This window comes from Scyliorhinus canicula, chromosome 13, assembly GCF_902713615.1.
Source record: "Scyliorhinus canicula chromosome 13, sScyCan1.1, whole genome shotgun sequence".
NCBI lineage: Eukaryota > Metazoa > Chordata > Chondrichthyes > Carcharhiniformes > Scyliorhinidae > Scyliorhinus > Scyliorhinus canicula.
In genome coordinates this window covers 133,906,471-133,978,559 of record NC_052158.1, presented here as the reverse complement: position 1 = coordinate 133,978,559, position 72,089 = coordinate 133,906,471, and the positions used below count along the sequence as shown (strand labels likewise).

At 47.9% G+C, this 72,089-nt stretch overlaps 1 protein-coding gene across 2 annotated transcripts; it reads right to left on the bottom strand.

Moving 5' to 3' along the window:
* Positions 1–13,327: 13,327 nt before the first annotated feature.
* On the bottom strand, positions 13,328–60,338 carry LOC119976078 (EEF1A lysine methyltransferase 3-like). 2 transcript variants are annotated; one of them, XM_038816226.1, is made up of 5 exons: positions 60,251–60,338; positions 59,293–59,552; positions 53,695–53,806; positions 44,962–45,389; positions 13,328–14,581 (listed from the first exon to the last, which is right to left on the bottom strand). In XM_038816226.1, the coding sequence occupies exons 1-4, from the start codon at positions 60,252–60,254 to the stop codon at positions 44,983–44,985; spliced, it is 783 nt and encodes a 260-aa protein (XP_038672154.1). In that variant the 5' UTR covers positions 60,255–60,338; the 3' UTR covers positions 13,328–14,581; positions 44,962–44,982. The 2 variants fall into 2 exon arrangements, 1 of the variants encoding a protein (XP_038672154.1); XR_005462865.1 differs by lacking the exon at positions 13,328–14,581 and adding an exon at positions 53,971–54,018 and having other exon boundaries at positions 45,371–45,389.
* Positions 60,339–72,089: the final 11,751 nt, after the last annotated feature.

Below are 72,089 nucleotides of genomic sequence, written 5' to 3'. Positions count from 1 at the left end.
CACGTGTGATCAACGGGGCCGCCATCTTGGCCATCAACCGAAGTTCACCTCGACGACTACGACCTCAGCGGACAGTCATCACGGGGCTACTCCAGCACTGCTGATCGAGCCGCCGACTACCCACAACTCAACGCAGTCACGTTGGACCAGTCGCGTCCAAAGCACCTCCAGAGCTCGATGATGTCCGTTAAAATCAACGGGTACAGGACACCGTGCCTCTTCGACTCCGGGAGCACCGAGAGCTTCGTACATCCTGACCTGGTAAGACGCTGTTCGCTCCCTATCTTCCCTGCACGGCAAAGTATCTCCCTCGCCTCGGGCTCGCTCTCGGTCCACATACAAGGGCGCACCGTCGCGACCCTAACGATTCAGGGTGCCAGCTACTCTAATTTCCAGCTGAACGTACTCCCCGACCTCTGCGCCCCACTCTTACTCGGGCTCAATTTCCAATGTAATCTCAAGAGCCTCACACTCAGCTTTCGGCGGACCCCTACCTCCACTCACTGTCTGCAGTCTAGCGACTCTAAACATCGACTCCCCTCCACTCTTCGCTAATCTAACGGCTAACTGTAAGCCAGTAGCCACTCGCAGCAGGCAGTACAGCCTGCAGGATAGAGTATTCATCAGAGCCGAAGTCCAGCGGCTCCTACGTGAGGGAGTCATAGAGGCCAGTAACAGCCCCTGGAGAGCTCAGGTGGTGGTCGTCAAGACCTGGGGAAAAGTTCCGGATGGTGGTTGATTAAAGCCAAACCAATAACCGGTTCACGCACCTCGATGCGTACCCCCTCCCCAGAATTGCATAATGGTCAATCAGATCGCCCAGTACCGCATATTCTCCATGGTGGATCTGAAGTCTGCATATCACCAGCTCCCAATCCGCCCGGAGGACCACCATTACACGGCGTTCGAGGCAGATGGCCGCCTCTTCCATTTCCTCTTTGGCGTCACGAATGGGGTCTCGGTGTTCCAACGAGCAATGGACCGAATGGTGGACCAGTACAGGCTACGGGCCACGTTTCCGTACTTGGACAATGTCACCATCTGCGGCCATGATCAGCAGGACCACGCCGCCAACCTCTACAGATTTCCCCAAACCGCCCAGAAACCCAATCTCACCTACAATAAGGAGAAATGCATTTTCCGCGCTATCAGACTAGCCATCCTCGGCTATGTCGTGGAAAACAGAGTCCTAGACCCCGACCCAGACTGTCTGTGCCCCCTCTTACAACTCCCTCTCCCTCATTGTCCCAGGGCCCTCAAGAGGTGCCTGAGATTCTTCTCTTATTACGCCCAGTGGGTCCCCCAGTATGCGGACAAAGCCCGCCCACTATTTAAGACCACACTTTTCCCACTGTCAGCTGAGGCCCGCCAGGCCTTCAACTGCATCAAGGAGGACATCGTCAAAGCCGCCATGCAGGCGGTGGATGAATCCGTCCCCTTCTAGGTGGAGAGCGACGCCTCAGAGGTCGCTCTCGCCGCCACTCTGAATCAGGCAGGGAGACCAGTCGCCTTCTTCTCCCGAACCCTCTCCGCATCAGAACTTCAACACTCCTCAGTCGAAAAGGAAGCTCAAGCCATTGTGGAAACCGTATGGCACTGGAGGCACTACCTCGCAGGTAGGAGGTTTACCATCATCAATGACCAAAGATCAGTTGCCTTCATGTTCAACAACTCGCAAAGGGGCAAAATTAAAAACGATAAAATTTTGAGGTGGAGGATCGAACTCTCCACCGATAATTACGACATCATATATCGACCAGGGAAGCTCAACGAGCCCCCAGATGCCCTGTCCTGTGGCACATGCGCCAGCGCGCAAGACGACCGCCTGAAGGCAATCCACAATGACCTCTGCCACCCGGGGGTCACCCGGCTCGCCCACTACGTCAAAGCCCAAAATCTGCCTTTCGCCACCGAGGAGGTAAAAGCCACCACCAGGGATTGCCCGATCTGCGCGGAGTGCAAACCGCACTTCTATAGACCAGACAAGGCCCACCTTGTAAAGGCTTCCCGGCCCGTTGAACGCCTGAGCATCGATTTCAAAGGACCACTCCCCTCGACCAATCGAAATGTGTACTTTCTTAACTTCATCAACGAATTCTCCCCCTTCCCCTTTGCCATCCCGTGCCCCGATATGACCTCCCACACAGTCATCAGAGCCCTGCACAGTGTCTTCACCCTGTTCGGTTTCCCCAGCTACGTACACAGCGACAGGGGTTCATCCTTCATGAGCGACGAGCTGCGACAGTACCTGCTCGACAAGAGCATCGCCTCGAGCAGGACTACCAGCTACAACCCCAGGGGGAACAGGCAGGTGGAGAGGGAGAATGCGACGGTCTGGAAGACCATCCTACTGACCCTCCGGTCCAGGAAGCTCCCGACCTCCCATTGGCAGGAGGTCCTCCCCGACGCGCTCAATGCAATTAGGCCCCTCCTATGCACCGCCACCAACCAGACCCCTCACAAACGATTATTTGTTTTCTCTAGGGGCACTACCACGGGGGCTTCGCTCCCATTCTGGTTTAGGACACCGGGCCCGGTTCTCCTCCGGAAGCACGTCCGCAGACACAAAACAGACCCGCTAGTAGAGACAGTGCTACTGCTTCACTCGAACCCCCACTACGCCTTTATTGAATACCCCGACAGCCGTCAGGACACCGTTTCCCTCTGGGACCTGGCGCCTGCAGGATCCACCACCACCACCGCCGAGGTACCCCTCATACTACACCCCACCCAAACCCCCACGCCCTGCGCCTATAGGTTCACTGCCCACGCTCGGCGCCCCCGCGGCTGTAGGTTTCCTGCGGCCCCCTTCGCCCGTCGCACCAGTCAGGAACGGAGCTCGGACCGAAACACCCCCGGAGTCCACCCTCATACCCACACCGATCGTCACCACCCAGCCACCCGAAGAGGCTGCAACCCCGGTGCTCCGCCTATCCCAAAGGGCGAATCGGCCACCGGCCCGGCTCAACTTGTAGACCCGTCACCCCCGCCGGACTTGATTTTTTTTACAGGGGGTGAATGTGGTGAATTCATACTGTATTGTATTGCTTAGTATTATGTCCTTGTGGGCTCTGTCTGTGAGCCGTTGCGCGGCTCTGCCCATAGGGGGAGATGAGGAGCTTGTACAGGGCTCCACCCTTGGCTCCACCATGGCCCCTCCCACTACCGGAAGTATAAAGTGCTGCAGCCGTGAGCCTGCCCTCAGATCTTCTGGTCGCAGGCAGGCTCAGTTGTAAGACTATTAAAACCACAGTTTACTTCCAATCGTGTTCCAAGTGAATTGATGGTCACATCAGTTTGCACACCTATTGGGTCTGTGGTAGTTCCGTTAGTGAGGACCACGGCTTGCATGTCATCCTGGAGCAAGCTTAAACTGGTGATGAATTTCTGTGGGCAGCCGAATTTGAGGAGGATGTTTCACAATCCCTCACAGTTGAAAGAGTCGAAGGTCTTCGCGAGGTCGAAGAAGGCCATGTGCAGAGGTTGATGCTTCTACCTGTTTTCTGCGCGTATTGAAGATCGTGTCCATTGTGCCCCTTGATGGGCAGAAGCTGTACTGACACTCAGGGAGGAACTCTTCAGCTACTGACCAGAGGTCATTGAGGATTCTCGCGATGACCATTCCCGTGGTGGAGAGTAGGGAAATCCCCCTGCAATTTCCGCAGTTGAATCTGTCTCCTTTCTTGAAGATAGTCACAATTAAGGCATCTCTGAGATCACCCGGCAGGTTCTCTTCCTTCCAGACAAGGGTGACGAGGTTGTGGATTCTTGTCAAGACTGTCTCTCCTCCGCATTTTAACACTTCTGTGGGATTCCATCTGCACCAGAGGCCTTGTTGTTTTTCAGCTAGGATTGCGCTGAGATATTTGCGGATAGTGTGTTGCGCGATGGTGTCAAGCGCACTTGCCTCAAAGGCTGTGTCTTTGTTAAGGTGGTCCTTGAGGACCACAGCATTAGCCAGGATCTGGAGAGTGTTGACTGGACGAGGCTGTTTGAGGGAAAATCAACATCTGGCATGTGGGAGGCTTTCAAATGTCAGTTGATTAGAGTTCAGGACCGGCATGTACCTGAGAGGATGAAAGATGAGAGTGGCAAGTATCGGGAACCGTGGATAACGAGGGATATTATGAACCTTGTCAAAAAGAAAAAGGAAGCGTTCTTAAGGTTTAAAAGGCTTAGGACAGATGAAGTCCTAAAAGGATATAAAGCAATTAGGCAGGAACTTAAGGTAGGAGTTAGGAAGGCTAAAAGGGGTCATGAAATGTCATTGGCAAATAGGATTAAGGAAAATCCTGAGGCGTTTTCTGGTGCCCCAGGAGCCTGTGTCCTCAGCCCCCTCCTATACTCCTTATATTAAGACATTAAGGGAGAGATTATTGTCGTCGCACCAGTTCACCAGATCCTCTATCTCATTCCTGTACTCTGTCTCGTAATTGTTTGAAATCTGTCCCACTATGGTGGTGCCATCAGAAAATTTGAAAATCGAGTTTGAGGGAACAGTCATAGGTGTATAAGGAGTATAGTAGGGGGCTGAGGACACAGCCTTCTGGGGCACCGGTGTTGAGGATGATTATGGGATCAGAGGAGAGCTGGCAAGTTGGATACAGAACTGGCTTGGGCACAAAAGACAGAGGGTAGCAGAAGATGGGTGCTTTTCCGAATGGAAGGCTATGACTAGCAGCGTTCCACAGGGATCAGTTCTGGGGCCTTTGTTGTTTGTGGTGTATTTAACACAGACGACACAAAAATTGGTGATAGTGAAGAGGATTGTCAAAGGATACAGCAGGATATAAATTGGTTGGAATCTTGGACGGAGGAATGGCAGATGGAGTTTAATCCAGACAAGTGTGAGGTAATGCGTTTTGGAAAGTCCAATACATGTAGGAATTACACAATAAATGGTCGAACTCTTGCGAGTACTGACAGGCAGAGAGATCTGGGCGTGCATGTCCACCGATCACTGAAAGTGGCAAGACATGTGGATAAGGTGGTCAAGAAGTCATAGGGTATACTGGCCTTCATCGGTCAGGGCATTCAATGTAAAAATTGGCAATTCATGTTGCAGCTGTACAGGACCTCAGGCCTCATTTGGAATATTGTGTACAATACTGGTCGCCACACTACGAGGAGGATATGGATGCTTTGGAGAGGGTACAGAAGCGGCTTACTACGATGTTGCCTGGTGTGGAAGGCATCAGCTATGAGGAGAGGTTAGATAAACACGGTCTGTTTTCACTGGAATGATGGAGGTTGAGAGGCAACCTGATGGAGGTCTACAGGATTATGAGTGGCATGGATAGAGTGGATAGTCAGATGCTCTCCTAGGGTAGGAGAGTCAAGTACTAGGGGACAGAGGTTTAAAGTGCCTGGGGAAAAGATTAGAACTGATGTGTGAGGCAAGTTTTACACAGAAGGTGGTAAATATATGGAACATGCTGTCTGGGGAGATGGTGGGAGCAGGTACGATAGCGGCATTTAAGAGGCATCGAGACAAATATATGAATAGGGTGGGAATGGAAGGATACGGACTCCGTAAGTGCATATGGTTTTAGTTTAGGCAGGTATCACGGTCGGCGTAGGCTTGGAGGGCCGAAGGGTCTATTGTTGTACTATATTGTTCTTTTTGAAGTGCTCTGTCCAGGGCGTTGACTGGCTCTTTGACTTTAATGACCGCCTCTCTGTTTTTGGCTCTCAGAGGGGTGAGTCGCTGGGTACTCAGACCATAGATGGTTTTAATTGCGCTGAAGAAGTCGTGCACATCGTGCTTGTTGGCGAGTTGCTGAGTCTCCTGTGCTCTTTCCACCCACCACCTGTTCTTTAGGTTGTGAGTTCTTTGTTGCACGTCGGCCTTTATTTGCCTGTAGGCTTGTTTCTTCTCCCTCGAGTTTTAGTGGAGCTGCCAGTTCAGGAATGCCTTGGTGTTCCCTGGTCGAGAACCCGAGCGTCTCCTTGCAGGTGTTGACTATTGTTGCTTTTATGGTGTAGCAGGCGCTGTGGACATTCTGTGGCTCTGGTCGGTTGGATGTTGCCAGATTAGCTGTGAGGTGGCGACTGAGTAGCTCTTTCTTCTCAGGGTCTTTCAATACAGTGACATTGAATCTCCTGCCGTCTCTGCCTGTTTGGAGCCAGGGTGATGGAGATGGCAGAGTGGATTAGTCGATGGTCAGTTTAGCAGTCATCGACTCAGGTTGTGGCGTGGGTGATGCAGACATCTTTGCGGTCCCTTGCTTGGACGATGATATTGTCTATTAGGTGCCTGTGCTTGGAGCAGGCTGCTACCCGTGTTTAGAACATAGAACATAGAACATAGAACAGTACAGCACAGAACAGGCCCTTCGGCCCTCGATGCTGTGCCGAGCAATGATCACCCTACTCAAATCCACGTATCCACCCTATACCCGTAACCCAACAACCCTCCCCCCCCTTAACGTTACTTTTTAGGACACTACGGGCAATTTAGCATGGCCAATCCACCTAACCCGCACATCTTTGGACTGTGGGGATGTTGCCATGAGGTCTTCTGCTTGTTCCTCTGGTGGAATAGGGTGTTTGTGATCACCAGGTCACTCCGGTGCTGACTGCGGCAGGACACCGTTCCCAGACTGCCTCACTCCGGTGCTGACTGCTGCAGGTCACCGTTCCCAGACTGCCTCACCGGTGCTGACTGCGGCAGGACACCGTTCCCAGACTGCCTCACTCCGGTGCTGACTGCGGCAGGACACCGTTCCCAGACTGTCTCACTCTGGCGCTGACTGTGGCAGGTCACCGTTCCCAGACTGCCTCACTCGGCGCTGACTGAGGCAGGTCACCGTTCCCAGACTGCCTCACTCCAGCGTTCTGTGGCAGGTCACCGTTCCCAGACTGCCTCACTCCGGTGCTGACTGCAGCAGGTCACCATTCCCAGACCGCCTCACTCTGGTGCTGACTGCAGCAGGACACCATTCCCAGACTGCCTCACTCCGGTGCTGACTGCAGCAGGACACCATTCCCAGACTGCCTCACTCCGGCGCTGACTGCTGTAGGACACCGTTCCCAGACTGCCTCACTCCGGTGCTGACTGCGGCAGGTCACCATTCCCAGACTGCCTCACTCCGGTGCTGACTGCAGCAGGTCACCGTTCCCAGACTGCCTCACTCCGGTGCTGACTGCTGTAGGTCACCATTCCCAGACTGCCTCACTTCAGCACTCTGCGGCAGGTCACTGTTCCCAGACCCGCCTCACTCCGGTGCTGACTGCGGCAGGTCACCATTCCCAGACTGCCTCACTCCAGCGTTCTGTGGCAGGTCACCGTTCCCAGACTGCCTCACTCCGGTGCTGACTGCAGCAGGTCACCATTCCCAGACTGCCTCACTCCGGTGCTGACTGCGGCAGGACACCATTCCCAGACTGCCTCAATCCGGTGCTGACTGTGACAGGACACCGTTCCCAGACTGCCTCACTCCGGTGCTGACTGCAGCAGGTCACCATTCCCAGACTGCCTCACTCCGGTGCTGACTGAGGCAGGACACCATTCCCAGACTGCCTCACTCCGGTGCTGACTGTGGCAGGTCACCATTCCCAGACTGCCTCAATCCGGTGCTGACTGCGACAGGACACCGTTCCCAGACTGCCTCACTCCGGTGCTGACTGCAGCAGGTCACCGTTCCCAGACTGCCTCACTCCGGTGCTGACTGTGGCAGATCACCGTTCCCAGACTGCCTCACTCCAGCGCTGACTGCTGCAGGACACCGTTCCCAGACTGCCTCACTCCGGTGCTGACTGCGGCAGGTCACTGTTCCCAAACCCGCCTCACTCCGGTGCTGACTGCGGCAGGTCACCATTCCCAGACTGCCTCACTCCAGCGCTCTGCGGCAGGTCACCGTTCTCAAACCCGCCTCACTCCGGCGCTCTGCAGCAGGACACCGTTCCCAGACTGCCTCACTTCAGCACTCTGCGGCAGGTCACCATTCCCAGACTGCCTCACTTCAGCACTCTGCGGCAGGTCACCGTTCCCAGACTGCCTCACTCCGGTGCTGACTGCAGCAGGTCACCGTTCCCAGACTGCCTCACTCCGGTGCTGACTGCAGCAGGTCACCATTCCCAGACTGCCTCACTCCGGTGCTGACTGCGGCAGGTCACCATTCCCAGACTGCCTCACTCTGGCGCTGACTGCGGCAGGACACCATTCCCAGACTGCCTCACTCCGGTGCTGACTGCGGCAGGACACTGTTCCCAGACTGCCTCACTCCGGTGCTGACTGCAGCAGGTCACCGTTCCCAGACTGCCTCACTCCGGTGCTGACTGCGGCAGGTCACTGTTCCCAGACTGCCTCACTCCGGTGCTGACTGCGGCAGGACACCATTCCCAGACTGCCTCACTCCGGTGCTGACTGCGGCAGGCCATCGTTCCCAGACTGCCTCACTCCAGCGCTCTGCGGCAGGACACCGTTCCCAGACTGCCTCACTCCGGTGCTGACTGCGGCAGGCCATCGTTCCCAGACTGCCTCACTCCGGTGCTGACTGCGGTAGGAGACCATTCCCAGACCTGCCTCACTCCGGTGCTGACTGCGGCAGGTCACCGTTCCCTGACTGCCTCACTCCGGTGCTGACTGAGGCAGGTCACCGTTCCCAGACTGCCTCACTCCGGCACTGACTGCGGCAGGTCACCGTTCCCAGACTGCCTCACTCCGGCGCTGACTGCAGCAGGTCACCGTTCCCAGACTCACTTTTACTTTGCCATTCTATGAGATCATGACTGATCTGATATGATAATCCTCAACTCCACTCACCCATTTTATCCATATAACCTGTTTCCCTAAATAATTAAAAATCTGTCTAGCTCAGCCTTGGGCATACTTCATGACCCAGCCTCGACAGCCCAATCAGTATCCCAGCCTTTTCTTAAAATTTTCTGAATACAACATGCTTTTAAAACCCCAATATTAAGAGTAAATATATCCAAATCCGTGTGGACTCTTTTAGTGGTGTTGATTGAGTGAGAACTGTTCTTTATAACACAAAGAGAACTCCTGATTGTTGTCCAAATGATGCCAGGGTGTTCATCTGAAGAAGCAGATGGGTTTCGAGATTTAACATCTTAACCACCAGGGAGAATGTCCATTTTCTCAATATAGATTATGTACTTAAAATTTTACCAAGCTGCCATGTCTGCTTTCCTGCCACTGACCTTCAATATCTTAATCCATCGAATTCTATCTTCATGCTCCTGTCATTGATCTGCGCTGCAAGCCCTCTTTGCATTATCATATTGGGCAACAACAAACTGTCACAACTTTGTTCCTCTTCCATCAGAAGAATCTTTCCAAAGTGACCCAAACATATAAACACTAAAAGTAAATGACTGCTTTTCAATTCTATTCTTCCTTGAATAAGCCACTTGTGTTTCTCTCCCTCCTACTTTAGTAGTCATTAATAAACAAGCTCCTCACAAGGTTCAATTTTGTTATTTTTATCTGGGAGAAAGGCTCAGCAAGTGTCTTGTTTAATTCATTTACGGGATGTGGGCGTCGCTGGTTCGGCCAGCACTTCGGCCAGCACTTAGGCCAAGCACGGTAGCATGGGGCCAAGCACGGTAGCATGGTGGTTAGCATCAATGCTTCACAGCTCCAGGGTCCCAGGTTCGATTCCCGGCTGGGTCACTGTCTGTGCGGAGTCTGCACGTCCTCCCCGTGTGTGCGTGGGTTTCCTCCGGGTGCTCCGGTTTCCTCCCACAGTCCAAAGATGTGCGGGTTAGGTGGATTGGCCAGGCTAAATTGCCCTTAGTGTCCTAAAAAAATAATGTTAATGGGGGTTGTTGGGTTACTGGTATAGGGTGGATACGTGGGCTTGAGTAGGGTGATCATTGCTCGGCACAACATTGAGGGCCGAAGGGCCTGTTCTGTGCTGTACTGTTCTAATTCTAATTCTAATTCTAATTCTTATTGCCCATCCCTAGTTGCGCTTGAGAAGATGGCGATGAGTTACCTTCTTGAACCGCTGCAGTACTTGAAGTGTAGGCACACCCGCTGTGCTGTTAGGGAGGGAGTTCCAGGATGTTGCCCCAGCGACAGTGAAGGAACGGAGATATATTTCCAAGTCAGGGTGGTGAATGACATGGAGGGGGAACTCCAGGTGGTGGTGTTCCCATATGTCTTCTGCCCTTGTCCTTCCAGATGTTAGCAGCTGTTGGGTTGGAAGGTGCTGCCTAAGGAACCTTGCTGAGTCACTGCCGTGCTTGTAGATGGCTGCCACTGTTCGTCGGTGGTGGAGGTTTTGAATGTTTGTGGAAGGGGGTGCAATTAAGCGCACTGCTTTGTCCTGGATGATGTTGAGCTTCTTGAGTGTTGTTGGAGCTGCACTCATCTCAGCAACTGAGAGTATTCCATTGCATTCCTGACTTGTGCCTTGTAGATAGTGGACAGGCTTTTGGGGGGGGGGGGGGGGGGGGGGGTCAGGAGGTGAGTTATTCGGCGTAGGATGTGTTGGGAAGGGATGAGATTTAGCAACCAAAAATAGAACACAAAAGTCAGGAATGTAGAAATATTATTTAATGGATAACTTCTTTAAATTTATATTCCATTATTCTGCTTACATATACAGCAATGTATTTTTTTAAAGAATATTTTTACTCAGTATTTTCATAAAAACAAACCGGAGCGGAAGAAAAATCATACAACATAATAAAAATCATCTTTATTAGTGTCACAAGTAGGCTTACATTAACACTGCAATGATAAATAACCAACACCCACCTCCCCCCCCCCCCCCCAGCTGCTCCCTAGCACCGCCCCCTTCTCCCATCCTGCCTTCCCCATTTTAACTCCTTTCCCCTCCCCGTTGCTGACCCCTCAATCCTCCTTAATGAAGTCAATGAATGGCTTCCACCTCCGAATGAACCCATGAACCGACCCACTCAGTACGAACTTGACCTTCTCTAGCCTCAGGAATTCAGCCACGTCACTCACCTACATCCCTGCTTTCGGCGGCTCCATCCAAGCAAGATCCATCTCCGGGCTATCAGGGAGGCAAAGGCCAAGACATCAGCCTCTCTCGCACCCTGGACTCCCGGGTCTTCTGACACCCCGAATATCGCTACCTCTGGACTCTGAGCCATCGTCACCCCAGCACCTCGGGCATTTTGTCCGCAAACCCCTGTCAGAACCCCTTTAGCTTCAGTCATGCCCAAAACATGTGGACGTAATTCGCACTGCCCACACCTATCCTTTACACTCTCAAAAAACCTACTTATCCGTCCTATCATCATATGTGCTCTGTGAGTTACCTTAAACTGAATGAATGAGGCTTAACAGCGCAAATGACAAGGACGCATTCACCCTCTGCTGGGCCTCAGCCCACGTCCCGGCCTCCACCTCCCTTCCCAGCTCCTCCTCCCATTTACGCTTTATATCCCCCACAAAGGCCCCCTCCCAATCCATCAACTCCTTGTAGACTTACGACACCTTCCCCTCCCCTATCTCCTCCTTTGACAGTACCTTATACTGCAACCCCAGGGGCGGTAGCCCAGGAACAGACGGCACCTCTCTCCTCACAAAATTCTGGACCTGTAGGTACCTAAAACCTTTACCCCTGAGCCAATCATTCTCTTCCTCCAGGTACTCCAACTTTGTATATCTGCCCCCATAAATAGATCGCCTAATTGCTCAATCCCTGCCTGCTGCCACCCCTAAAACCTCGCATCCAGCCCCCCGGTGCAAACCTATAGTTGTCACAAATTGGTACCGGCACCGAGGCAGCCTCCAGTCCGAAATAGTGCCTCCACTGCCCCGGGTGACACCACCACTGGCCGTCGAGAATGGCAGGTGGGCTGTTAACAATGCCCTTAAGCTTGTTCCCCTACAAGAAGCCGCCTCCATCCGCCCCACGCCGACCCTTCCACCACTACCCATTTTCTGACCATAGCAATGTTTACTGCCCAGTAGTAGTTCATTATATTCGGCAATGCCAGCCCCCTCCCACCCCACCCTCCTCATCCCTACTCCAAAAAAGCCCTCCTGACCCTTGGGGCCTTTCCTGGCCACACAAACCCAGATATCAGCGCATTGACCTTTTTAAAGAACACCTTTGGGACAAAGATTGGGAGTTTCTAAAACACAAACAGAAACCTTGGCAGCACCGCCATTTTTACTGTCTGTACCCATCCCGCCAGTGACAGCGGCAGCACATCCCACCTTTTAAAGTCCCCCTTCATCTGCTCCACCAACCACGTCAAGTTCAACTTGTGCAACTGCGCCCAACTCCAACGTCACCTTAATGCCCAGGTATCTAAACCTTGTCCCCACTATCTTAAACAGCATCTCCACTAATCTCCTCTCCTGCCCTCTAGCCTCAATTGGGGACACCTCAACTCTTTCCCAGAGAACTGGCCATAATCCTCCAATACATCCATAATGCCCCAATCCCGCCCAATTGGTCCGAAATGTATAACAGCAGGTCGTCCGTGTACAGCGAGACCCTATGATGGGCGGGCACCCCCCCCCCCCCCCCCCCCCCCCCACCCCCCCCACCCCCCCCTGCACAATCCCTCTTCAATTCCTTGACAGTCTAAGCGCCATTGCCAGCAGGGCTCTATTGCCAAAACAAAGAGCAAAGGGGAGAGTGGGGTCCCCTGACTCGTCCCCTGATGCAGCCCAAAATATCCCAAACTCACTCGGTTCATCTGCACACTTGCGAACAGTGCCTTGTACAGCAGCCGGACCCAGTCCACAAACCACTGCCCGAACCCAAATCGCCCCAGCACCTCCCACAGATATTCCCATGCTACCTGGTCAAACACCTTCTCCGCGTCCATCGCTACCACCACCTCTACCTCCTGACCCTCCGAAGACACCATAATTCCATTGAGCAGCCTCCTCACATTGGCCGACAACTGCCTCCCTTCTCCCTTCTCGTTTGAACTCACCTATCACCCCTGGGACGCAGTTCTCGATTTAAGACGCCAGCACAATCGCCAACAACTTGCCATCTACGTTCAATAATGTTATCGGGCAGTATGACCCACACTGCTCTGGATCCTTGTCCTTTTTCAATATCAGGGAGTTTAAGCCCACAACAGTGTAAGGTGGGGGAGGGATTTCATCCTCTCCCTAACCTCATTGTTACCGCTCACTAACAGTGGCCACAGGTTCCCCCCAAACGTTTTGTAAAACTCCACCGGAAACCCATCTGGACCCTAGGCCTTCCCTACCTCCATCGCTCCCATACGCTCCGCAACCTCCCTCAGCCTGATTGGGCCCCCAATCCCTGCACCAACTCCTCATCTACCCTGGGAAACTCCAGCCTGTCCACAAACCGCTGCACCCCCCCACCCCCCCACCCCCTTCTCCCACAGTGTGGCGGTCGTGACCTCCCCCCTATCATTTAGCTCCACATACAATCAGCAACATATTTTTAATTGTTTCAATACACTGTCTACATTTTGGAAGTGTTAAATAGGATTTTCTACTTTAAGAAAAAGCTGGTGTAAAGTTGTTGTATGGGTTTCCCGTCTGCCTGGCTTGGCTACCACTAACTCCTGGTATGTTTCAGAGGATCTGAGGAGAGACTTGAGCTACTGAAATTAACTTCACTAAAACTGTCAAAAGTTTTAAAGAATATTTCATTAGGCTGAAGAAAGAGTGATGAAGAGCCATGAATTTAAAATTGCCACCAAAAGGGTGAGGAAAGAGGAAATGGTTGAGGCAGAGACCATTAAATCTTTTATGGGAAATTGGATCAATCTTTTAGGCAGAAAAAAATACAGGACTAAGGAGAGAGACAGCAGGATAGCAGGATGTGTTTTAAATGGCTCTAGCGTAGAACCAGCATATATAGGATGGGCCAATTGGTCTCCAATTGTATTGTAAGCCTATATGGCCCAGGCAAAGAATGATAAATCTGTAATATGTGTTCAGATACTTCCTTACGCTCAGCCATTTTTAATTATACATATCACCATATAATATTACAAGCATGCATGTACCCTCATAACATAGGTCATTGACAAGTGGTGTGCTTACCAAATAGCTGGGAAAAGATTCCATGACTCGGTGTGAAGTGAGAAAATCACTTGATCATTACCAATCTTCATGAGCACATAAACAGAATAAAAATGTAGCTTTTCGAGTTTTTAATAAGATTGGGCTTTGGATTTACTATGATGCTTTTTTTAATGCATTGAACAAGCTTCGAAATATTGACAAAACTGTCCATTTTCTCTCAGATAACATAGTATGTTCTTTTTGCCTTGAGTAATACACAAACTGATGTTTATGTACAAAACATTCTCATCATCGATCCTCATCCATAAGTCGTACAATTGAATTTACAAAGAACAAAGGCAAGAGAAAGCAATGGGCATGATTATATTTCAGCAATTTTTCATCGATGTGCTGCTGATAGTTGAGGCACTCAAATTCAGAAACATAACCAAGTGAAAAAGACTTTGTGCAATCATGATAAAACAATGCAAAAAGCATTTGATATCTGAAGTGGTTAAGCATACCGTCTGGCTTTGTATAATTCAGGAAGACCCTGGCTTTGATGCTTGGTCTGCACTACATTAGCAGATCCTAGTAACATAGGTGATATAGATCCCTTTGGTATTTCTGAACATGGAATTGAAATAAAATTAGCATCAGTCCCTGGACGTTATTACTGTCCAGTGGCTTCTGTTAAAAAATCATTTATGTCTGAATGGAAGTTGGTTGAAGACAGTGATCAGATATTTTCTGCACAAAATGAGGAGATCCCAAGTGCACAAAGGTTCTGATGTACACTACCATGCAAGATAAGGCCATATCAATATATATAAATTGTAAGCACTTAAGACCATAAGACATAGGAGCAGAATTAGGCCACTTGGCCCATCCAGTCTGCTCCGTCAGTCAATCATGGCTGATATTTTTCTCATCCCCATTCTCCTGCCTTCTCCCTATAACCCCGGATCCCCTTATTGATCAAAAACCTATCTATCTCTGTCTTAAACACACTCAGTGATTTGGCCTCCAAAGTCTTCAGCGGCAAAGAGTTCCACAGATTCAATACCCTCTGGCGGAAGAAATTCCTTTTCATCTGTTTTGAAGGATTATCCCTTTAGTCTGAGATTGTGCCCTCTGGTTCTACTTTACTATGGTGCTTAAATTCAAGGCACCGTTTTTCGGGATAATATATAGAAAAGTTGTAAAGTTCAAAGAAATTCAGCTCACAAAATTGATTAACAAACACTGCGTAAAATCTCTCCTGATAATTCAGCACATGAATAAACATTCTGGTGTAGTAGATAAAGAAAGGTTATTTGAAATTCATTTCTCATCCCTGGAGTATGAGAATTGACCCATTACAGCTTCTAATTACATTTTCAATAATTCTAATATGGTTGACTTTATTATATTGGTGGTGGATTATTCCAAACATTTGTCACTTTGAGAAAATACATTTTATGACATCTGTTCTACATCTATTTTCATCCATTTTCATGTTAATCGTCTGGGCTGAGTTGGCACAATAATAATCCAGATGTATTTTATTCAATAATTTACTGTATTATATGTTATGCAATTTGTTGAATCCCTGAGAGAGCACCTTTTTTATCGATTATCAAGCTTAAATCTGTTTTTATCTCTGCTGTCACCACCCATCTCCTCAAATAATTGACTCTTGAAAATTACTGCCCCACCTCCAATTTCCCTTTCCACCCCAAAGTCCTCGAATACGTTGCTGTCTCCCAAATCACGCTCTTCTTTCCCAGAACTCCATTTTTGAATCCCTTCATAGTACCAAAATTACTCTCATCAAATTGGCATATTATTTCCTCCTTGACTGTGACAAAGGTAAACTATCCCTCTGAATCCTTCTCAATCTGCAACCTTTGATATGGTTGCCCATTTTTCTTCAACATGCTGCCGATGGCATCCAGCTGGGTGGGACTGCACTTTCCTTGTTCCATTGTTCACAACCTAATCATAGCCAGAGATTCATTTGCACAGGCTCCTCTTTCCACTCCAGCACCATTGTCCCTGATGTCTCCCAAGGATCTATTCTTGGTCCCATCCTATTTCTCATCTGCCCCGCAGCACTATCATCAGAAAATGCAGTGTCAGTTTTGACATGTACACTGGGAGCAAACATCCAGCTCTGACTCATCACCACTTCTCTCAGCTCCTCCACTGTCTGTAACATGTCACAGTAAGAAGTCTTACAACACCAGGTTAAAGTCCAACAGGTTTGTTTCGAATCACTAGCTTTCCTCAGGGGAAGGAGCTGCGCTCTGAAAGCTAGTGATTTGAAACAAACCTGTTGGACTTTAACCTGGTGTTGTAAGACTTCTTACTGCCCATCCCAGTCCAACGCCGGCATCGCCACATCATGTAACATGTCAGACTGTTTGCCCAATATCTATGACTGCAAATATCAAAATTTCCTCCAACTAAATATTGGAAAGATCCAAAGCAATTGACTTCAGTTGGCAATGCAAACTCCATTATCTAACTATCAACTCCAGCCCTCTCCCTGGCAATTGCTTGCAGCTATACCAAACTGTTCACAAACTTAGTGTCATATTTGACCCTAAATTGAGCTTTCTACCATGCCACAGAACCATAGAATTTACAGTGCACAAGGAGGCCACTTGGCCCATTGAGTCTGCACCAGCCCTTGGAAAGAGCACCCTCTTTAAGACCATGCCTCCACCCTATCCCCGAAACTCAGTAACTCCACCTAACATTTTTGGACACTAAAGCGCAATTCAGCATGGCCAATCCACCTAACCTGCACATCTTTGGATGGTAGGAGGAAACGGGAGCACCCGGAGGAAACCCACGCAGGCACAAGGAGGAAGTGCAAACTCCACACAGATAGTGACCCGAGGCCTGAATTGAACTCGGGTCGCTGGAGCTGTTAGGCAGCAGTGCTAACCACTGTGCCATCTCTAAGGCATAGGAGCAGAATTAGGCCATTCGGCACATTGAGTCTGCTCTGCCATTCAATCATGGGCAATGTTTCTCATCCATATTCTCTTGCCTTCTCCCCATAATCCTTGATCCCCTTATTAATCAAGAAGCTATCCATCTCTGGCTTAAAGACACTCAGTGACTTGGTCTCCACAGCCCTCTCTGGCTGAAGAAATTCCTCCTCATCCCTGTTTTAAAGGGTCGTCCCTTCAGACTGAGGTTGTGTCCTCGGGTTCTCATTTCTCTTACTTATGGGAACAACCTCTCCACACCCATGCTATCTAGGGCGATCAGAATTCTGTAAATTTCAATTAAACCCGCCCCCATCCTTCTAAACTCCATCAAGTATAGACTCTCAGTCCTCAACCGCTCCTCATATAACTAGACTGTTATTCCAGGGATCATTCTTGTGAACTTCCTCTGGACCTTCTCCAAGGCTAGCTCATCCTTTCTTACATACGGGGCTAAAAGCTGCTCACAGTATTCGAAATGGAGTCTGACCAGAGACTTATACATCCTCAACAGTACATCCCTGCTCTTGTATTTAGTGGTGCTCCTGTGGAACACCACTAGTCACTGGCTGCCATCTGAAAAGGAACCCTTGATCCCCACTCTCTACCTTCTGCCACTCAGCTAATCCTCTATCTATGCCAGTACCATGCCCCTAGCACCATGGGCTCTTGTCTTATTTAGTAGCCTTCTGTAAGGCACTTTATTAAAGACCTGGAAATTCATCATGCCCACTGGTTCTCCTTGGTCTAGCTTCCTTGTTGCCTCCACACGCATTCTAACAGATTTGTCAGGCATGACCTTCTCTTGATGAATCCGTGCTGACTCAGCCTTATTTTACCATGCACTTCTTTTTTTAAAATATGGAGTACCCAATTATTTTTTTACAATTAAGGGGCAATTTAGTGTGGCCAATCTACCTAGCCTGCTCATCTTTGGGTTGTGGGGGGGAAACCCACGCAAACACGGGGAGAATGTGTCAACTCCACACGGACAGTGACCCAGAGCCGGGATTGAACCTGGGATCTTGGCGCCGTGAGGCAGCAGGGCTCACCCACTGCGCCACCGTGCTGCCCCTTTTACCATGCAGTTCTAAGTGCTCCTGGATTGGATTGGTTTATTGTCACATGTACCAAAGTACTGTGAAAATGATTATTGTGCGTGCAGCTCAAATAGATCATTCCGTACATGAAAAGAAAATACATAATAGGGTAAACATAAAATACACAATGTAAATACGTAGACACAGGCATCGGATGAAGCATATAGCAGTGTGAAGTACCTCAATCTCATCCTTAATGATAGGCTCTAATATCTTATTAAAAAATAAATTTAGAGTACCCAATTATTTTTTCCAATCAAGGGGCAGTTTAGAATGGCCAATCTACCTATCCTGCACATCTTTGGGTTGTGGGGGTGAAACCCACGCAGACACGGGGAGAATGTGCAAACTCCACACGGACAGTGACCCAGGGCCGGGATTCAAACCCGGGTCCTCAGTGCCATAGGCAGCAATGCTAACCACTGTGCCACCGGGCTCTAATATCTTATTAACAACCAAAGTCAGGCTAACCGTCCTATAATTTACTGTCTTCTACCTTCCCCCTTTCTTACACTGGGGTGTTACATTGGTCCTCTGGGACTCTCCCTGCCTCCAGTGATTCCAGAAAGAGGATGACCACCAATGCCTCCACAATCTCCTCCACCCTGCCTCCATTAACCTGTTGCTGGAATTTTCATTCATGTCTTTGTTACGTTTAGACTTTGCTATTCCAAAGTACTCCTGGATGATCTCCCACATTTTATCCTCTATAAACGTATGACCATCCAAAACCCTGCTCCCATGTCCTAACTTTCACCAAGTCCCATCAGCCTTTTCTCATTGATTAACATTGGCTCTTGGCTAAGCAATGCCTTGTTTTTAAAATTGTTATCTTTGATTTCAAATCCTTTCATGGCTTTGCTCCTCCCTAACTCTGTCGTCTCCTCCAGCCCTACAACCTTCTGGAATCTGTGTTGCTCCAGGTTTGTTCTCTTGCGTATCCTGGATTTTAATCACTCCACCATTGAAAGCTGTGGCTTCTGTATTACATTTATTAATTCATGGGATGTGAAGCCCAGCATGTATTGTCCATTGTTAATTGCCCTTGCGCTGTCTTGAATCGCTGCAATCCATGGACATCCACAGTGTTGATAGGCAGTTTCAGGATTGTGACCCAATAAAAATAGAGAAGAGGTAATATATTTCTAAGTCAGGACAGTATGAGATTTGGATGAAAACGTGCAGGTGGTGGTGTTCGCATATCTTAATACCCTTGTCCTTTTAGGTGGCAGAGGTTGTAAGTTTGGAAAGTATTGTCAAAGAAGCCTTCGCGAGTTTCTGTAGATGGTGCATATTGAAGATACCATGTGCTGTTTGTGGATGGAGCAAATCTTTAAGATGCTGCATGGAAGGCCAATCAAGCAGGATGCTTTCTCCTGGATGATATTAAGCTTCCTGAGTGTCGATAAAGCTGCACTACCATCCATGAGCTTCTGCCGTATCCAAACTGAGTGTCGGTGAACAAGTTATTGGTGAGTAAGAGCTATTTAATAGCACTGTCGACAATACCTTCCATCATCTTCTTGATTGAGTATAGGTATCCATTGATAGGATAGGAGACGTGCCTGGACAATTTTTTATTTTGTCAGATACATGTGAGTGTTGTAGCTCACTGGGATAGCTTAACTAGAGGTGCAACTTGTTTTGAAAGATAAATCAAGATGCTCTCAGGGCCCATTGCCCTTTACTCTATCTAATGGGATTATCTGTTTCTTGGTGTCATGTGTAGTGAATTAAAATTGGCTGAAGGAAAACTGCATCTGTGAGGCTGGGAACTATAGGCGAAGGTCAAGGTGGATCATCCATTTGGGACTTCTTGGTGAAGGCATTTGCAAATGCTTATCTTTGGCACTGAAGAGCAGGGTGCTGTCATCACTGAGGCTGGGGATGTTCTTGAGGCCTTGTCTTGCTGTTGTTAAATTTTCTGTCACCATTCATGACCGCATGGCAGAGTTTTGACCTGACCCAAGAGGGGTGGGGTCACTTGCTCCTGTCCAGAACATGCTGTTTTCATTGTATTGGATGCATATAGTCCTGTGTTGTAGCTTCACTAGGTTTTTAAAAAATTAATTCTTGGGATGTGGGCGTTGTTGGCTGGGCCAGCATTTGCTGCCCATCCCTAATTGCCCTTTGAACTGAGTGGTTTGCTAGGCCATTTCAGGTGTTGAGTTAAGAGTCAACCACATTGCTGTGTGGGTCATGTAGGCCAGACTGGGTAAGGACGGCAGATTTCCTTCCCTGCAGGACATTAAAAAAAAATTAAAATTTAGAGTACCCAATTATGTTTTCCCAATTAAGGGGCAATTTAGTGTGGCCAATCCACCTAACCAGCATATCTTTGGGTTGTGGGGGGTGAGACCTATGCAGACATGGGGAGAATGTGCAAACTCCACACAACAGTGACTCAGATCGAACTGGGTTCTTCGGCGTCGTGAGGCAGAAGTGCTAACCGCTGTGTGACCTTGCCACCCTGCCCTGAAGGAAATTAGTGAACCAAATGGTTTTTTTTACAATTGACAATTGTTTCATTGGTCACCATTAGACTTTTAGTTCCAGATTTTTATTGAATTCATATTTCACCATCTGCCATCGTGTGATTCGAACCTGTGACCCCAGAGCATTAACCTGGATCTCTGGAGTACAAGTCCAGTGGCAATACCACTATGCCACTGCCTCCCTATTTAACACCTCATTTATGGTCCTGTCCAGAGCTGCTCTTGGTACAATTTTCTACACTCCTTATTGAACCAGAGTTACTCCGCTGATTGACAGTAAGGCTACAGATTTTCACTGGATTCAATTTAGTGGTTGCTGATCACCCCCGCCACCTCATGGATGCCCAGTTTTGAGTTGTTAGTATTTTTCACAAACTATTCCATTTACCATGCTGGTAGTTTTTTAAAATTCATTCGAGGCATGTGGTTTTCGCTGGCTAGGCCAGCATTCATTGCCCATCCCTAATTGCCCTTCAGAAGGTGGTTGTGAGCTGTATTCTTGAAATGCTGCAGTCCATGTGACATAGATTCTTCCATTGTGTTGTTCGGGAGGGGGTTCCAGGATTTTGACCCAGAGACTGTGAAAGAACTGTGATGCATTTCCAAGTCAGGAAGGTGTGACTTGGAGGACAACTTCCAGATGGTTTCTCGGCACCTGCCGGCCTTGTCCTTCTAGGTGGTAGTGGTTGTGGGTTTGGAAGGTGATGTCTAAGGAGCCTTGGTGAGTTCCCACAATGCACCTTGTAGATGGTACACACTTCAGATACTGTGCGTCAGTGGTGGAGGGAGTGAATGTTTGTGGAAGGGGTGCTAATTAAGTGGCTGCTTTGTCCTAGATGGTGTCAAGCTTCTTGAGTGTTGTCGGAACTGCACTCATCAAAGCAAGAGGAGAGTTGTGTGGCACTACCATCATTCTAAATGGGATAGACTTCAAACAGATCTAGAAACTGAAGACTGAACATCCATGAGGTTCTGTAGGCCATCAGCAGCAGCAGAATTGTACTCAACCACTATCTGTAACCTCATGGCCCAGCAAATCCCCCCCCCCCCTCTACAATTACCATCAAGTTAGGGGATCAACCCTGGTTCAATGAAGAGTGCAGAAGGGAATGCCAGGAGCAACAACTGGCATACCTAAAATGAGATGGCAACCTGGTGAAGCTACAACACAGGACTACTTGCATGCCAGATAGAATGAGCAGCAAGTAATACACAGAGCTAAGCAATTCCACAACCAATAGAGCTGCACACATCCAGCCGTGGATGGTGGTGCACCATTAAACTAATCACTTTTGGAGGAGTCTCCACAAAAATCCCCATCCTCAATGATGCCCAGTGCATCAGCACAAAAGACAAGGCATTTGCAACAACCTTCAGCCAGAAGTGCCAAATAGATGATCCATCTCAGCCTCCTCTGGAGGTCCCCAGTATCACAAATGTCAGTCTGCAGCAATTTGATTCACTCCACGTGATATCAAGAAACGGCTAAAGGCACTGGATACTGCAACGGCTATGGACTCTGACAATGTTTCGGCAATAGTCCTGAAGACTTGTGCTCTAGAGCTTGCCGCCCCCCGAGCCAAGCTGTTCTAGTAAAGCTACAACACTGGCATCTACCCAGTAATGTGTATAATTGCCCAAGTATGCAATGTATACAAGAAACTGTACAAATCCAATTCAGGCAATTACCAGGAGATTACTCTCGATCATCAACAAAGTGATGGAAGGGGACATCAACAGTGCTGTCAAGCAGGAATAACCTGCTCATTCAGTTTGGGTTCTGCCAGGGTCACTCAGCTCCTGGTCTTTATTACAGCCTTGGTTCAAACATGTACAAAAGAGCTGAATGCCAGAGGTAAGGTGAGAGTGCCTGCCCTTGATATCAAGGCAGCATTTGACCGTGTATGACATCAAGGAGCCCTAGCAAAACTGGAGTCAATGAGAATCGGAGGGAAAACTGTTCGCTGGTTGGAGTCTTACCTGGTACAAAGGAAGATGGTTGTAATGGGTGGAGCTCAATCATCTGAACACCAGGACATTACTGTCGGAGTTCCTCACGGTAGTGTCCCAGATCCAACCATCTTCAGCTGCTTCATCATTGACCTTCCTTCCATCATAAGGTCAGAAGTGGGATGTTCACTGATGGCTCTACAGCCCATTTGATTGCTATTCCTTCCACAAACATTTAATCCCTACATCCACTGGCGTAGTGCGGTAGACATGTGTACCATCTCCAAGATGCACTATAGGATTCACCACAGGATTCCTAGCCTCTGGCCTCTTGTAGCCACAGTATTTATATGGTTAGTCCAGTACAGTTGTGGTTAAAGGTAACCCCCAGGATTGTTGATAGAAAGGGATTCAGTGATGGTAATGCCATTGAATGTCAGGGGGCGGTAGTTAGATTGTCTCTTGTTATGTCTCAGTATGTGATTTGGATGAAAACGTGCAGGTGGTGGTGTTCGCATATCTTAATACCCTTGTCCTTTTAGGTGGCAGAGGTTGTAAGTTTGGAAAGTATTGTCAAAGAAGCCTTCGCGAGTTTCTGTGGATGGTGCATATTGAAGATACCGTGTGCTGTTTGTGGATGGAGCAAATCTTTAAGGTGCTGCATGGAAGGCCAATCAAGCAGGATGCTTTCTCCTGAATGATATTAAGCTTCCTGAGTGTCGATAAAGCTGCACTACCATCCATGAGCTTCTGCCGTATCCAAACTGAGTGTCGGTGAACAAGTTATTGGTGAGTAAGAGCTATTTAATAGCACTGTCGACAATATCTTCCATCATCTTCTTGATTGAGTATAGGTATCCATTGATAGGATAGGAGACGTGCCTGGACAATTTTTTATTTTGTCAGATACAATGTGAGTGTTGTAGCTCACTGGGATAGCTTAACTAGAGGTGCAACTTGTTTTGAAAGATAAATCAAGATGCTCTCAGGGCCCATTGCCCTTTACTCTATCTAATGGGATTATCTGTTTCTTGGTGTCATGTGCAGTGAATTAAAATTGGCTGAAGGAAAACTGCATCTGTGAGGCTGGGAACTATAGGCGAAGGTCAAGGTGGATCATCCATTTGGGACTTCTTGGTGAAGGCATTTGCAAATGCTTATCTTTGGCACTGAAGAGCTGGGTGCTGTCATCACTGAGGCTGGGGATGTTCTTGAGGCCTTGTCTTGCTGTTGTTAAATTTTCTGTCACCATTCATGACTGCATGGCAGAGTTTTGACCTGACCCAAGAGGGGTGGGGTCACTTGCTCCTGTCCAGAACATGCTGTTTTCATTGTATTGGATGCATATAGTGTTGTAGCTTCACTAGGTTTTTAAAAAATTAATTCTTGGGATGTGGGCATTGTTGGCTGGGCCAGCATTTGCTGCCCATCCCTAATTGCCCTTGAACTGAGTGGTTTGCTAGGCCATTTCAGGTGGTGTAGTTAAGAGTCAACCACATTGCTGTGTGGGTCATGTAGGCCAGACTGGGTAAGGACGGCAGATTTCCTTCCCTGCAGGACATTAAAAAAAAATTAAAAATTTAGAGTACCCAATTATGTTTTCCCAATTAAGGGGCAATTTAGTGTGGCCAATCCACCTAACCAGCATATCTTTGGGTTGTGGGGGGTGAGACCTATGCAGACATGGGGAGAATGTGCAAACTCCACACAACAGTGACTCAGATCGAACTGGGTTCTTCGGCGTCGTGAGGCAGAAGTGCTAACCGCTGTGTGACCTTGCCACCCTGCCCTGAAGGAAATTAGTGAACCAAATGGTTTTTTTTACAATTGACAATTGTTTCATTGGTCACCATTAGACTTTTAGTTCCAGATTTTTATTGAATTCATATTTCACCATCTGCCATCGTGTGATTCGAACCTGGGACCCCAGAGCATTAACCTGGATCTCTGGAGTACAAGTCCAGTGGCAATACCACTATGCCACTGCCTCCCTATTTAACACCTCATTTATGGTCCTATCCAGAGCTGCTCTTGGTACATTTTTCTACACTCCTTATTGAACCAGAGTTACTCCGCTGATTGACAGTAAGGCTACAGATTTTCACTGGATTCAATTTAGTGGTTGCTGATCACCCCCGCCACCTCATGGATGCCCAGTTTTGAGTTGTTAGTATTTTTCACAAACTATTCCATTTACCATGCTGGTAGTTTTTTAAAATTCATTCGAGGCATGTGGTTTTCGCTGGCTAGGCCAGCATTCATTGCCCATCCCTAATTGCCCTTCAGAAGGTGGTTGTGAGCTGTATTCTTGAAATGCTGCAGTCCATGTGACATAGATTCTTCCATTGTGTTGTTCGGGAGGGGGTTCCAGGATTTTGACCCAGAGACTGTGAAAGAACTGTGATGCATTTCCAAGTCAGGAAGGTGTGACTTGGAGGACAACTTCCAGATGGTTTCTCGGCACCTGCCGGCCTTGTCCTTCTAGGTGGTAGTGGTTGTGGGTTTGGAAGGTGATGTCTAAGGAGCCTTGGTGAGTTCCCACAATGCACCTTGTAGATGGTACACACTTCAGATACTGTGCGTCAGTGGTGGAGGGAGTGAATGTTTGTGGAAGGGGTGTTAATTAAGTGGCTGCTTTGTCCTAGATGGTGTCAAGCTTCTTGAGTGTTGTCGGAACTGCACTCATCAAAGCAAGAGGAGAGTTGTGTGGCACTACCATCATTCTAAATGGGATAGACTTCAAACAGATCTAGAAACTGAAGACTGAACATCCATGAGGTTCTGTAGGCCATCAGCAGCAGCAGAATTGTACTCAACCACTATCTGTAACCTCATGGCCCAGCAAATCCCCCCCCCCCCCCCCCCCCCCCCCCCTCTACAATTACCATCAAGTTAGGGGATCAACCCTGGTTCAATGAAGAGTGCAGAAGGGAATGCCAGGAGCAACAACTGGCATACCTAAAATGAGATGGCAACCTGGTGAAGCTACAACACAGGACTACTTGCATGCCAGATAGAATGAGCAGCAAGTAATACACAGAGCTAAGCAATTCCACAACCAATAGATCTGCACACATCCAGCCGTGGATGGTGGTGCACCATTAAACTAATCACTTTTGGAGGAGTCTCCACAAAAATCCCCATCCTCAATGATGCCCAGTGCATCAGCACAAAAGACAAGGCATTTGCAACAACCTTCAGCCAGAAGTGCCGAATAGATGATCCATCTCAGCCTCCTCTGGAGGTCCCCAGTATCACAGATGTCAGTCTGCAGCCAATTTGATTCACTCCACGTGATATCAAGAAACGGCTAAAGGCACTGGATACTGCAACGGCTATGGACCCTGACAATGTTTCAGCAATAGTCCTGAAGACTTGTGCTCTAGAGCTTGCCGCCCCCCGAGCCAAGCTGTTCTAGTAAAGCTACAACACCGGCATCTACCCAGTAATGTGTATAATTGCCCAAGTATGCAATGTATACAAGAAACTGTACAAATCCAATTCAGGCAATTACCAGGAGATTACTCTCGATCATCAACAAAGTGATGGAAGGGGACATCAACAGTGCTGTCAAGCAGGAATAACCTGCTCATTCAGTTTGGGTTCTGCCAGGGTCACTCAGCTCCTGGTCTTTATTACAGCCTTGGTTCAAACATGTACAAAAGAGCTGAATGCCAGAGGTAAGGTGAGAGTGCCTGCCCTTGATATCAAGGCAGCATTTGACCGTGTATGACATCAAGGAGCCCTAGCAAAACTGGAGTCAATGAGAATCGGAGGGAAAACTGTTCGCTGGTTGGAGTCTTACCTGGTACAAAGGAAGATGGTTGTAATGGGTGGAGCTCAATCATCTGAACACCAGGACATTACTGTCGGAGTTCCTCACGGTAGTGTCCCAGATCCAACCATCTTCAGCTGCTTCATCATTGACCTTCCTTCCATCATAAGGTCAGAAGTGGGATGTTCACTGATGGCTCTACAGCCCATTTGATTGCTATTCCTTCCACAAACATTTAATCCCTACATCCACTGGCGTAGTGCGGTAGACATGTGTACCATCTCCAAGATGCACTATAGGATTCACCACAGGATTCCTAGCCTCTGGCCTCTTGTAGCCACAGTATTTATATGGTTAGTCCAGTACAGTTGTGGTCAAAGGTAACCCCCAGGGTTGTTGATAGAAAGGGATTCAGTGATGGTAATGCCATTGAATGTCAGGGGGCGGTAGTTAGATTGTCTCTTGTTATGTCTCAGTATGTGATTTGGATGAAAACTTGCAGGTGGTGGTGTTCGCATATCTTAATACCCTTGTCCTTTTAGGTGGCACAGGTTGTAAGTTTGGAAAGTATTGTCAAAGAAGCCTTCGCGAGTTTCTGTGGATGGTGCATATTGAAGATACCGTGTGCTGTTTGTGGATGGAGCAAATCTTTAAGGTGCTGCATGGAAGGCCAATCAAGCAGGATGCTTTCTCCTGAATGATATTAAGCTTCCTGAGTGTCGATAAAGCTGCACTACCATCCATGAGCTTCTGCCGTATCCAAACTGAGTGTCGGTGAACAAGTTATTGGTGAGTAAGAGCTATTTAATAGCACTGTCGACAATATCTTCCATCATCTTCTTGATTGAGTATAGGTATCCATTGATAGGATAGGAGACGTGCCTGGACAATTTTTTATTTTGTCAGATACAATGTGAGTGTTGTAGCTCACTGGGATAGCTTAACTAGAGGTGCAACTTGTTTTGAAAGATAAATCAAGATGCTCTCAGGGCCCATTGCCCTTTACTCTATCTAATGGGATTATCTGTTTCTTGGTGTCATGTGCAGTGAATTAAAATTGGCTGAAGGAAAACTGCATCTGTGAGGCTGGGAACTATAGGCGAAGGTCAAGGTGGATCATCCATTTGGGACTTCTTGGTGAAGGCATTTGCAAATGCTTATCTTTGGCACTGAAGAGCTGGGTGCTGTCATCACTGAGGCTGGGGATGTTCTTGAGGCCTTGTCTTGCTGTTGTTAAATTTTCTGTCACCATTCATGACTGCATGGCAGAGTTTTGACCTGACCCAAGAGGGGTGGGGTCACTTGCTCCTGTCCAGAACATGCTGTTTTCATTGTATTGGATGCATATAGTCCCGTGTTGTAGCTTCACTAGGTTTTTAAAAAATTAATTCTTGGGATGTGGGCGTTGTTGGCTGGGCCAGCATTTGCTGCCCATCCCTAATTGCCCTTGAACTGAGTGGTTTGCTAGGCCATTTCAGGTGGTGTAGTTAAGAGTCAACCACATTGCTGTGTGGGTCATGTAGGCCAGACTGGGTAAGGACGGCAGATTTCCTTCCCTGCAGGACATTAAAAAAAAATTAAAAATTTAGAGTACCCAATTATGTTTTCCCAATTAAGGGGCAATTTAGTGTGGCCAATCCACCTAACCAGCATATCTTTGGGTTGTGGGGGGTGAGACCTATGCAGACATGGGGAGAATGTGCAAACTCCACACAGACAGTGACTCAGATCGAACTGGGTTCTTCGGCGTCGTGAGGCAGAAGTGCTAACCACTGTGTGACCTTGCCACCCTGCCCTGAAGGAAATTAGTGAACCAAATGGTTTTTTTTACAATTGACAATTGTTTCATTGGTCACCATTAGACTTTTAGTTCCAGATTTTTATTGAATTCATATTTCACCATCTGCCATCGTGTGATTCGAACCTGGGACCCCAGAGCATTAACCTGGATCTCTGGAGTACAAGTCCAGTGGCAATACCACTATGCCACTGCCTCCCTATTTAACACCTCATTTATGGTCCTGTCCAGAGCTGCTCTTGGTACATTTTTCTACACTCCTTATTGAACCAGAGTTACTCCGCTGGTTGACAGTAAGGCTACAGATTTTCACTGGATTCAATTTAGTGGTTGCTGATCACCCCTGCCACCTCATGTATGCCCAGTTTTGAGTTGTTAGTATTTTTCTCAAACTATTCCATTTACCATGCTGGTAGTTTTTAAAAATTCATTCGAGGCATGTGGTTTTCGCTGGCAAGGCCAGCATTCATTGCCCATCCCTAATTGCCCTTCAGAAGGTGGTTGTGAGCTGTATTCTTGAAATGCTGCAGTCCATGTGACATAGATTCTTCCATTGTGTTGTTCGGGAGGGTTTCCAGGATTTTGACCCAGAGACTGTGAAAGAACGGTGATGCATTTCCAAGTCAGGAAGGTGTGACTTGGAGGACAACTTCCAGATGGTTTCTCGGCACCTGCCGGCCTTGTCCTTATAGGTGGTAGTGGTTGTGGGTTTGGAAGGTGATGGCTAAGGAGCCTTGGTGAGTTCCCACAATGCACCTTGTAGATGGTACACACTTCAGATACTGTGCGTCAGTGGTGGAGGGAGTGAATGTTTGTGGAAGGGGTGCTAATTATGTGGCTGCTTTGTCCTAGATGGTGTCAAGCTTCTTGAGTGTTGTCGGAACTGCACTCACCAAAGCAAGAGGAGAGTTGTGTGGCACTACCATCATTCTAAATGGGATAGACTTCAAACAGATCTAGAAACTGAAGACTGAACATCCATGAGGTTCTGTAGGCCATCAGCAGCAGCAGAATTGTACTCAACCACTATCTGTAACCTCATGGCCCAGCAAATCCCCCCCCCCCCCCCTCTACAATTACCATCAAGTTAGGGGATCAACCCTGGTTCAATGAAGAGTGCAGAAGGGAATGCCAGGAGCAACAACTGGCATACCTAAAATGAGATGGCAACCTGGTGAAGCTACAGCACAGGACTACTTGCATGCCAGATAGAATGAGCAGCAAGTAATACACAGAGCTAAGCAATTCCACAACCAATAGATCTGCACACATCCAGCCGTGGATGGTGGTGCACCATTAAACTAATCACTTTTGGAGGAGTCTCCACAAAAATCCCCATCCTCAATGATGCCCAGTGCATCAGCACAAAAGACAAGGCATTTGCAACAACCTTCAGCCAGAAGTGCCAAATAGATGATCCATCTCAGCCTCCTCTGGAGGTCCCCAGTATCACAGATGTCAGTCTGCAGCCAATTTGATTCACTCCACGTGAAATCAAGAAACGGCTAAAGGCACTGGATACTGCAACGGCTATGGACCCTGACAATGTTTCAGCAATAGTCCTGAAGACTTGTGCTCTAGAGCTTGCCGCCCCCCGAGCCAAGCTGTTCTAGTAAAGCTACAACACCGGCATCTACCCAGTAATGTGTATAATTGCCCAAGTATGCAATGTATACAAGAAACTGTACAAATCCAATTCAGGCAATTACCAGGAGATTACTCTCGATCATCAACAAAGTGATGGAAGGGGACATCAACAGTGCTGTCAAGCAGGAATAACCTGCTCATTCAGTTTGGGTTCTGCCAGGGTCACTCAGCTCCTGGTCTTTATTACAGCCTTGGTTCAAACATGTACAAAAGAGCTGAATGCCAGAGGTAAGGTGAGAGTGCCTGCCCTTGATATCAAGGCAGCATTTGACCGTGTATGACATCAAGGAGCCCTAGCAAAACTGGAGTCAATGAGAATCGGAGGGAAAACTGTTCGCTGGTTGGAGTCTTACCTGGTACAAAGGAAGATGGTTGTAATGGGTGGAGCTCAATCATCTGAACACCAGGACATTACTGTCGGAGTTCCTCACGGTAGTGTCCCAGATCCAACCATCTTCAGCTGCTTCATCATTGACCTTCCTTCCATCATAAGGTCAGAAGTGGGATGTTCACTGATGGCTCTACAGCCCATTTGATTGCTATTCCTTCCACAAACATTTAATCCCTACATCCACTGGCGTAGTGCGGTAGACATGTGTACCATCTCCAAGATGCACTATAGGATTCACCACAGGATTCCTAGCCTCTGGCCTCTTGTAGCCACAGTATTTATATGGTTAGTCCAGTACAGTTGTGGTCAAAGGTAACCCCCAGGGTTGTTGATAGAAAGGGATTCAGTGATGGTAATGCCATTGAATGTCAGGGGGCGGTAGTTAGATTGTCTCTTGTTATGTCTCAGTATGTGATTTGGATGAAAACTTGCAGGTGGTGGTGTTCGCATATCTTAATACCCTTGTCCTTTTAGGTGGCACAGGTTGTAAGTTTGGAAAGTATTGTCAAAGAAGCCTTCGCGAGTTTCTGTGGATGGTGCATATTGAAGATACCGTGTGCTGTTTGTGGATGGAGCAAATCTTTAAGGTGCTGCATGGAAGGCCAATCAAGCAGGATGCTTTCTCCTGAATGATATTAAGCTTCCTGAGTGTCGATAAAGCTGCACTACCATCCATGAGCTTCTGCCGTATCCAAACTGAGTGTCGGTGAACAAGTTATTGGTGAGTAAGAGCTATTTAATAGCACTGTCGACAATATCTTCCATCATCTTCTTGATTGAGTATAGGTATCCATTGATAGGATAGGAGACGTGCCTGGACAATTTTTTATTTTGTCAGATACAATGTGAGTGTTGTAGCTCACTGGGATAGCTTAACTAGAGGTGCAACTTGTTTTGAAAGATAAATCAAGATGCTCTCAGGGCCCATTGCCCTTTACTCTATCTAATGGGATTATCTGTTTCTTGGTGTCATGTGCAGTGAATTAAAATTGGCTGAAGGAAAACTGCATCTGTGAGGCTGGGAACTATAGGCGAAGGTCAAGGTGGATCATCCATTTGGGACTTCTTGGTGAAGGCATTTGCAAATGCTTATCTTTGGCACTGAAGAGCTGGGTGCTGTCATCACTGAGGCTGGGGATGTTCTTGAGGCCTTGTCTTGCTGTTGTTAAATTTTCTGTCACCATTCATGACTGCATGGCAGAGTTTTGACCTGACCCAAGAGGGGTGGGGTCACTTGCTCCTGTCCAGAACATGCTGTTTTCATTGTATTGGACGCATATAGTCCTGTGTTGTAGCTTCACTAGGTTTTTTAAAAATTAATTCTTGGGATGTGGGCGTTGTTGGCTGGGCCAGCATTTGCTGCCCATCCCTAATTGCCCTTGAACTGAGTGGTTTGCTAGGCCATTTCAGGTGGTGTAGTTAAGAGTCAACCACATTGCTGTGTGGGTCATGTAGGCCAGACTGGGTAAGGACGGCAGATTTCCTTCCCTGCAGGACATTAAAAAAAATAAAAAATTTAGAGTACCCAATTATGTTTTCCCAATTAAGGGGCAATTTCGTGTGGCCAATCCACCTAACCAGCATATCTTTGGGTTGTGGGGGGTGAGACCTATGCAGACATGGGGAGAATGTGCAAACTCTACACAGACAGTGACTCGGATCGAACTGGGTTCTTCGGTGTCGTGAGGCAGAAGTGCTAACCACTGTGTGACCTTGCCACCCTGCCCTGAAGGAAATTAGTGAACCAAATGTTTTTTTTTACAATTGACAATTGTTTCATTGGTCACCATTAGACTTTTAGTTCCAGATTTTTATTGAATTCAAATTTCACCATCTGCCATTGTGTGATTCAAACCCGGGACCCCAGAGCATTAACCTGGATCTCTGGAGTACTAGTCCAGTGGCAATACCACTATGCCACTGCCTCCCTATTTAACACCTCATTTATGGTCCTGTCCAGAGCTGCTCTTGGTATATTTTTCTACACTCCTTATTGAACCAGAGTTACTCCGCTGATTGACAGTAAGGCTACAGATTTTCACTGGATTCAATTTAGTGGTTGCTGATCACCCCCGCCACCTCATGGATGCCCAGTTTTGAGTTGTTAGTATTTTTCTCAAACTATTCCATTTACCATGCTGGTAGTTTTTAAAAATTCATTCGAGGCATGTGGTTTTCGCTGGCAAGGCCAGCATTCATTGCCCATCCCTAATTGCCCTTCAGAAGGTGGTTGTGAGCTGTATTCTTGAAATGCTGCAGTCCATGTGACATAGATTCTTCCATTGTGTTGTTCGGGAGGGGGTTCCAGGATTTTGACCCAGAGACTGTGAAAGAACGGTGATGCATTTCCAAGTCAGGAAGGTGTGACTTGGAGGACAACTTCCAGATGGTTTCTCGGCACCTGCCGGCCTTGTCCTTCTAGGTGGTAGTGGTTGTGGGTTTGGAAGGTGATGTCTAAGGAGCCTTGGTGAGTTCCGACAATGCACCTTGTAGATGGTACACACTTCAGATACTGTGCGTCAGTGGTGGAGGGAGTGAATGTTTGTGGAAGGGATGCTAATTAAGTGGCTGCTTTGTCCTAGATGGTGTCAGGCTTCTTGAGTGTTGTCGGAACTGCACTCATCAAAGCAAGAGGAGAGTTGTGTGGCACTACCATCATTCTAAATGGGTTAGACTTCAAACTGATCCAGAAACTGAAGACTGAGCATCCATGAGGTTCTGTAGGCCATCAGCAGCAGCAGAATTGAACTCAACCACTATCTGTAACCTCATGGCCCAGCAAATCCCCCCTCTACAATTACCATCAAGTCAGGGGATCAACCCTGGTTCAATGAAGAGTGCAGAAGGGAATGCCAGGAGCAACAACTGGCATACCTAAAAATGAGGTGACAACCTGGTGAAGCTACAACACAGGACTACTTGCATGCCAGATAGAATGAGCAGCAAGTAATACACAGAGCTAAGCAATTCCATAACCAATAGATCTGCACACATCCAGCCGTGGATGGTGGTGCACCATTAAACTAATCACTTTTGGAGGAGTCTCCACAAAAATCCCCATTCTCAATGATGCCCAGTGCATCAGCACAAAAGACAAGGCATTTGCAACAACCTTCAGCCAGAAGTGCCGAATAGATGATCCATCTCAGCCTCCTCTGGAGGTCCCCAGTATCACAAATGTCAGTCTGCAGCCAATTTGATTCACTCCACGTGATATCAAGAAACAGCTAAAGGCACTGGATAGTGCAACGGCTATGGACCCTGACAATGTTTCGGCAATAGTCCTGAAGACTTGTGCTCTAGAGCTTGCCGCCCCCCGAGCCAAGCTGTTCTAGTACAGCTACAACACCGGCATCTACCCAGTAATGTGTATAATTGCCCAAGTATGCAATGTATACAAGAAACTGTACAAATCCAATTCAGGCAATTACCAGGAGTTTACTCTCGATCATCAACAACGTGATGGAAGGGGACATCAACAGTGCTATCAAGCAGCAATAACCTGCTCATTCAGTTTGGGTTCTGTCAGGGTCACTCAGCTCCTGGTCTTTATTACAGCCTTGGTTCAAACATGTACAAAAGAGCTGAATGCCAGAGGTAAGGTGAGAGTGCCTGCCCTTGATATCAAGGCAGCATTTGACCGTGTATGACATCAAGGAGCCCTAGCAAAACTGGAGTCAATGAGAATCGGAGGGAAAACTGTTCGCTGGTTGGAGTCTTACCTGGCACAAAGGAAGATGGTTGTAATTGGTGGAGCTCAATCATCTGAACAACAGGACATTACTGTCGGAGTTCCTCATGGTAGTGTCCCAGATCCAACCATCTTCAGCTGCTTCATCATTGACCTTCCTTCCATCATAAGGTCAGAAGTGGGATGTTCACTGATGGCTCTACAGCCCATTTGATTGCTATTCCTTCCACAAACATTTAATCCCTACATCCACTGGCGAACAGTGGTAGACATGTGTACCATCTCCAAGATGCACTATAGGATTCACCACAGGATTCCTAGCCTCTGGCCTCTTGTAGTCACAGTATTTATATGGTTAGTCCAGTACAGTTGTGGTCAAAGGTAACCCCCAGGATTGTTGATAGAAAGGGATTCAGTGATGGTAATGCCATTGAATGTCAGGGGGCGGTAGTTAGATTGTCTCTTGTTGGAGATTCTCATTGCCATTTGTGTGGCGTGAATGATCCTCACCACTTGTCAGCCCAGGCCTGTACATTGTTGGTCTTGTTGCATTTTATTTTCCAATTAAGGCCGAATTTTAGTGTGGCCAATCTACCTACCCTGTACATCTGCGAAACCCACACAAACACGGGGAGAATGTGCAAACTCCACATGGACAGTGACTTAGAGCCGGGATTGAACCTGGGACCTCGGTGCCGTGAGGCAGCAAGGCTAACCCACAGTGCCACTGTGCTGACCCGGTCTTGTTGCATTTTGACATGAATGACTTCAGTATCTGAGGAATTGCGAATGTGCTGAATATTGTGCAATCAGCAGTGACCAATTCTAATCATATGATGGAAGGAAGGTCATTGATGAAGCAGCTGAAGATAGTTGAACCTAGGACACTACCCTGAGGAACTCCTGTAGTGATGTCTTGGAACTGATCACCGACAACCACCAAAGTGATACATAAGTTGGAGGGTGCCTTCTGGGCAAAGGTTGGACATTGTCCTTAAATGCATCTATACAAGGGAACTCAACAGCTCTTGTGGATTTGACAAAGAGTCATCCAACCTTGAATCACCAGCCCCTTTCTGTCTCCACAGATGCTCCTGAGATTGTCCAGTATTTTCTGGTTTTGTTTCAGATTCCAGCATCCACAGTAATTTGCTCTGAGATCTTTGTGGTAGCGGGTTGCACATAGTAAGTCCTCTCTGGGGAAAAACATTTTTCCTGAATTTTCCATGTGATTTATTGATCACTATCTTACACTTCTGATGTCTAGTTCTGATACACTGTAACAAATATGGTTTTTATATAATTTTCGTGGCACAATGAATTTTAGGTATTCTACTTTATAAATGTTTGTGTGGTGGTGGCACAGTGACGCAATGGATAGCACTTCTGCCTCACGGTGCTGAGGATTAGGGTTCAATCCCGGCCCCGGGTCACTGTCCGTGTGGAGTTTGCACATTCTCCCCGTGTCTGCGTGGGTCTCACCCCCACAATCCAAAGATGTGCAGGGTAGGTGGATTTTCCCCTCAATTGGAAAGAAAATGAATTGGGGACTCTAAATTTATAAAATAAATGTATGTGTGAGATTTTGGCGAGAAAACAGTTAACTGCTGTTTGATGGGAGATTTCTGCTAACACTACTTAGGTAAGGTGTTAATAAAGGATGTTGTGCGATGATTAGAGATATTGGCATGATTTCTGAACTGTGTTGCGTCTGACCCTGATCTGGGCGAATCTCGGGTGAATCCAAATCAAGATTTGCGCCGGGCGCAAACCACTTTGCAACTCACCGGCCCGCTCCTGATGGCTCCGGATCTCACCCAAAAATTGTGAGATGGTCATTAAGGGGGCCGTTCAGGGGGTTGGGGTTATTTGGGGGGCTGGAGTGGTCCAGGTTGGGGGTTCTTCCTGGGCTGAGGAGTGTGAGAGGCTTTGTGTCTGTGAGGCCTACAAGCCATCTTTAAATATTGTGGAGATCCATAACAGGGGTAACTGCAAATGCAGCTTGTCTGTCTGTCCTACCAAACTCTCCAGGACTGAGTCTTACTGAGGCTTCTCTCATGAAAGTCACTTTCACCCCCTTTGACTATGAGTAGCCTCTAGCTTAACAGCGGAAGGCAATTTCAAATGAGAAATTTCGAATAGAATCATAGAATCTCTACAGTGTAGAATGAGGCCACTCGGCCCATCAGGTCTGCACCAACCTTTTGAAAGAGCACTCTACCGAGGCCCCACCCTATCCTCACAACCCAGTACCCGACCTAACCTTTTGGACACTAAGGGACAATTTAATGCCCAATTCACCCAACCTGCACACCTTTGGACCGTGGGAAGAAACCGGAGCAGCCGGAGGAATGGGGGAAACGTGCAAACTCCACAGAGTTACCCTGGCACGGTGAGGTAGCAGTGCTAACCGATGTGCCACCGTTCCGCCCTAAATTTGCCTTGTTCGTTGTGAGAGCACTTCACACTCCTGAACTCTCAAGTGTCTCCTCGAAAGAACAGGAGCCAGGTCTGAGAGGATGATTAATGGATTGGATACCCTGCAACCTTTAATGCCTGAACAGCGTGCTTGAACTATAGGAGCGTCAGCACCACAGAGGCAGCTGCCAACAATCAAACACTAAAGAGCAGGGCTTCACCATTGAGGACCCTCACGTGGCTAAAGGCGAAGTGACTGGATGAGCGGAGGACAGCTGAGCATGGCCTCTTTAATGTTGCTGGCAGAGGTCTGGGGTTGAGGGGTTCCTAATCTGGCTGGGGGTGCGTGTGCAGAGTGAGGTTTTCCAGCTCGACTGGCTCGCTGGATGGCAGTCAGAGAAGGCCGGACAGTCATCATGGGGGTGGGTGCGGCCTGAGAGATTTGAAGGCCCCAGGCTTTAAGCCTAACTGATTGTTGGTGTCTCTCCTTCTCCAATTCCTTCCAAATACAAATAGGTTTGCTGGTGTGGATCCTGTGGAGACTGCCCTCACTGTGCTTGCAGCAGCCAAGGCAAGCAGATGCCGAATACAGCAGCATCGACAAGGCAGGCTGAAGGGGGCACCACATGTGCAGGGGACGCCACACAGCCTGAAGATCCATCAGGCTGAGGAGGGAACCAGCAAAGTGCCAAAAGTGTCCAGGGGTCATTAGCTCTTCCATGAGTTGACGGATAACATATGCCGCAGAAGACTGCATTTCAACAGAGAGACAGTGCAGCACATGAGCCACATCTTTGTGGACACCCGCTCCTGGTGGCCATGAGTGTCAATGCAGCACTAAACCTCTATGGCATTGGGTCATTCCAGACCTTGAGCGGGACCTGTGTAGCATAATGCAGTCATCAGCTCACAGCGCATCCACAAGGTTACAGATGCTCTGTACGCCCGGGTATCAGACTATATCAACTTTGACCAGGACCACACCCAACAAGATGCCCAGGCTGCAGGATTTGCTGCCATCGCCCAGATACCCCAGGACCAGACTGAGGCAGAGACCTGAAATAATGAGGCCCATGTTGTAGGCGCAGCAGGCTGCTCAAAATGTGGTTCTGATGCCTGGACCGCTCTGATGTGGCCCTACAGTACACCCCCCAGAGGGGCCCATTGCCCTTGAGATACGCCGGTGTCAGGAGGGGGTAGTCAGAAGAACTGGAGACGGTAGTCTCCTTGGTGGAAAACCCCGGGTTGGGCTCCAGCGCTTCCTCCTACCTGGGGGTGACTCCATGGGATGAAATGCAGCTGGATTGAGCTCCAGAAGCTTCTGAATCATCTGGCATTGCCAGTGCTGCAGGTTCCCCATAGTCTGCACCATGGTGCCAACGCCTTCAGTGGTGGCCCTCAGTGACTGGACCATGCTCTGCAAGGCCTCAGCAATGCCTTACTGCGGCTGGCACATGTTCTTCATTGACTGGGGCATGATCCTCAGCCATGCCTTGGACACTACCACTCAAGGTGTGAGGTGTGGACGTCATGCTCCAGGTTGTCCATTGCGGTTGCCATCCTACTAGTGTTGGCCTGGGTGCCACGCATTGCTGGCACCATCTTGTGTGCCTTGCGGCTTTAGGGCTTCTTCAATCGGCCCTGCAATCGCTGGAATGCCGCTGACACCCCCTTCTGAAACTTATAACTCTGACCTATCATCTGCATCAGCTCCGTGAGAACCTTGTCCAGAACTCGACATCTGGATGGGACCCAGCTGAGTCCTGGGATTCAGCAGACTTCTGACTGCTGTCTCCCTTGAATTTTTCTGCTTCCAGCTGGTGCTTCAGCAACTGTGTGGTGCTCACCAGATGGTGTCCCTGAAGCCTGTCTCTGCGCTGGTGGAAGGTGCGAGTGGCAGCAGTGACTCCTCACCTGTGGTATCCTCGGAGCTCTCCTCCGAGGTGTTCTCTTGGGTGGTGGGAGTGGGGCGTGACTCCAGTTGGCCCGGCATCATCAGATCGTGATCCTGCAATATAGTGGACATGTGGTTAGTGAAAGGGGAGGATAATTTTGTGGGACATCAACAACTCACTTGAGACAGGTGATCTGGATAAAGGGCCAGTGGATCCTCACCTCTCTGGCACAGGCCCACCTTGCTGTAGGTCACTGCTCTCTCCTCGGACAACCCCGCGATCTTCAGGGTTCATTGGTTAGGAGGTGAGGATTCAAATCTCTGGCATCCCACCACCCGTCTTTGTCCTTTCCCTTTTGTTATGGGCTATCTTCTCCTTCAGGGACACAGAGAGGACATTGTGAGTCGCACGCTTGATAGGTCAGGGAGTCGATAGCAGGTGGCATGTGTGGTACTGCATCTAGACATGAAGGGGTTATGCTGGTGGGTGTCAGTGGGTTCTGAGATATTAGCTTGAAGTTCATGATTGGAGGGTGCGAGGTGTCAGCCTGTGGATTGGAAGGAAGAGGAGGCGGGTGGGTGGGGAAGGTGGTTTGGGATATTGGTGGGTGGCAGGCAGGACTGATGCCTTGAAAGAGGTGGTAACTTGCGCTTGCAGCAGTGCGGCACGGTGGCGCAGTGGTTAGCACTGCTGCCTCAGGGCACCGAGGACCCGAGTTCATTCCAGGCTCCGGGTCACTGTCGTGTGGAGTTTGCACATTCTCCCCGTGTCTGTGTGGGTCTCACCCCCATAACGTAAAGATGTGTAGGGTAGGTGGATTGGCCACGCTAAATTGCCCCTTAATTGGAAAAAAAGAATTGGGTACTCTAAACTTATTTCAAGAAACTTACGCTGGCAGCTCGTTGGAGGTCATTTGTCTTCTTCCAACTTTGGACGGTGGTCCTCCTGGTCATGCTGCTCACACTCACTGCAGCTGCCAGTACCACTGCCTCCAAGGCGGCATTGCTGACCCTGGTTATCCCACCATCTTGGGGAAAAGGGTGCCCCGCCTCTCATCCACTGCGTCGAGAAGCCTGGCCAGATCAGCATTCCCAAAACAAGGAGTAGATTTCTGCACTGCCAAACTCCAGTCTTGACTGGGAGTGAGTGGCCAGGGAGTGCTTAAAAGCAGCTTCCTCTTTTTAATGGCGAGCAGCTGAGGTGTTAGTTGGGCGAATCAGATGGATAGGGAGCCAGGCACGGTGAGGCTCAGTTTTGGGACGATGCAAGTGAATACAGGCCGGGATCGCGCCAACGTGACCAACTTGAAACACCCCGCCAAACTCGCCCAAAATTGAAATTTGTTGGATGAATCATGCCCAATTCGTTGTGAAACTATGGGCACGATGCACCAACTGCGCTGCGCTGGAAAAGCAGCTCGCCATGCCACTGTGTGGCCGTTGGAAGCTGGGAGACCCTGCTCACGGGTTTTACCCGGCTCACAACACCTTTTGAGATTTAATGCAATCTCGCTCGAAGTTGCAAGGGATCAGTTTTGGCAAATCTGCATGTTAGAGTGAGGCAGTAAGCCTTACTCTAATGTGCAGAATTCCGCGGTACATGAAGATTTGGGGTTTAATCCCTTCACTTCGGGGACCTCGGGTGATATGCTGTTTGGTACTGGTCCCCACAAATGGGGACCGGGTGGAATGGCACTCGTGGGGTTCTCATGGGGATCGGAGGCCCCAGCTACATGTCCTTGGCAGGGTGGTGCTCTGGCACTGCTGGTGCCAGCCTTGCACCCTGGCAGTGCCACTGTGCCTGTGTGGGTTTCCTGTGGGGGCTCTGGTTTCCACCCATAGTCCAAAGATGTGCAGGTTAGGTGGATTGGCTATGTTAAATTGTCCCTAGGTGGGGATAGGGTGGGGGATTATGCCTCGGTGGGCTGCTCTTTCAGAGGTTCAGTGTAGGCTCGATGGGCCGAATGGCCTCCTTCTGCACTGTAGGGATTCTATGATACTATGAAGGAACTATTTATAGTTTTAAATAGATTAGCTTTATGAATTTATTACCTACAAGTACTAATTACAATACTAATCTTTATTGTCACAAGTATGACGTTACTGTGAAAATCCCTGAGTCATCACATTCCGGCGCCTGTTCGGGTACACAGAGGGAGAATTCAGAATGTCCAATTCACCTAACAGCATGGGCGTGATTCTCCGCTGCCCACGACGGATCGGAGAATAACGGGAGGGTGTCCCTGACATTTTTCACGCCCTCCCGCTATTCTCCTCCCCCCCCCCCCCCCCCACGGCCGCCCCACAACACGAATCGCTGCTCGCCGTTTTTTACGGCGAACAGCGATTCTCCCCAGGCCGATGGGCCGAGTTCCCAGGCCTTTACGGCCGTTTTTACGGCAGCAAACACACCTGCTTGCTGCCGTCGTAAAAACGGCCGCAACATACCCTTTCTGGGCATCCAGGGCCCCGATTGGCACGGCAGTACCATGGCCGTGCCAAGGGGGGCATGGGCCCGCGATCGGTGGGCACCGATTGCGGGAAGTGCGTCCGTAATGGACGCACTCTTTCTCCCTCCGCCGACCTGCAGGATCAGTCCGCAGGGCGGCCGAGGGAGATGTCGGCCCCGCGCATGCGCGGGTTGGAGCCGTCCAATCCACGCATGCGCGGCTGACGTCATTGTGCGCGTCAGCCGGCGTGACGCTTGGCACGCGGACTTAGCGACGGTCGCTAAGGCCGCGATGCCATGGTTCACGGGGCCCCGCTGCTAGCCCCGCCCTGGGGGGAGAATCGGGTCCCAGGAGGGGGCGCGGAGGCTGCTGTGAAACACGGCCAGTTTCACGGCAGCCTTTACGACTCGACGCATTTGCGGAGAATCGCTCCCCATGTCTTTCGGTACTTGTGGGAGGAAACCGAAGCACCCTGAGGAAACCCACGCAGACACAGGGAGAAACTCCGCACAGTGACCCAAGCCGGGAATCGAACCTGGGACCCTTGCGCTGTGAAGCAACAGTGCGAACCACTTTGCCACCTTGCCGCCCCTATGCACTATGTACAAAGGGGTCAAGCTGGGATCTGTCTCCAAGTTTGCTTGTGCACATGGCTCTATCCAACACTAAACTGACCCCTCTGTGCAGGACATGTGTCCTCTCACATCACTGTGTGGGTTGCACTGTACTCAGTCCCATGCTAATACGTGCCAGACCCTTATACTATAGAAAGTCAGACCAGGCCAAAACTAATGTTGACCTGTATCTGGGCTGCTGTGGAGATTAACAGCCACACATGACTCGTAAACTATTGGCTAGTTGTTAAGTACTGCTTTATTACTTAACAAATCCACTTAATGGGCCATAGCTTCGAACCAGCGCCGGAAAGCGTTGGCCTGCTAGAATTACAAGCTTTAGAGCACACTTACCTGCTCTTGAAAATTGCACTGAAACATCCAATGGCGAAAGGAGCTTAGGGCTGTGAAAGAATCCCCGCAGACCCCAGTGTAGTCCAGCTGCGTCAGATTCCAAGTTGCCGTTCCCCTTTCTTTTATGGCACTAGCTGCAGAGATCTGGTGGAGAGGGCGTTTGTTTGGGGGGAGGGGGCTGCATTTCGGTGTGATGGTGGGGGTCAGGGGTGAGTCCTCTGCAGGGATTGGTCTGGGTATTTAAAATAGTAATGCGTAAACCTAGCGGAACCATCCAAAGTTAATGGGCGAGATTCTCCCAAAACGGGAGAAATCGTAAAGCTGCCGTAAAACCCGGGCGGGTTTTACGGCAGCGCGCCCCTTCCCGACGGGGGACCGATTCTGGTCCCCGGTCGGGGCTAGCAGTCCGACGCCGTAGGCTCCGGCAAGACGGGCTTAACGAAAATCGTTAAGCCCGTTTACCGGAGTTAGCGCCGGCTGACGCGTCATATGACGTCAGCCGCGCATGCGCAGTTTGGAAGACTCCAACCCGCGCATGCGCGGGTGACGTCATCGCGATTTTGCGCGAAACCCGCGCATGCGCGGGCCGGGTTGCCCCTCAGCCGCCCCGCGAATGGATACTGCGGGGCGGCGGAAGGACAAGTAGTGCGCAGGCATCGGGCCCGCTGCCCGCGATCGGTGCCCACCGATCGCGGGCCCATGGCACCCTTGGCACGGCCGTGGTACTGCCGTGCCAATCGGTGCCATGGTTATAAAAAGCGAGTTGGTGACGCCGTTTTTACGAACGGCAAGACCAGGTGTGTTTGCCGTTCGTGAAAACGGCGTAAAGGGCTGGGACTTCGGCCCATCTAACAGCTGTGAATCGCTGCCGGCCGTAAAAAAACGGCGGCAGCGATTCGGGTCGGGACTTCGGCGGGGGGGTGGGAGAATAGCGGGAGGGCGGGAAAAATGTCGGGAAGGCCCTCCCGCTATTCTCCCACCCGTCGTGGGGGGCGGAGAATTTCGCCCAATGATTCAAATCACTTTGTCGGTTTGTCCCAGTGTAGCGCAATTGTGTAGGGGACATGAGCGCTTCTGGACAATTACCATGAAAATGCTTACCTGGGAACCTCCAAGAGGGATTTCTCAGTGCATCTTTCGGGTACTCTCCAAATCCGACATTGGGGAGCCGCGAAGTCATAGCCCTAGATGTGTATTGTCCACCAACTATTTGGCTTGTCAAGAATCTGAATAAAGATTAAATAATTTACAGAACAATAAAAATTGGTCATCCAGATGGGACCATCATCCAGCAAATGGAAGTATCTGCTCTACATCTACCCTATCAAATTTATAGGGGGAGATTTTCTGGCTGCTTTGTGCCCGGCGTGAATCCCACTATGTCAGGAAATTCCAGGAGAGGCTGAAACGGGATTTGTGCTAGGTGCAAAACAGTTTGCAATGTTCCCCGGCCCTCCCAACAGATGTAATCCAGACATAATGATTACCATTCATTTACATGGATTTTAATATTCAAAGCCAGCTTGTCGCCAAATTTCTCACAATTACGGCACAAAACACACACTCCTTCAAAAAATGGCAAATGTGGGAAGATCTCGGGAGCGATCCTCCGGCCACACTGTGCTGGAAAAGCAGCTCGCTGTGGCGCAACATGACCGTTGAAAGCCAGGAGTCGAGACCCTGCTCCTGTCGGGATCTACCCGGTTCGCAACACCTCGTGCCATTCAACGCAATCTCGCGAGACGTTGCGAGGTGAATCCCTCCCACAATGGGCGGCATCGCTTATTGCCAAATCTACACATTAAAGCGAGGCAGTAAGCTTTACTCTAATGTGCAGATTCTCGAGGTACCTGAGGCTTTGGGATTCAATCCCTTCGCCCCTTCGCCTCAGAGACCTCAGGCGAGCACAGTTTGGTACTGGTGCCCACAAAGGGGAATGGCATTCGTGGGGGTCTCCAAGGGGATCGGAGCCTTTGGGCAGGATGGTACCCTGGCACTGCTGGTGCCACCTGGGTGCCCTGGGAGTGCTAGCCTGGCACCCTGGCAGTGCCACCTGGCTACCAGCCTGGAACAACCAAGGTGTCCAGTTGGCAATGCCAGCTGGCAAGGGCACTGCCAAGGTGCAGGTTGGCACTGCCAAGGTGCCAAAATGGCATTTTGTGCGTGCGTAAGATCAGGCCGGGATTGCCTGTTGTGGATGTTGAAGAGGTTCTGGAGGACCCTCCCATATTGCGTTCGCATTGGGGGGGGGGGGGGGGGGGAGGTCGGGGATTCTTTTGGGGGTGTCAGAGATCAGGACGCCATTTTTAAATGGTGTCCCGATCACTTGCTGCAATGGGAAGGTCCGGCGAGCGGAGCCCCCATTGTAAAAATGGGGCTATTTGAGGCCGTTAGTTCTCCATTCAGGCCCCTTATTCAACATGCATCGCGATGAATAGCCATGTGTTTCTTAGCACGGCGAGTGCCGGGAAACACACGGCTAAACACGCTCGCTCGGGGTCTTTTTTCCCTTTTGGGAAGATCGCGCAACTCGTCGGGAACCTTCCTCTCTGGGGAGAAACGCACCGGTTTTCTGACTGAACCTGACACTTGCTGCTTTTTGGGAAAGTTCCATCCATTATCTTAAGCATCTCTATCAGGCACCTCCTAACTCTTCTCTTTTCTGGCAGAAAAAACACTAGGCTGTTCAATAAAACAAAATACTGGGGATGCTGGAAATCTGAAGGAAAAATAGAAAATATTGGAAAAGCTCAGCAGCTCTGGCAGCATCTATGGCGGGAGACACCTCGAAGAAGAGTCTGTACTCAAAACATTAACTCTGTTTCCATCTCCACCAGACTGTTCAAATCTTTCTTCTTAGGTATAACCTCTCACTTCTGGGATCATTCTTGCAAATCACATTTGTATCTTTACCATTGCCTCTTTATCCTTTTTCATTACATGATTTTTATAGATATTTCATTCGGTTTGCTTTATTTAATTACAACACCACATTGTCAGACATTGACTGGTGCATATAAAGCCGAAGTTTCAGACCACAGTCTGTAGCTAATCTCAACCAGGGCAATAATTAGGCCGTAATAGTGAGCTTTATTGCTCCTGGATGAAAAATTAATCTGCGAGGAATCCCAAAGGTAATCATATCTCCTGACTTCTGCTAGTAAATGGTGATGTGGAATGAGGATGTTAGATGAGAATACTACTTCGCCTGGTTAATGGTCAAATGGCCCATTGACTCTCACATCCCAGTTTCACATGTGAAGAAAGGTCCTTGAGGGAGGCCCCTATGGGCTTTAGAAGTTGTCTGGAGAGATGGTGGAACAGTCCAAATACAAACAAAAAAAGCAATCAAATTTTTATAAAGGGATCACAAAGTATTTCTTCAAAATATTTTTAGCAGATAGCAATGGAGAAACATTATCAGGAATATCAAGAGATACATTACGTACCACATAAACCTGTCTCTCTGTTTACAGCTGTTTCCCAGAACTTGAATATTTTTTGGTCACTTTGTACACGTTGATATTATCATCTTCATTTCTCTGAACTAGTTCGCAATTAAAATGCTTAGGTAGAATGGCTTCATAGAATTCGTAGATCTGAAAATCCGACCACATTTTGGAAGAAAGGTAAATGGTAGTTCTTTCACTACTGAGATGTTGCAGAGTTCTTACCAGTAAGTGATAGGTCTTTGAATAATAGACAATTTCTCCACCAAGGATGAAGTCATGGTCGCTCGGAAACTGAGTATGATCACGACCCCAGCATAGGGCACGGACGTCTACACGATCTCTGCAAGACATGGGGATGCTGGCTGTAACATTATGTTGTATTTGCTTCAAAGCATTTGGTTGGTCTGTAATTGTGACATTTCCTCCTGAAAAAAAATTATATATCTCAATTTAGGATATGATGCAGACAATAATCCACGCTTGAATCATGGTCACTAAAGCAAAGAAAAAAGTCTAAAGACACAGTGGCTGGATTCTCCAGTCCCCCAGCCATGTGTTTCTCAGTGATGCACCATTAACTGGCAATAGGATTCTCTACTCTCCCCCCCCCCCCCCACTTGTCAATGGGATTTCCCATGTGAGCCACACCATGATGGCGGGAAACCCGTGGGCGGGGGTGCCCTACTGGCGGGAACAGAGAATCCCAAAGATTACCACCAAAAGTACATACTGACCTATGAACTTCACATCAAAAGCCTGTTGCATCTAGTTACTAACTCACACATCTTGTCACAGGCATGTACTGGTCAACGGATCCTATTGCTGGTTGGCATCCACCTAAAAGCCTTCTCTGATGCATTGAAGGGAAAAGCACTGGCAGAATGTCCACTGTATAAACGCCAGCCCAGGTGAGCTTTAATAGAGGTTAAGCTTCCAAAACAAAAATTTAAATATATTAATATTTAATGGGAGGGAACCTCAGGTGAAGTCTCAGTATGTAATATCACTTATTTATATATTTCCCATTGCATCCAAGGAGATTACTTTAATATCAAGTGGCAAATTCTTTTGCTTGAGCATAAAATGGGTCAACACAAGTTTAGAATCTAACCACGTAGAAAGGTTCTGGTCTGGGAGCGCTTCACAGGTTATTGGGTAATAATATTATGGGATTGAGTTCTACCTCACAAGGCCTTTAATAGAAAAATAGGAATTCCTACATTGACAGTGAAGAACCATTTTATTTTATTCTACAGATTTCAGCTTTTTCTGAATATCTTTCCTTCTGGTTGTAGCTGCCAAAAGAGCAGATGCTAAGGTCTTAGGTCCGTGGGGCACTTCAGGCATTGTTTTATGCAATCACTCTTTTCAATATGTATAATCAATGACCATACCTGAGTCTCAATAAAGTGGTTATGTATAATGCAACATTTTCTACGCATAGTATTTTCATGATTGTTTTCATAATTTCACATGATGTGCATGTTGCTGATGAAGCCAGCATTTGTTATCCATCCCTAATTGCCCTTGAGAAGATGGCATGATAAATGCTCTAGTGAAACAGCTCATATAATATTCCCAAGACTTTACATTCTAGAACACATAATGGACAATTGAAGAACTTTCTGTCAAATTTTCAGACCCTAGCGATGGATGCGAGGAATCTGCAGCATATTTTGTAATCGGGATACATTGTAGTATTCACAGTGGTGTTGATAATTAGGGTGACCAACTGTCTCATACATGATGGGATCATTCCATATTGGAGGACACCATCCCATGTCCTGGGTTGTAGCTTGCTGGAATGCTGTTTCTCACATGATACAGCCCTTTAAATTTCACACATGGCAATTATGCATTCATAATACTCCTGTCCATCCAATCGGACAGGCTCGTTCCCCACCTCACCACCTCTGCCACCGGTTCAGAAGCATCCCCAAACCCGCCAGTCCAGTCTCACAGGTTCAACAGTACACCCAACCACTACAACTAGTCCCCACCCCCTCCCAGTCTCACAGGTTCAGCAGCAGCTCTGTCCATTTGTGTGACTCCTCATGCTTTTCCCTTATCTTTTTTACCCCTGAGAGTTGGTCACACTGCTAGTAATGTCTACCAGTAAAGCAAAGAGAAATAAGAAGGAAGAGAACGAGCACATGTAACATTTTATTATATCCCCAGGACATCTCAAAGCACTTCATAACTCATGAAACACAGTCATTGTTGTTAGAAGAGATAGGCAAAAAAGAAAAGGAGGGAGCTGGCCCTCTAATAAAAGTTGGGATAAAGACAGAATAGATGCAAGATCTTGGGCTGGATTCTCCCAAAATGGGACTGTCCCCCATGCCAGCATAAAAAAGCTGCTGTTTTACTCTGAAGATTCCTGGGGAAAAGTGGAGCTGATTCAGTGACCTGCAGAGGGCTAGTAGGAATCCAGAGTAGTTCACGCAGCTTTAGCTGCAGATACGAGCCCCCGCACTTCCTGTTTTGAGTCCGCGCATGCGCACGGCGGCAGCCTGCAGCGGCCACGCTGAGTGCCACGGCGGACTCAGACTGCGGAGGCAAACAGAGAAATTAGAGACCCCCGATCGGTGCACGCGCCCAAAGATCTAACCACGCCGATCTGTCCCTCAGCCGTCTATAAGGCACCCCCCTGGTGGCTGATCACCCCGCTCCCCACCAGGGCGGCCGTGGACTGAGTCCGCAGCCGCCACGCGAGCATCCCGACCGATGGTAGCAGGTTAGTTCCACGCCGTCGGGAACTCAGCGAGTCGGGAGCGGAGGATCGCTGGACTGGCGATCCAATGGGCCCCAGCCGTGCGGAGTACTCCGCGATCACGCCGAATCTCGGGTCTTGGAGAATCGCCGGAGCGGCGCCGGGCGCAATTTCAGCATGAAATTGGATTCTCTGCCCCTGCGCCGAACGCAATTTTGGTGTGGGGCTGCGGAGAATCCAGCCCTTTAGCTTGGAAAATTTTATAGAATCAATTTGGATGGGGTTATGTGTTGTATATTATTATATGTTTGAACTGCTTCAGAGGAATGCAAAGATGACACTTGTTCCTAAATGTGCAAAAGGTTTATTTACAATAGTTTTATCATGTCCCTGTCATCACAAAATGTCTGTACCTTGTTTACCCTCACTCTAGTTTCCAGACCTTTCTGTGGTGTCTGAGCCCATGCTCACGCTTACCCAATTGCGCACAGTGAGCATTGGTCAGTTAACAGGCTTACATAATCAAATACAGTGCAATTGAACCATTCAATGGTACACTAAGAAATATCATGGGCAAAACACATTGGTGAAAATTAAGTGCAACTATAGTATGGGGAAGAGCATAAATAAGGAAGTTAAAGCTGTTACATTCTTCTTCTTCAATGTAAACATATCAATCATAGACAAGTATTTGGAAATGGACATAGTTTAAACAATGTATATTTCTTTTCTTTAAATAAATTTAAGAGTACCCAATTACTTTTTTTCCAATTTAGGGGCAATTTAGTGTGGCCAATCCACCTACCCTGCACATCTTTGAGATGTGGGGGCGAAACCCACATAATCACGGGGAGAATGTCTCCACACGGACAGTGACCCAGAGCCGGGATCAAACCGAGGATCTCGGCGCCGTTAGGCAGCAGTGCTAACCACTGCACCATTATGCTGCCCATAACAATTGATGTTTCTACTGAGTTTTACAAAAAAGATATAAATTTAAGTTTAATTTGTGTTTCTGTATTTGTGTGCAAAGAAAGGGAAAAACTTCAGTTAACTTCATGTTAAACAAAGGTGCCTGCATGTCTATAAATTTCAGTTACACTTTTAACCTTGCCTGCATTATAATTGATATTTTGTGATATAAAAGCGATTACAGGCTTTTAAAGAAACTGAGTTGTTGCTTTGAAACGAGAGGCCCACACTGAAAAACAGAAGCATTTAAGTTCATTCTGGAACCAGGTAACTGAGAAGCAAGAGGTTTTCTTTTGAAACTGCCAGTGCATGCAGGACAATACAGGGATGCAGAAAGGAAGTCCCAGAAGCTAAAGAACGGAAAGTTCCAAATACCAGGGGATGAAAAGAGAAGTCCCAGGAGGATTGAACTCCAAAGGACAAAAATCGGGAAGCTGAACAAGGAACTGTTCACTGAAGTTAAAGAAAGGAACAGAGTGAGAAGGTTGCAAGGTACAGATCTGGCGACGTCGACTAGTGAGAAGTCAGGTATCTGTGGCAAGCCTAAGGTTGATAACACCTTAATACAGTCTGTGAAGCAGTGGTGTTCTGCTGGTGTGGCTAGGTCCCTGAGATATTGTGTGGAAGCTTGAATGCATGTGGTGATCTGGGGTAGAGGAATACTGAAAGGAGAGTTTGAAATCACAGATATGCATCCTTGATGAAGGCAGCTGTGTGGGAGAAGATTTCAAAGTGTGTTCTTTGAGAGTGGTGTTTGGAAACCCCCGTGGGGCAGTCCAGTGAGTTCCAGTGAGATCAACTGGATCACAGTGTGACAAAGAGTTGAGGAGATTTGATGAAAAGCCCAGAGAAGTTGTATTGAGTGGCATCTGTCACTTGGTTTCAGAGTGTGGTGTATCTGACCACATTTCACCTAGTGGTTTACAGGGACTGTGAACTTACTGAGAACATTAGAGTATAAGATATATTTTGTAGCTTGTATTATCCTGAAACATTATGTAAGGGCTGGACAGAGTAGATAGAGAGAAACTGTACCCGCTTGCAAAATGATCAAGAAAGGGAGGGCACAGGTTTATAGTGATTCGCAAAAGAAGGAAATGTGAAGTGAGGAAAAACTTTTTCACTTAATGAGTGGTTCAGGTCTGGAATGCACTGCCTGGAAGTGAGGTGGAGGCAGATTCAATCAAGGCATTCAAGAGGGAATGAGGTGATTACTTGAATAGAATCAATGTGTAGAGGTATGGGGTTAAGGCAGGGAAATGGCAATGAGCCATGAAGCTCCTGTGGAGAGCTATTCGAGACAGGAAGGATTAAATGACTTCTTTCTGCACCGTGACAGTTCTGTGATTTCTGGGTATGAAGGTTTGACATGCCTTGCATTCCTTCATTGTTTTTTTGATGTCTTGGTGGATTCCTAACCAATATACCAGGGGCTGGATTCTCGGCTGTCGGGATTCGCTGTTGTGCCGGCAGCGCACCTACGCCCGGGGGTTTCCCAATGGTGAAATACCAATGGCCGGCTGGAGGAACAGAGAATCCCGCTGCTGGTGGGGAAGCTCCGCCCCATCTCTTTGGCCACTCTTCTGGTCCCTTAAATATTTCTTCTTGAGATATTCCACGTGCATTTCACTGTCTTCCATTGTTGCTGTATTACAGGAATATTGGGCATTTCTTGCTGGAACTGTTGGCACTTTGACCTTATGTCTATGTGTAGAATGGGCGACATGTGGCACAGTGGTTAGCATTGCTGCCTACGACGCTGAGGACCCTGGTTCGATTCCCGGCCCTGGGTCACTGTCCGTGTGGAGTTTGCACATTCTCCCCCAGTCCGCGTGGGTTTCACCCCCATAACCCAAAGATGTGCAAGTTAGGTGGATTGGCCACGCTAAATTGCCCCTTAATTTGAAAAAAAAATAATTGGATACTCTAAATTTATTTTTAAAATGTCTATGTGTAGAATGTCTTCTATTTCAATGTCCAAAGAACTGTTTGCAGATCTTGGGAAATCTGCAGTTATTTATGGGTTAGGCTTCGGATATTGGGTGTGACCATGGAATTACCTGGCTTGTAGCAGATTTTACAATCGTAGCTTTGAATTTTAACCAGCTTGAACTGTAATGCTGGTGGTGCACAAGTTAGGAATTTTCACCAGGTCATTTCAAGTGGTTTATGGTCAGTTTCCATAATGAAGTTCTTTGCAAATAAATAAGTGCAGAATTGCTGGATGCTGAATACCAGTGCCAAAATGTCACGTTCTATCTTTGCATAATTAGCCAATTAGCGGATGATCTACATTGCAGTGTTAGGCCATCTTCTCCCAGTGCAAGCTCAGGGTTTCCAATAGTGCTTCCTATAGTGATGTCTGGTCCTCATCATTGTCTCAACATGCCATGAATGGTGACCAAGGACAGGTAGACTGGCAATCAATGGAGCTCACAATATTATATTTTTCTGTTGAAGAGAGTGAGTTAGTTCACGACACTTGAGTGTAATATATCCCAGGGATGAAATCTCCGAGCGATTTGTATGGAGTTAGTTTGGCAGTGGCTGGTCGGATCATCACTTGCATCTATTGTGAGTACATACATTTCAATGTACAAGGTGGAAGGATGTTTGTATCTCACCAGCATCTGCATATAGATTAGACATCCTAAATCTGTGGGCATGTAATGGTGCTGTTACATTGTCAATGCATTCTTTGATATCCATTGTGCAGAATGCCTGTTCACTTTGTGTGACCCTGTAGCTTGGTTAGACATTTTGTGTATCTTATCTTTAGTCTGTTTGGTACATGTCCTTGGTAGGTTAGATTTCTGTAACACTTTGGATGTGGCTGCTCATGACATTGGAACACTTGTTTTGGTCTTTGGTTTCAGAATTGGCATGTATGAGGCCCCACCACCTCAATTGCTTACTAGCTTGCCTGCTTTGGCTATTGTGACTATGATGGACAAATCACACATAGCCTGCAGAATTTGTCTACGTATTTGTATGGATTTGTACCTGCGTCCGTTTTGTCATAGTACTTCCAAGGTGTAACCTTTGGCTTGGTCTAAAAGGCCTTTTTGGAGCACTTCCATTGTGGTAGGTCCTATCACAATGTCCTGTATTATTCTGTCAGCTAGCTCGGCTGCCGTGAAGAAGTAATCATGCACATCTACTTACGAATCAGTCAATGGTTTCTGTCGGTTGTTACCTAATACACATAAATTACAGACGGTGTATTCTGAAGTTGAGCTTCAATTGCAATTTATCTTCGAGCATTGACTTGGGTTTTTAGGATGGTTATCTGATGTGTTGCTGAGGTAGATTGAGGTGCCTGTCTCTTTGAGACCACAGCAGAGGAAGGTCACCTGGCTCTGGGGACCAATGAAGACAGAGAGTGGGTAATCACCCCAGAGGGTGGAGTCCCTTTCCGGGCAGAATACACCGGGGAACCACGTGGTGAAGATGTAAAAGCTGGAGCAGCAGCTTCAGGCTGTTCCACGGCGGCGAGGCCATAGGCCTCTGTACCATTGTTTCTTGTTACCAATAAATTCTGTTTGTTAACATGAAGAGTCTCTGCCTCGTCGTTGGCAGGCTACCATAATTGCCTAAAGCAATTTAAATTTTAAGGGCTTGGTTCTCTGGTTTGGAAATATTGGGATCCAGGAAACACAGCTTGACACACTGTTAAAACAAAACAAATTCAGATAGGAGATCCAGTACCTAGGAATTGAGTGGTGGAAATGTTATGGTCATCTTTTTAACTTTTTGCAGGATTTTTAAAGCTACCTGGAGTTTTTGATAGCTGTGCAAGTTTCCTCCAATGCTTTTAGAGTTAATTTTGCTTAATTTGCAATACTTTTAGGGGCCACTGCCTTCTTTGGTCATAGGTTACTCTTAACTGCAATGGAAGCATTGTTGAGCTCTCTCTGATCATTGCTGGGTTTCATTCTAAGCTCCACCTACAAATCAGTGATTTCAGTAGAAAATAGCTGCAGACTCAAAAATGAAAACAAACAGCAACATAAAAACTGTCCCAAAAGCTACTTTCAGTCACTTGGAGCTGCCACTGGTCAGGTTTCTCCCCCTGTGGTTTTTAGCCTCTGTTGGAATGAATTGCTGTTCTGTGGATTTCTACTTGAAGCAAGACCACTTGCAGTCTGCTGTTTAATCCATGTTGCTGTTTAAACTTTGTAGTAGATAGACTTCAAAAAGATTTATCAGGATCTGATGTCTGCTGGCTAAGTAAGACACAGTTAGATAACAGAGGTACAGAGCTGGAGAATCATGTGCACAATGTGAGTTTTGATAGTGGTTGCACTTTCACACCAGCCCTTTTCTGCTGCTGCGAATGAGGGATTAAGTCTTTTTGCATTTCACCGTCAAAATCCGTGCTGCCATACTGCCACCATGTTACATTTTACCTTTTTTTGGCATAAATGTACCAATCATACAAAAATATTGGTGAAACAATAATGTGGGTTCTTTATATGAAGAAAAGAGTGCATGCAGATAACATTCAGTGGGAGCTAAGTAACATACATCTAACTTCTACCCTGCTGCTGATAGACTGCCTACGAGATATGGGATTAGTCTTGTAGTAATGATTGGCAGTATTTAAGATAAGAGGTCCATGTAACAAAGGAGTCCAAAAATTATTGGGAGACTTTAATTCATATGGACTGGACAAACCAAAATTGCATTAGTGGTATGGAGAGTGAGTTGCTTCTCAAAAAAGACTTGCTGCAGACTCGGGAAGAAGAAAATATTTGGAATTGAAAGCATTCACCCCCACCTTTTTCTTTAATTCACTGTGTGATAAAAGTAAATGATAATATTAACAATACAGTCCCGCTAACTAATATAAACTCTAAGAAATTTAAAAGAATTATGATATTGTATAGATCAAATGGCTGAGTGATCCCCAAGGTTTGGCTGTATTTTTTGAACCATGTAAAGATCATTTTTCATACTCAGTGGCCATCATCGGCTTTTCTCATTCTCAGTTGCAAAGTTCTGCTTGTGACGTCTCTTAATTTCATGTGAGCTTTTCAACTTACCTAGTAGAGCTGCTAAAATTCCTAGTATTCCAGTGCCTGCGCCCAGTTCAATCACCTTCATGCCATGAAAGTTTAAATTCTGTTTTTCAATATATCGACATAGTTCAAGACCCTGAAAAATAAGTCCATATTAAAATTCATTCATTTCAAACCTGAGGTGAAACACTGCAGAGCCGACACGTGCGACAGAAAGGTGAGAGGTAAGACATGGGTGCGGCACCTCACAACAGATAGGAAGAATTGGTTGGAGTAGCGGTTATTCGGACTCTATCATACCTGTGATTAGTTAGGTCCAAGTAGATTGTCTGCCCTTTATCTCAATCGCTGCCGGTCCATCATCCATGGAGAAAAGATAAATGGAATAAGTAAGCCTTTGGTGTTTCTGTTCTCCACAGAATTCCCCCCCACCCACCTTCCCCACCCCAACCCCCCACAACCCCATTGTTAATTACTTGCAACTAATTACATTATTTGTTATAGTGTTGGAATCTGGAATATATTGTCTTGCTCATTGGTCCTGTTCCATTTCCGACTTGTCTGGAGCTGGCAGCAATTGCAACAGAAAATCCTGGCTGTGGGCAGATTGCAAACAGTTTCACCACACTTGTGCATCAAGAATGCAATAGAATCAGCTCTAAAATGAAAATTAGCAGACAAAGCTGCAGTAGCTGCACCAGCATGTTACAGAACCACTTCCATTCACAGCAATTCTCTATTGCAAAAGGTTAAATATTGCTATACTCAATATTCACAGTGCATATCGACATGGAAATGATATGCAATCTCAAATGCTGTTTTCTCTCCCTCTTTTGCAGGGTTTTTTAAACTGCGGGTCTCGAACCATGGGTGGGTTACGGGCAAGTGTCAGGAGGGTCGCGGAGTGATTGGTTACAACATTCCCTATCACGAGAGAAGTGCCCAATGATCATAACCTGATTTTAAATGGAACAATGCAGTCTTCCAGCCAGAGGTGGCGGCAGAGAACAGGTCATGCGCCCAGCATGTACACTGATGCCATGCGTCCTGTAAGTCCGTGTTTTTGGCGCAAAATCACGGAGCAGAGATGACTCCATTTTCTAGCTGCAAGCAGGCAAGGCAACAGGATTGAAGAACTGATGATGGATCATTTTGTTATAAGGAAGAGAGGGCCAGAGACACAAATAGGCCAGGACCTCACAACTGAATGTGCTGGAGAGAGCGTCTCAGCCGAGTCCACGGCAGGATAAAGCAGTGTACTTTTAGCTCTGTACAGAGCTCCAGAGCATCTGGTGAACAGCCAACACAAAGAAAGAGCTGAAATCAGGAACAAAGCAGTATAAAGATAATTTCTTGAGGTATGGTTTTGTTAATTGTGCCAATGCAAATTAGTATGCCAAGCCCATGTGTGTTATATGGAGGAATATACTACCAAATGCAAGTTTAGAATCCTCAAAACTTAAACAGCATCTTAAGACTAAGCATGGCGAGTTCGAGGGCAAACCTCGTGCTTTTTTCAAAGGGTGCAGCGAGAACTTAAATTATCAGCTGAAGTCCTTAGCAGAAATGTAACATTGAATTGCAAAACAAGTGAGATTGAGGGGGTGGCACAGTGATTAGCACTGCTGCCTCACGCCGCTGAGGACCCGGGTTCGATCCCGGCCCAGGGTCACTCTCCGTGTGGTGTTTGCACATTCTCTCCGTGTCTGCGTGGCCGGATTGACCACGCTAAATTGCCTCTTAATTGGATAAAAGAATTGGGTACTCTAAATGTATTTTTAAAAAGCAAGTGAGATTGTGAGGATCCTATTTGGGGTAAATCAGTTTGGGGTCTCTATAGGGCATCTTCCTTATAATCCCCTAAAGGAGACAGGATCAGCTCTCCAAATGGTGCTTTCCAGACATAAATCTGACCACAGGGCTACATTCAGTCATGAGAGAAAATCACATCAGAATCTTTATTAAATCCATGAGCCTAACTCTTTGTTCAAAAGGCAGGAGGACACTAGGTGCACTGAATGAAAGTGAAATGAAAATTGTTTATTTCCAATTAAGGACACATTTAGCCTGGCCAATCCACCTACGCCACAGATTTTTGGGTTGTGGGGGTGAGACCCATGTGGACACGGGGAGGATGTGCAAACTCCACACAGACAATGTCCCGGGTCCGGGACCGAACCCGGGTCCTCAGCGGCGTCAGGCAGTAGTGCTAATCCCGTGCCACGCTGTGAAATCAACACTGTGATAATAATTGTACTGAAGGTACTTTCAAACTACAACATGCTGCAATACTTAATGAAATTGCTCATGGTATTAAGGAGCAGAATAAAATAAAAAATAAACCTTGAGTTATCCTGTAAAAAAATAAGCCTTGGGTTAGTTTTGGCAAGTTTTCAAGTTGAACCGTCTTTAATCTTTTCTGTATTGTCCAGCTGACCTAGAATATTTAAACCAGCAACTGTTTTTGGGAACTGCCTCGTGGCTGCTTTACGCCCAGTGCTCAGCATCTCTCTCCGAGTTTCCCTCCTCCCACCTCCCCGGACCATCAACCCTCCAGGACCTCACTCAGATAGGCATCTTATTTATGTGAGTCTAGATGGGATACGCTAGCAGGCTATCTGAGTTAATGCGGAATTACATTACAAGTCTTAATCTGTCTTTAAATAACGTCACATACAATGTGAATGATGGGGCAATGTGATAAAAATGTTTAGAATTCTAAAAGGCTGGAATAAGGTAGATAGGAGCAGACTGTCTCCAATAGTTGAGAGTTTCAGAATGAATGGCTATAGATCCAAGTTTAAATGTAAGTGCTTTAGAACAGGGAGTGGGAGAAACATCCTCACACAGTGAGGCAGGGGAATTCACTTGGAGCTATGACTGAGACAGAAAGTGTCAACATTCAAGATTAAATTGTATTGTATTTGTAGATGAAGGAAAGTGACTGAAGAGATATAGGAACAGGGTGGGTAAATAGTTGAGAGCTTGTGACTTGTAAGGAAATTAATTGGTGTCCCAGATTAATTGAACCGAATGACTTACTTTGTGTTGTAACTACTATGTAATTCTACAAACTTTGCAACAGGGTTCATTGGATATAGATCAGAGACCCTCATCTGATTTTACCTTTCCTAGTCAGAGGTGTCAATAACAATAGATCAATTGCTGGGAGGGTGCAGACGGTTAAAATAACGGTCCTCCCGAGATTTTTTATTTGTATTCCAATTTTCATCCTGCGATCCTTTTTTAAGAGGATTAACAAAATCATTTTGGGCTTTGGCTGAGCGGTAAGTCCCCGCAGGTGAAGAAGGCGATGCTCGAGAGGAATTGGGGGGAGGGATTACTACTGGGCGGCCAATATTGCTATGATAAGGAAGTGGGTGGTGGAGGCGGGGTCGGTTTGGGAGAGGATGGAGACAGCCTCATGTAGGGGCACCAGCTTGGGGGAGTTGATAACGACACCTCTTCCATTCCCGGCGGCGAGATATTCCACCAGTCCCGTGGTAGTGGTGGCCTTGACGATCTGGGGTCAGTGGAGGAGGTACGTTGGAGCAGTGGGAGCATCGGTTTGGTCCCCAATATGTGACAACCACCGGTTTGTCCCAGGGAGCCTGGATGGGGTGTTTCGAATATGGCGAAGGGCGGCAATTGAGAGGATGGGGGACCTGTTCCTAGAAGAGAGCTTCCCTAGCTTGAGTGCGCTGGAGGAGAAGTTTGGGTTGGCAAGAGGGAACAACTTCAGATATTTACAGGTGCGGGACTTTCTGCACAGGCAGGTGTCATCCTTCCCATCCTGCCACTAAGGGGGATCCAGGATAGGGTAGTGTCTAGGGGATGGGGGAGGGGATTGTCTCGGACATCTACAAAGAACTAATGGGGGCGGAGGAGACGCAGACCGAGGAGCTGAAGCGTAAGTGGGAGGAGGAGCTTGGGGAAGAGATGGAGGACGGCTTATTACCGGTGGTTGTCACATATTGGGGACCAGACCGATGCTCCCACTGCTCCAACGTACCTCCTCCACTGACCACTGAGCAGAGTCAACGCGACCGATACATGCGCAACGCTCAGCTTGATCCAATTCAAGGTGATACACCGGGCCCGTATGACAGTGGCCCAGATGAGTAGATTCTTTGGGGTGGAGGAAAGGTGTGTAAAATGTGCGGGAGGACCAGCGAACAATGTCCACATGTTCTGGGCATATCCAAAACTTTGGGGATATTGACAGGGGTTTGCAGACCTCATGTTCAGAGTTTTGAAAACAAGGGTGGCAATGAGTCTTTGGGGTGTCGGAAGATCCAGGAGTCCAGGAGGAGAAAGTGGCAGATGCTCTGGCTTTTGCCTCCCTGGTAGCCCGGAGACGGATATTATTAGCCTGGAGGGACTCAAAGCCCCCGAAGTCGGAAGCCTGGTTAACTGACATGGCGAGCTTTCTCGGCCTAGAGAAGATTAAGTTTGCCTTGAGAGGGTCAGTGTTAGGGTTCGCCCGGAGGTGGCAACCATTCATCGACTTCTTTGCGGAGAATTAATCGTCAGCAGGGGGGGGCTAGTGTAGCATAGAATAGGGGGTTAAATTGGCGGGTCTCGGACGGACGCGTGTCGGTGTTTGCGCTATGTTTATTGTTCTTTGTACACTGTTTTTATACTGTTGTTGTTTGTAAAGCCAAAAAATACCTCATTAAAATTGTTTGTTCAAAAAAAAACAATAGATCAATTATCTTTACATAAAATGGACAGTAAGCCTGAATCCAAGAGATTTTCACAGTAACCTCACGGCGGTGTTAATGTAAGCCTACTTGTGACGCTAATAAAGATTATTATTAGGTGTCGCTAACAATTGTACTATTCCAATTACCACTCCAACTGGGATCAATTATCTTTACATAAAATGTAAGCCTGAATCCAAGAGAAGATTAGGACTTCTGCAATACTTTTCTTATGCCGATGGTAGAAATCTGGCACAAGAAGACAGTAGAGAGGAAACAAAAGACTGCATCAGCTGCTCTTAACTCCAGCAAGACCATTTTCCAGGATAGTTCCAGAGTAGAACCAGCACGGCGATGAAAAAAATAACTCCTTCCATTCCAAACCAAATGGTACCACACTCCTTCCAGGTTAGAAAACTTGTTTCAGACCAGTAAGTTGACTTAAATGTGTATACCCAAATTCCTCTGAAATACAGAAATGTGTACAGCTGTGTGTGGGCTGCCTGCATGTTCCCGAGGAAAGGTCCCCAAACAATGTAAACAGTGTGAGCAAAGCTAAGGTCACGTAACGCACTGAGCTTCACTTGTCAAATCTCATACTAAAGAACAGGCAAGACCAAAATAAAAATAACTGTCACTAACCCACATTGTACCAATGCTTTTGAATATCTGGTCTACAATGATATTTTTCAAAATGCAACATTGTTTGCAAAAACATGTAATATAGATTGCAAGCCCAATGTAATACAGAAAGTGTCTTGAAGCACACACTGATCTTGGTTGTTTATATATATATATATATATAATATATATATATATATATACATATATATTATACACACACAAGTGGAAGAACCAATATTACATGAGTCATGCAAGCGTCGCAATTATTGCATCTGCAGAAGGTCACTATACTTACAGCTTCCCATATGAAACCTGAAGTCCCAAGCTGGGAATCTGAGCTCTGGCTGATGCATAAATTCCGTCCACAAAACTTGTAGTGTCTCTCCAAAATGTAGGTATTCTCGCAATCGTAACTCTTCTGGAGCTCCGTTTCCATTTTCCTGGTTGATATTCCGCTCGGTTTTCTTGATCTCGTCGATTCCTGCTGATCTCTAAACAGATTCCTTTGAATGTCAATGTTCACCGATTGCAGCTTCCTGTGTCTAAAGCTTTTTCCTTTGATAAAATATGGGGTTTTTTTGGTAAGCCTGTGGAATATTTCAGCATAGGCCTTCAACATAAATCACAACTACCTAACTTTTAGACTAATGAAATAGATTAACAAATCACACAATCATTTAAAATTGCCCCGAGTCTCTGACCTTAAGAAACATGAGTGGGGTGGAAAATCTGGAAGCAGCAATACATTTTGTCTGAAAACAATCCTCTTGGAGACACACAGAGAAACTACAATGCAGAGGAAGGTCCACTAACCCATTATGCTTATGCTGATGTATCCACTATAATCTTATTTACCTGTAACCTTTTACATCCTTTCTATTCAAATATTCCTCACTTTTAAATTATGTTATAATTTCTTCCTAAATGGGCACCTGTTGTAAACCATTTGGGGATTTTCCTGCCCCAACACCTACCAGCCACTCTGACATTACACAAGGAACAGTTCACCCTATCCACATTACATTTACTCTCACCACAGGATCCCTCAGTACACATAGAAACATTGGAACATGAAAAGGTTCAGAAGAGACTGTCTATTCTACTAGTTTCCAAGTTCATTAAGTGCTAAGTACAACTTGATTTCAAGCATCACTCAATTTCTTGATCTACCAAATGCATATTACTTCCTCTTGATTTACCGACATTATTCAGTAATCCCGATACCAGTTACAGAATGAAATGTAACAACTCACTCATTTACAGCGGGTGTGTCACCATTCCAAACAATTAATTGTTCAAAGCCCAGTCTTCAAAACCTATGAGTAGACCGCAAGCCTTCCCACTTCCTTTCAACACCAATGTCAGGATGTTTCCCTATTTAAAGTACTTGTGTAGCCTTGAGGGGAAAGAATGTTACAAATTACTTTCAATAATCCCAGTTGCAAAATTGAAAATAAATTATTCCCTTACATTAGCACTGTCCAGTGGGACAATTTAGTCATTCACATTTTATTTAGTCAGCAACTTCCTCCAATAAATCCATTCCCCCTGCCCACACCCAAATTGTAACGGAAGAAAAATACTGAGGATGCTGGAAATCGGAAATAAAAAAAGAAAGTGCTGGAAATATTCAGCAGGTCTGGCTGCATTTGTGGAGAAGGAGACAAAGTTAATGGCTTGGATTTTCGCAGAGTCATGGGGACTTCATACCTTAGCCACAATGGCTCTGGGTTCCCAGATGCAGAAGCCCCACTGTGATTTCCCCTATTTTCACTATTGGGGAAAGGGGCAGAACATGATTCATACAGTGGGGAAACCCAAACCTAGGGCTGGATTCTCATTCCTGCCGCTCCAGATTGCGGGTTCAGCACGCCGGCGGGATGCTCCATTTCACCGACTAGTCAATGGGAATTCCCATTGTGGGGCAGCCCCACGCTGTCGGGAAACCCCCGGGCTGCTGCCAGCAAAACGGAGCATCCCGATGGCGGAGAATCCAGCCCCTAGGGTTCCAAACAGACCCTATTTTACCTGGGGTGAGGTCCATTTCTCAGTGTGTGTGACTTACAATTTTTAAGAGTAGAAATGAATGTTCATAAAAGGTAGATCAGTTTAGATAAGTTTGGTGAAACTCTAAAACTGTTAAGTTATTAAAATCCCTCCTCAAACTTTGAAGAAGAACAGCCTGGTTTGGAGGGGGGGGGGGGGGGGGGGGGGGGGGGTCAGGCATTAAACTGCAGTCCTGTTCATTTAGCTCAGGGGTGGGCAAACTTTTCCGTGCAAGGGCCGCATTCAGAAATTCACAATTCACAAAGGGCCGCATAGTATATTAAGTAAAATAATTACTTCACCCGGTTATGATTGTGGGCGCCTCATATAGAACATAGAACAGTACAGCACAGAACAGGCCCTTCGGCCCTCGACGTTGTGCCAAGCAATGATCACCCTACTCAAGTCAACGTATCCACCCTATACCAGTAAGTAACCCAACAGCCCCCCCACCCATTAACCTTTAAAAAAAAAAAAAAAAAAAAAAAAAAAAATTTTTTTTAAAAAAATTTTTTTTTTTTTTTTTAATGACTTGGTGGGCCGCAGAAATACCTTTGGCGGGCCGCATGCGGCCCGCGGGCCGTAGTTTGCCCACCCCTGATTTAGCTGGACAGAAATGATCCTATGGCCAACATTTTTCCTTCAAATAACAGCATCAAAATCAGAGTGACTGGTGATTTATCTCACTTGCTACAGTAATCATTACAGACATTGACCATACTTCAAAAATAATTAATTGGACCAGAAACCTTTTGAGATATTAGGAAAATGGAAAGCTATTTTTCTGTAAAAGTGAGCTTTGCCATAAGAGATAATGGGCGGGATTCTGCCATTCGGCGGCAGAGTGTCCACACCATCGGAAATGCCATCGCACCATTGGCGCTAGTGTGTTTGGTGCGGCGCAGGTCACGGGCCGCTGTACATGGCCGGGCCGCCGATTCTCCGGCCCGGATGGAAACGCCGTCGCCTTTCACGTCGTTGGGAGTACCAATTCCTGCCCCAACAGTGCGCCAGCACGGCGCTGAAGCGGTTCACGCCACTCCAGCCTCCCATTCCGGCGCAAACTGTGTGCCACGCCAACCGCCGCATGCGCGGTGGCCTCCCTCAATGTGCCGGCCCTGATGCAACATGGCGTGGAAGTTCAGGGGCCGGCACGTAAGAAAATAGGCCCGGGGAGCGAGAGGCCGGCCCACCGATCGGTGGGCCCCGATCGCGGGCCAGGCCCCATTGGAGGCATCCCCCGGTGTTGGAGCCCCCTCCCCGCCCTACAGGCCCGACCCTGCGCGCGGAGTTCCTGCCGGCTGCGACAAGGTATGGACGGCGACGGTGGGACTCTGCCTTTTTAGAGTAGCCGCTCAGCCCATCCGGGCCAGTGAATCGGCGGACTGGCCGCGTAGAGCGGTCCGCGACCGTGCCGCTCCAATGCCGCTGATTCTCCGCTCCAAGGAGAATCGCGTGCCGGCATCGGGGCGGTGTGGCGCGGTTGCGGGGATACTGCGGGACAGGGCTGGGAGAATCCCGCCCAGTTTTCCAGACATCACATCGCCAGTGTCTTTTGTCAGAAGTACTGAAGGTTGTTGTTGGGTCCTGGTCACAGCGGACTAGATGGCTAGAGTGTGATGCTGAATGATGCCAATAGAGAGGGGTTCAATCCCTGTACTGGCTGTCGCACATGGACACCTGCCTCCTCGCCCTGCCCCAAGTTTGTGCTGTGGTGCCCTCAAAGTAAGTCTGAACAATAGCCCCTCTTTAATGGAGTGATGCCTTTGGTCCTTTGTGGACTACCTGGCCACATCATTTAAATCATGTGCAGTACCCAGATTTCTGAGATACGTCTCCCAACCAGAACGCAATGTTGGAAAATGACCCTGATAAAGACATAACATTTGACCTTCAGCTGCAGTTCACACAAAGTAATTGCACAATCTCTAAATATTAAACTTTTCCATGAGCTTTCAAGTTACAGTGTAATTTGTTATTTTCCTACTCCCAACAAGAAAGAAGTATGAGGATTAGCAGAAAACACCATCTGTAACAATACTTTTTGACAAGTAAATCCAAGGTTTGTACATTCTGTGCTTTCAAATATTGTTGACATGCTATTGATAAAGTTGAAGGATAAGCTGACACTGCAAAGTGACTCTGTGAAAGATTCAGAGCAAGGCTAGGCACATACTTGGAGCTTTGGAGAGTTGAAGAATTGTCCTCATGAACTTCTCCGATATTATGCTGAACAACCTCCAAGTTATCCTGAATTCATAGTCCATATCCCGTCCAGCAACATAACATTTCATCTCCATTGGCTCCCCATCCCCTCGCACACTGGCTCCAAATGATCTCATCTTCATCTTCAAATTCTTCCAGACAGAAAAGAGATGGGAAATGGTTTCCCCTTTTTTGGCTACGTGTGACAAAATTTATTTTGAAAAAGATCGGGAGCGATTTTGTTGCCGTGTTGCGCTCAAGCGAGAGAGTAATGGGGCTGATAGATCCTGGGAGAGGCCTTCCCAGCAACTTTCACAGCTCGCGGAATCTACCCAGGTCCGTTGAGGCATCGGAATCTGAGGCACGCACAAAAAGGGTGTGGCCAAAGGGTGGACGCCTAAGTAGGGTTTAAACCTATGTAGGTGAGTTCAGCGATAGCTACCAGCCTCCCAGATCCACCAGCTGGCTGAAGCCGGGTGGGCATTTAGTACTGGAACACAGAAATGTGGACCAGGCGGAATGGCACCCAGGGGGTCTCCCGGACCTTCGGAGACTCATGGGTGGTCGGGGATCTTGCAGAGTGGCTCGCAGGCCCTTCCGGCTGGAATGCAGGCACCTTGGCACTGCCTGACTTGCACCTTGGCATTGCCAAGCTGCAAAGAGCAGTGCTGGTTGAAAGTGCCAAGGTGCCAGCGCGGCACTGCCAAGGGTCAGGGCACGAGGGGGGGCCATGTCCATGAAGGAGTGTGGAAGGGGGTTTGAAGGGTGGGAGGTGGGAGCATGGCAGATAAATAAGGGCCTCTGAGAGGTTGGCGGGGAATGACGAGTGGGGGTCCTCGACGAGGGGCCTGTAAGTGGGGGAATCCCCAGGGTCACCTTCGCGGACTATCTTCACTTAGGGGGTGTGGGGTAGTGCCCATGTGTGTGTTCAACCTGATGTGGTATCTGTGTGCAGTACACAGGAGATGGTCCAACACTGTTTTATTGAACCTGTTGATTGCTGTACATAATCTGCTGTGGGTTGACACTCTATTAACCTCATTGATAACTCCTACTGGCTTGACCAGACTAGCTCCCTATCACATGGTGATGATGTTCATTGGCCTGTGCACCGTGACTATCTCGCTTGCCGTGTCCTGTGAGAGAGGGAGAGCCTTAATGCCCTGTGGGCTTTATAGTGGTGGTATCCTGTCTGGTGACTGGTTGTTCTGTGTCGTGTGTGTTCATTGGTTATCCTGTGTGTCAATCACTGCCTCTCTGCATCTCATGATATACATGAGTGGGTATTATGACATCTCCGTCTTTTAAAATAAATTTTGGAACATGGCTGTATATGCATGGATAACTATGTACAAGTGGGGAATGAATGAACATATGTACATGGGAAGGTGTCTATCGTGCAGATACAGAGCAAACTGAACAAAATTTACAAGATTTAAGTCTATAGATTCAGTCTTTGTGGTGGGTGACGAATTCTTGTCGATCGCTGCAGAGGTAGAGGGGGGTATGCCGGCACCTGGACAGGCTAGATGGCTGCCATCTTGGTAGCCTTGTAGACAGGTGGGTCGCTGCCAGATCGGTGGCCTCGTGGTGCAAGACGTCCGGTGGAGGCATGATGACATGCGGAGAAGTGCGGTCGGATGATGGGCAGGGAACTTTACGCAGTGCCCTCCTGTTACGCCATAAAATGGAGCCATCAGCCACTTGGACAATGAAAGACCTGGGAGCAGCCTGTCTGACGACAACAGCTGGGGCTGACCAACCTCCCTCAGGCAGCTGAATGTGAACAACATTGTCTGGAGCCAGCGCAGGCAGATCCATGGCATGAGCATCATACGTGATCTTTTGCTGGTCCCTGGATCGCTGCACTTTCTGCAGCACCGTGAGGTGGTCAAGGTCTGGAACATGGATGGCTGGAACAGTCATCCTCAGGTTGCGGTTCATGAGCAACTGCGCGAGAGACAAACCAGTCGACAGAGGGATTGCCCTGTATGCCAATAGCGCCAGGTTGAAATCCGAGGCTCAGTCTGAAGCCTTGCACAGCAACCACTTGACAATCTGGACCCCTTTCTCGGCTTTCCTGTTTGATTGCGGGTAATGGGGACTGGATGCGATGCGACTAAAGTGGGAGGATCGTGCTAAGTCGGACCACTCCTGGCTGTAGAAATATGGATTGTTGTCACTCATTGCCGTCAGTGGTATCCCATGCCTGGCAAACGTCTCTTTGCAGGCTTTGATGACAGACTTGGACATGAGGTCTGACAGTTTCACCCACTTCCGGGTAGCTGGAGAAGTAGACGACCAGGAGCACGTAATCACGCCAATTGGCGTGAAAGAGGTCTATCCCCACCTTGGACCATGGAGAGGTCATGATCTCGTGCTGTTGCAGCGTTTCCTTGGGCTGAGTTGGTTGAAACTTCTGGCATGTTGTGCAGTTGAGGACTGTGTTGGCAATGTCCTGGCTGATGCCAGGCCAGTAAACTGCCTGCCGAGCTCGGCGTCAACATTTCTCGACCCCCAGGTGACCCTCATGGATCTGTCTGAGCACCATGTTTTGCATGCTTTGGGGAATGACAAGTCTATCCAGTTTAAGAAGGATCCCCTCAACAACCGTCAGCTCGTCCTTAACGTTGAAGAATTGGGGGTATTGCCCCTTTTGCCAGCCATGGGCGAGGTGCTTCATCACACGCTGCAGTAGGGGATCTTTGGCAGTTTCTTCGCGTATTTGTAGAACACATTCACCAGTGGCTGGGAGGTTGCTGGCACACAACTGCACCTGTGCTTCAATGTGGCGAATGAAGTTTCCCTGTTCACATGGCGTGATGACGGATTGGGATAGGGCATCCGCGAGGATCAGCTCCTTACCCGATGTGTAGACGAGTCCAAAGTCATATCGGCGGAGACGAAGAAGAATTTGCTGCAACCGAGGTGTCATGTCATTTAAATCCTTTCGGATTATGTGGACTAAAGGCCTGTGGTCTGTTTCCACCATGAACTTTGGCAACCCGTATACATAGTTATGAAACTTGTCAGGAGACCCAAGCACTCCTTTTCGATCTGGGCATACCATTGTTCGGACGGAGTCATGACCCTGGAGGCGTGTGCCACTGGGGCCCAGGACGAGGAGTCATCTCGCTGGAGGAGCACCGCCCCAATGCCGTCCTGGCTTGCATCTGTGGATATCTTAGTTTCCTTGGTTGGGTCAAAGAATGCCAGTACTGGGGCTGTGGTGAGCTTCGCCTTCAGCTCAAGCCACTCCGCTTGATGTGCGGGAAGCCACTGGAACACTGTCGACTTTTTACGAGATGCCGGAGGGCTGTGTGTGGGATGCCATGTTGGGAATGAATTTCCCAAGAAAATTCACCATCCCTAAAACGCAGGACCGCCTTTTTGTCCTCTGGGGTCTTCATGGCATTAATTGCCAGCACCTTGTCAGTGTCAGGTTGCACACCCTGCTGTGAAATGTGGTCACCCAGAAACTTGATAGCGGACCTACCAAATGAGTATTTGGCCCTGTTGGAGGCCGTTTTCATGAATCCTCTGAAAACATGTTTCAGGCTCGCGATGTGATCCTCGGGCGCCGTGGACCAGATGATCATGTCATCCACATAGACTCGCACCCCCTCGATGCCCTCCATTATTTTCTCCATTGGGGCCTCACGGTAGCATGGTGGTTAGCATCAATGCTTCACAGCTCCAGGGTCCCAGGTTCGATTCCCGGCTGGGTCACTGTCTGTGTGGAGTCTGCATGTCCTCCCCGTGTGTGCGTGGGTTTCCTCCGGGTGCTCCGGTTTCCTCCCACAGTCCAAAGATGTGCGGGTTAGGTGGATTGGCCATGCTAAATTGCCCGTAGTGTAAGGTTAATGGGGGGATTGTTGGGTTATGGGTATACTGGTTACGTGGGTTTAAGTAGGGTGATCATTGCTCAGCACAACATCGAGGGCCGAAGGGCCTGTTCTGTGCTCTATTATGTGATGAAATACTTCGGAAGCTGATATGAAATGAAATGAAATGAAAATCGCTTATTGTCACGAGTAGGCTTCAATGAAGTTACTGTGAAAAGCCCCTAGTCGCCACATTCCGGCGCCTGTCCGGGGAGGCTGGTACGGGAATCGAACCGTGCTGCTTGTCTGCTTTAAAAGCCAGCGATTTAGCCTGGTGAGCTAAACCAGCCCCTTGATACCAAGAGGCATGCGGTTGTAGCAATACCTGCCGAACGGAGTGTTAAACGTGCACAGCTTCCGACTGGACTCGTCCAGCTGTATCTGCCAGAACTCACGGGAGGCGTCCAGCTTGGTAAAGATTTTGGCATGAGCCATCTCACAGGTTAACTCTTCACGCTTTGGGATCGGGTAGTGCTCACGCATGATGTTGCGATTCGGATCTTTGGGATCAATGCAAATGCGGAGTTCACCAGAGGGTTTCTTGACACAGACCATGGAGGTGACCAGAGGGCTTCTTGACGTAGACCATGGAGGTGACCAGAGGGCTTCTTGACGCAGACCATGGAGGTGACCAGAGGGCTTCTTGACGCAGACCATGGAGGTGACCCAGTCTGTTGGTTCCGTGACCTTTGAGATGATACCCTGGTCTTGGAGCTCTTGTAGCTGCATTTTCAGACAATCCTTGAGAGGAGCCGGCATCCGGCGTGGTACATGGATGACTGGGATGGCCTTTGGTTTGAGCAATATCTTGTAACTATATGGGAGCATGCCCATTCCATCAAACACATTGTGGTATTGCATGAGAATGTCGCCTGTCTCAGCCTGGAGATTTACATTAGGCGAGGCAGTCACCAGTGTCGAGGACATGGCATGGACGCGCTGGACCAGATTTTGGAGTTTGCATGTGCGAGCACCGAGCAGGGATGCCTTGTCAGGCCGGACAATCTCGAATCGTAACGTCGCTTTGATTGCCTTGTGAAATACACCTCGCTTACACGATCCACTGGCAGCTATGGCATTGCCATTGTAGTCAAGGAGCTGGCAGGCTGGTGGAAGAATGCTAGGTTAATCTCGGATGCTGTCGAAGTCCGACTGTGATATGAGGTTTATAAATGCGCCAGTGTCCAATTTAAATCGTATGCGAGACTGGTTAACCGTGATGACAGCACACCACTCATCGTCAGGATCCACAGTGAGGACAGCATCGGGGTCCATTGGGCTGTCGGGATCAGAATCCTGCATGCCTTGTTGTACGCAGCGGACACGTCTGCGCTGCAGCTGGGATCGCTGGCTGTTGGTCGGTGGAGCGGACCTGCATAAGGCCGCGTAATGCCCAGGCTTTCCACAGTGTAGACATCGCCTTCCTTTGGCTGGACATTGCCGCTTTAAATGGGCGGGGTCACAATTTGGACACGTCATGACGCTGACGTCAGTGAGTTCTGTGCGCCATCCCGCATGCGCAGTGTGGCAGCTGACATGCGCATCGGAGTCTTTGGCCTCGTCGTCCACCCGTGGCGCGCATGCGTAGGGACCCGGGAAAAGCGTGCAAAACGGCCACTCTCCTCGATGCTCAGGCCTTGCATTTTTGCGATGGCCTGCACCCTTTCTGCCTCGTGGGAGGCCAGTTTCTGCCGCCCTGATGCGGGAGTAACGATTCCTGGCATGCTCATGGACAACGCACGTTTCGATGGCGACAGAGAGGGTCAACTGTTTGATTTTGAGGAGCTGCTCCCGCAGGGAGTTGGACTGGACCCTGAAAACGATCTGATCCCGGATCATGGAATCAGCGTCGAGTCATAATTACATGACTGCGCTAGGATGCGGAGATGGGTCAGGAAGTACTGAAAAGGTTCATCCTTACCCTGAAACCTCTGTTGGAAGATGTACCGTTCAAAGCTCTCATTCACCTCAATGACGCAGTGGCTGTCGAATTTCAGCAGAACCGTCTTGAACTTTGTCTTGTCTTCGCCATCGGCAAACGTGAGCGAGTTATAGATGTGGATGGCGGGATCCCCCGCAGTAGACAGGAACAGCGCGATCTTTCGGGCATCCAATGCTGCCTCGAGGACGGAGGCCTCGATATACAGGAGGAACTTCTGTTTGAAGACTTTCCAGTTGGCGCCGAGGTTGCCGGAGGTCCGGAGTTGCAGAGAGGTTGGATCTTTTCCATGCTGCTGGATGGCTGCGTGCTGGTCGTTGCAGATTCACTCTAGGTAGGTTCATTAGAGTTAATAGCTCCCTGGTACCATGATGTGTTATCTGTGTTGGTCTAACATCAACTGCAACTGGATGCAGTGAAACGAGAAACAGGCTTCCGACACAGGAAATGGTCCAACACTGTTTTATTGAACCTGATGATTGCTGTACATAATCTGCTGTGGGTTGACACTCTATTAACCTAGATAACCTCCTACTGGCTTGACCACACTAGCACTCTACCACATGGTGATGGTGTTCATTGGCCTATGCACTGTGACTATCTCCCTAGCCGTTTCCTGTGTGTGAGAGAGTCTTAATGCCCTGTGGGCTTTATAGTGGTGGTGTCCTGTCTGGTGATTGGTTGTTCTGTGCCGTGTGTGTTCATTGGTTATCCTGTGTGTCAGTCACTGCCTGTCTGCATCTCATGATTTCATGAGTGGATATTATGACACAACCCCTTCACCTCGGAGACTTCGGGCAAGCGCCCACAACAGGACGGCACTCATGGCGGTCTCCAAGGGAATCGGAGACCCCCAGCTGCAGGCCCTTTGGGCAAGGTGGTGCCCTGGCACAGCTGGTGCCACCTGGATACTCTGGCAGTACCGGCCTGGCACTCTGGCAGTGCCACCTGGGCACCAGCCTGGCACTGCCAAGGTGCCAGGTTGGCACTGCCAAGGTGCCAGGTTGGCACTGTCAAGGTGACAAGCTGGCATTTTCTGCACGCATGCGATCGGGATGGGGGTCGCCCGATGTGGATGTTGGGGAGTGCAGAGGACCCTCCTGTGTGGCGTCCGGGCTGGGGGGGAGGGGTTGTCGGGGTTCTTTTCGGGGCCTTGGATATCAGGACGCCATTTTTAAATGATTTCTCATCATTCACGACAATGGGGAGTTCCGGTGAGTGGAACTCCCCATTGTAATGGGGCTATGTGAGGCCTTGGCCGTGCGTTCCCCGTTCAGGCCCCTTAATTAAAGCGAGTCACAATGAATTTCCATGCGTGTCTCGGAACTGTAGGTGGGTCTGGGAAGTGTAGCATAAGTGTAGTTTGATAGTAGTTTGGAATGCGCCAGCAGAGCTGGCAGGAAAGTCCCCGAAAAACCCGCCACGGATGAAATGTTTCCATTAAATTCCGCCTGATATCTTTTAACCCTTTGAGTGCTGTGATTTTTAAGAAGGACACAGGCAGGTTTCTCGTAAGTTTAAATAAATAAGTTTATTTCCCCAAGACCTGAAAAGACCCACAACAGCACCCACTCACTCATGCAAGGCACACACATACAAGAAAAGGTGGTTACAGATGAGGTAGCATGTACTTTAAGTCCAAAAAGCTACTTTTACTCGCCGTTTCAAGTTGATAACTGGATACGTTTCTGGTAGTTCTCTTTTGCTTCACTGAAGGCAATGGGATTGGATGTTTCTGCCGATTAATTCATAGTGGCTTGCCCCTGGCAACAGTAGGTTTCGGCTTGGTTGTGCAAGTAGAAAAAAGAACATCCCTGCTTTCTCTGTTTGTAAGGGGAAGTTAGGCAGGGTCCTTAATAGTAACTGTTAACTCCACAAGAAAAATCCTATGCATCCTAATGTCTTTTCAATGGAAAGACAAAAACTGTTCATTTACATTTTAATAACCCGAATAGTCGTCCACTTCCAGCCTTGGGCAGTTTTATGTATGTTTGCAGACCGGGGGAAGGTCACCTGACCCCTGAACTCCATCTTGTCTCAAAGTAAATTGGCCACTTTCATTTCCGATTTTTCAAAAATCATAAATTTATAGGCATAACAAAATCCCTCCATGATCTGCTTCATTTATTCAATCGTTCAGATTAAAAGGCGTAGAAATCCCTTCACTATCTCAATCATAATATGAAGCTTCACTATACTGCTGTCAACTTCAATCTGAATAGTTGCTGATTCCGCAAAATAATTACCAGAAGAAACTTTCCTCTTTGCTGGAAGAGATTTTAGGATTATTTCTGAATATGACTGAATAAATTGAAAGTGGAAATACTGCCAAGTACAGATAAGACACACAAGACGTTCTCAATACTTCATGCAGATAAATGAATGCTGTAAGCCCATATTGTTATTCATGCATCTTACCACATAACACTGTATTATCCAATAACTGTTCTTAATCAGGAATAGGGCTTCACATATTAAATATGAGCCATTTCTTAGAATCATAATATAATCATAGAATGGTTACAGCACAGAAGGTGGCCATTCAGCCCATCATGTGTATCCTGCCTTCCTGCAAGAGCAAATCATAGTCCCACTCCTTTCCCCTATTAGCCTTGTAATCGTTTCTCTTAAGTAGGGCGGCACGGTGACGCAGTGGTTAGCTGCCTCACGGCACTGAGGACCCGGGTTCGATCCTGGGCCCAAGTCATTGTCTGTGTGAAGTTTACACATTCTCCCCGTGTCTGTGTGCCAGGTAGGTGGACTGACCATGCTAAATTGCCCCTTGATTGGAAAAAAATAATTGGGTACACTAAAAAAAAAATTTCTCCTAAGATAATTATCCAACTCCCTTTAAAGAGTCATATTTGAATTGGCCTCCATCCAACTTCCAGGCAGAACATTCCAGATCCTAACCACTCACTGTGTAAGAATGCTTTTCCTCCTGTTGCCATTGCTTCTTTTGTCAATCTCCTTAAATCAGTGCCCTCTGATTCTCAACCCATTTAGGAATGGTTTTCC

What these genes read in the sequence shown, in the direction of transcription:
- LOC119976078 (XM_038816226.1), bottom strand. An exon ending in CAGGTTTCATATGGGAAGCT is followed by an intron (nt 53,807 to 59,292) that starts GTAAGTATAGTG and finishes CTTATTTTTCAG; the next exon opens with GGTCTTGAACTATGTCGATA. An exon ending in AATTTTAGCAGCTCTACTAG is followed by an intron (nt 45,390 to 53,694) that starts GTAAGTTGAAAA and finishes ATTTTTTTTCAG; the next exon opens with GAGGAAATGTCACAATTACA.